At 41.1% G+C, this 72,089-nt stretch overlaps 1 protein-coding gene across 1 annotated transcript; it reads left to right on the top strand.

The window, feature by feature from the left end:
* Positions 1 to 21,475: 21,475 nt before the first annotated feature.
* brinp3a.2 (bone morphogenetic protein/retinoic acid inducible neural-specific 3a, tandem duplicate 2) lies at positions 21,476 to 51,656 on the top strand (the record flags this gene model as incomplete). Its single annotated transcript, XM_079220581.1, has 8 exons — positions 21,476 to 21,699; positions 34,152 to 34,342; positions 36,258 to 36,448; positions 42,574 to 42,679; positions 42,831 to 43,067; positions 45,663 to 45,885; positions 49,488 to 49,830; positions 50,886 to 51,656. 8 exons carry the CDS (start codon positions 21,476 to 21,478, stop codon positions 51,654 to 51,656), a joined length of 2,286 nt encoding a protein of 761 aa, XP_079076707.1.
* Positions 51,657 to 72,089: the final 20,433 nt, after the last annotated feature.

Raw genomic sequence — 72,089 nt, forward strand, 5'->3', positions numbered from 1 at the left:
GTGTATTGCATTTAATGTATTCAGTATTGCTTTAGAGAACACATATTTGCTGTTGTAAATGTGGTGTATTTCTGGGAGACAGGGTTGTGATAATAAAAAAAACATTATGTATTTATGACGGTATTGTTATCAATAATATCATTGTTATTACCGTTATGTTAGTATTATTTTGGAGATTTCTTTTAATTTGATCAATTTGAGAGCTTATCAAAAATGTTGTTTGATAAACTTTGTCTTTGAACTTCACTATTTAGTTCAGTTAGAAACAAGAAGGCTCTTCCTGGCCGTCCAAACCTGCAACAACAGAAGTAAGACTGACAATATTCTCCCAAGTACCAAATGCAATATGATATTTAAATACATGTTTTATTGGAAAACATTTATTGGAAACCTGTGACATAACCTATATTGCTTTAGTGCGGGGGCATTAACAATTCATTTAAACATATATAAACTGGCTCATTTACTTTAATGGCATTATGCTGTGGTGGAATTATTTTATAACTCCTGTTCACAAGCTTCGGGTGAGATGTTTGAAATAAAGAGATCCCACAAACGACCCTTTAAGATTCTGATTATTTATTCCTGCGCAAGAAGGAACAAATCTGCAGAGAGATGGACGTTCAGCAGAACATTGGTTTGGGGATCCGTTCTGTACCCTTCCTTCCGAGGGGTCTGATAGCACACGCACATCACGGATAGTGTGTAAGGGAGGGGAAAGGTACAGCAGAGGTTGTATTCAGGTAAGGTCAACATGAGGTTTACTTCCTTGTTTTAAGGCGATACATCTGCAGAGTCATATGTACTCCTTTGAACGAGGAAGGAAAGTTGCTCAACTGCTTGTGTGTCGGGTAACGCCCAGCTGTTCCCTCGAGGTCCTGCATCTGGTTTGCACTCGGTTGCAAAGAAACATGTGTTATTGCCAGCATAAGCACAACATAGTTATACAACATGTGAGACGTATTCAAACCTGGAACAATTATAACGTGCAGTATTGTTCCATTACAATGCATGAACTGTGCAACAGTACAAAAGAAAATGTCATGTTGAATATCCGCTGATGGGTCAACACGGTATTTAAAGGACTGAAATCAGGACCGTGCATAAAACTTAATTGGGGCATTCCTACTTACAGGGGACAGTTATTGCTAGGACATTATTATTACTTTTTGAAAGTTAAGTCACCTGACGTGGGAAATCAGGACCAGCCCCCTTTTTTAAATGCTGACTTTGTTTTTAGATTGGCACATATTTCCTTTGATTTGTGGTCATCAAACTGCAAGCTCAGCTGCAGTCTATTCACTAGATAGAAGCAGAAGAAAACCAAGGGACAGGAAACCAGCCCTTTCTCATTACCGTCAAACGCCGGAGCTTTGTCCCGCCCCTCGGCGCCCTTTAGCCTCTGAATGACACACTGGGGGTTTCAAGTAACTACAGTGTAGCCCTGTTGTGTCATTACCTGCACACAGCAAATGCTCCAGCAGTGTGATGACTTGGTATAAAAGACCGAAAAAAAAAAATTCCCACTGGATGTGAAGTAGGCGAGGTGGCTAAGTCAAAACAAACACAGGATTTTCAATGTTGTTCAGGTTGCGTAGTTATTTTAAGCCCGACATTTTTCATTTTTCCTAAACCATTTTTAAATACTCACCTCTAAGCTAACTCTTCTGCCCTGCTGCCAACACACACACACACACGCACACACACACACACACACACACACACACACACACACACACACACACACACCGGCTCTGCTATTCTCCAAATGAATGCTACTCTTACAATTAGCTCTTGATAGGGCCATTTGCATTTTTATATTGCTTTTTTTTCATCTTTAGCCCCCGTAGTTCTACTGCACATGAACACGTACGGGAGACGTTTCAGTTGGTTTCAATCTGAAGCCTCACCTCAACCTCACAAGCATGATATTCTTCCAGAATCCATAAATGCTTTGGTTTGAATTCCCACCGGTATTCACGTGTTTAGTGGGGCGGCGTGCTCAGCGTTGGAGGTACCGGCTAGTGAAGACGTCAAGCTGCCTTCTGACTTCAACTTGATGTTGAAGAGTCGGGACTTTCCATCCCATGTCTCAAGACAAATTGTGGGCTTGTTCTTTTCTGTCAGTGCACACACACACACTCCACCCCCAACAAGTAATAGTGCTGATTTGAGTTCCCTCGTACAGAGACAAGTTGTGACTGTTGTTTTGAGAAGAGGAGGCTGTGTGTGCCGGCATGGCCATGGGGGAGTTTCTGCTTTCATCAACGAGGTCAGCCTCTCAGCAAGAGCTTGTTGCTGCCTCAGACTTTATCTGCAATACATCATCAGTGATGGATGTGTAACGGAGAAGCCCTAGCCTTCTCATTCACAACACTATATCAATTCTGATAAATCTCAAAGCTATCTTTGTTCATTGGGTTTCAATGATAGGTTTCCTCCATGGCAGCGTATTCGTGGTATAAAAGCACTCTCGGCATAAAACATGTTTTATCCATATCTGGCTTCTCAATTCCCTTTTTTTTTTTACCAGTCTGAGAACTGACTGATAACGTCTGCACTGCTGAAATGTGTGACAACAAAGAAGGCAACGGAGGCTAGACGATAGATCATAATTATAATTTAGCTTTTTCTGTTTTAAACATTTATACTAAATATGTAAAAAAAAATAAGAATAATACATTACAGCAACACCAAGAGAGTGGTTGCTTTGGGAATTCTTTATCAAATGTGTATTACAGCTCTGTTTTGTTGGCCAATGAACATCTTAGCAGGGTGGTTGTAAGTTCAGTGCCTAACCTAAGGGCACTTTGACAGTAGTTGATGTTCAGCTTTTTCTTTCTCCTTTTTCTTTTTAGCCTGTCCAGGGATTTGTGCCAAAAAAAAAAAAATTCTTGGTCATGAGTTTACTTCTTTAGCTGCAACAAGAAAATGCAGTTTGCGGCTATGACTCAAAAACTTTCCTGAAGCACTCTAAACCTGCAGTTCTGTAGCATCATATGGACGGGAAGAACGTCTGCATGAGATTGTGAATGTGATCTGTGTTTACTCAAAGGTGCACAAAGCAGCTTCCCTTTCTCGTCTCCCTCCACAGTTTTTTTATCAGTCCTGAAATCCCACTGAATTAGCAGCCACACTGTTAAGCACTGGCGCTGTCATACCATGATAAATATCGGGAATGAAAACACTGATTACTATCGCTGTGTTACTGTTGTCCTTACAGCCGAAAACAAGGTTATCTCACCTTTTCCTGCCTCTGGTATCAACTTAATTCCTCTTCTCATCAGGGTCATCATTAAGCCTCATATTGGCCATTACACAAAGTGTTGTTTATGCTGTAATAAGTACAAGAGTAGCGTGCATTTGGGAACTGTATATGATATTATGAGATGTACGGTAGATGAAAGCATTAACCCCGAGCACCATTAAGCCTTTTCCAATCGGGTGTTCAACAAAGGGTAAATAATGATGATTGCTACTCGTTTTCTGAAAAAGTCAAGAGGGGAAGAAACAGAATTTGCTGTCTGATGAGACAAAAGTTAAATATTCCCCTCTGAGCAGTTTAAAAGTTTCTATTTTCATGAACCTTTTGTCCTGCGTATGCAGTGATAAGCACACTCCATAATAAACAGGGTATGATACTGCTGGCTATGGCTTATATTCTAATACTGAATCTGTAGTGCAGCAATAGATAGAAGGTAACACAAGATACCTTGGGGTAATCTGGATGAAGTATGAGGTATATTCATCCCCTGCACCAAAAAATCCTAGCTGTTTTAAATATAGAATAGATAACTGCTGGTCTGATGGTATTCTGGGGAAATGATCGACGGTAAAATGGAGGCAAAATGAATGGGCCCTTAGTTGAACAGACCTAAATTCATTTCACAGGCCTAGTGGAATGGAGTTATCTGAATCAACTGTCCTCCATGGCTGCCGGAGGGATATTGGAGACGGCTAAGGTCAAATTATAGGGGGGTTCAGCTTGTGTGCGACTGTGGAGGAATTGCCTTTTAGAGTTTGCAGGAGCCTGACTGTCAGGCATTCTGCTACAGTAAGATCGACTAAGATGGGGCACGGAATGAGAAGCAAACACAAATCCTTGTGTGCATTAAAGGCGCCATTGTATAACATGTAAAATGAAAACAGGCATGCAAGCTTGTTGAGCTGGTGAACCACCACCACCACCACAAAAGAAAGAGCTATGAACTGACTCATTGCTGACATGGATGTGAACTCCCCTTTGAACAGAACGCTTGCATTAGAAAATGAAGAAAAAAAAGAATTAGACTCAATTGGGGGAACCCATTCTGCAGCCGTTCAGACAGTGACGGAGCTTTAAATGAACGTGATGCTCTCCAGACACACTCAGGTCCTCTAATGAGACTGCGCTTAAGGTGTAAATTAGTTACACAGCCTTGCTCATCACAGACACTGGAGCGGCAAATCCACTGGGCTGCTCCAGTTCCACCAGACATGATGGAGATCCATTTCATGAACATCACTCATTAATATGCTAATGGTAGTCATTAATGGTTGATAGCTAAATTAATGGAATTACGGTACTAAGCGGTTCGTGGCCAAGAAGAAAAGGGACACTGACAAGGAGTCATTTTGAGAAAAAAATATATTTATATATGAAATGTTGATTCTGTTGAAGTGTTTTTGTCAAACAAACCACAATCACCTAAAGTGGTTAGTAATTAAGTTGTGTTTGCTTTTAAGAAATGAGAGCACTCTTGGTAGAGCTTTGCTAATATAAATAGTCTGAATCACTTATTTAAGTGTTTTTTCTCTCTGGAAAATGAAACTTCAGTGATCGCAGGAGCTCCAAACAGTGTAAGGCTGGAGATTCAGCACCATGGACAGCACCCCGTCCACCAGCTTATCATCTGCCACAACCACAGAGCGGGAAAGGTTTAATGTGACGAATGGATGGGGAATGAAACAACACTGTCGTTTATTCCCCTGACATGGCACAAAGATGGGTGACTACACTTAAGGAAATGACTAAATTAATGACATTTCTCTTTCACATTGTCACTTTTTCCGCGGCGGCGTCCTGATCAGAATTGACAGTGGGAATATAAAACGAAGTCTGTGACACAACGAATCTGGCATGAATCTCTGCTGGGACGCGGCATAAATCAACTTCAGAAGCGCGGACAGCCACAGCACATCGCAGCATACTAAATGGACACTGAAATACACGGGGAAGTGGGTTAATTAGCACCACGCGGAGGCTGCGGCGCCTGTGGAATTCCAAGACCTGATTGCTTTCACAGATTCATTTCTGCTGTTTCTGGGTAGAATGAGTTTCTCCTCTGTCGCACCCCATGCAGAATCACGAATTAACAAATGAGCCATCATGGACACCACCCACATTGCACTGTACATAATGCAGCACCTTCACTCTAGTGTTCATCAGTATCCATAACATGCTTCAGTCACATACAATCACTAATTGTGCATTTCACTATTTGAAAAGCTATTCACTTTGGGATGAATGAAAGGAGAGTGTCCGTATCACAGTGGGATTTCAATTGTATAATTCAGACACAACCATCTGCCTCCATAACCATTCAAATCCCACAGGCTCTGGCGCTGGTTTTGATCACACAGCAATCTGAAATGAAATCAGGAACCTTGTGCATGCAGTTTAACAGCGCTGATCCTTGTTACTGTAATGTGTGCTGTCATAGTCATTATGAGAATGCCAGCATCTATTGCTTCACTCAGTGGCCATAGTCTCCTCTGCATGGTGGATTGAGCAGAGCTGCCTTTTGCGGTGTCACTTAATGACTCATGGTTCATGCATAGGCATGCTCCAGCAACCAAAGAGGATTAGGCATCATGCTCAACACCTTCCTCTCCTCTCACTAATGTGACAGCTCAGGCAGATAAGGACTTCAATGTGGACGTCCTCTCCGGAGGCGCTTTTTTTGGACTGGACCACCCAAGACATTATGGGGATATACAATCACTCAATCCACTCATAAATAACTGCGACATTAAAATAAGTATATCAGGGCTTTGTGTTATCGACAAGGCTGCCACTCCGTTTAGTGCAAATCAGTGCTTTTCATTTAAAGTGACGAGGGGAGAGGGAGACCGTTAACACACACGCACACACAAAAACCGCGTGTTATCATTCCCGCCACGTCGCCTACCTTAGTCCAGTTGGCAGTCGTTACAGAGGGCTACTTGTGTCTTAAACATGTGACTTAGTGAGAGAGCGGCACAGGGGAGAGCTCGTGCGCGTCCATGCCCCGCTGTTTGCTGCTGGGCGCCTACCTACAGCTCCTCCAGGACCCTGCGCTCCTCTCACACAGCGATGCGGAGTAGGCGGGTCAAGTAAGGGGGAGAAAGGAAAAGAAAAAACAACAACCGGGAGCTGGGGTGGGATTCATAACGGGATATTGAACGTTGTTCTCGGGGCGGCTGTGTCCCGGTAGCCGCATTCCGTCGCATCTGTCCGCCGCTTGGACCGAACGAATGCGCAAACGCGTCTTTTTAATCTCCTAATCGACAGCCCCTTTGCGCTCCTTGAGTCTCTCCCTCCTCCTCCTCCTCCTCCTCTACTCGTGTCTCCTCTTGACTACATCTCCTGCTGGATGATTTCATTTTGTTAAGTCATTATCCACAGAAAGGTCAGAGCCTCGATGTGCTTGTAGGAGCTGCATTACACCGGATAAGCCGACTTTTAACCCCCAGCGAGAGTCAAAGTTTCTCACTGGAGCGGCGGATTGGTCCGGAGCCGATCACTGGTCCCTCTGTTTGGATCCCCGAGTGCGCACGAGAGCTTTTTTGGAGTGCTGTCTTTTTTTGTTGTTGTTGCTGCTTCTGACAAACTGTGACATGAGTTTACGACATCGGGAGTTGAGAGCCACCGAGAGTCAGCAAGAGAATGGGAAATACTGAGCTAAACTTTGTCTGCTGTTCCAAACCGCGGTGAGTTCTTGAAATCATGTATACGCATTCGTGTGTGTGTGTGTGTGTGTGTGTGTGTGTGTGTGTGTGTGTGTGTGTGTGTGTGTGTGTGTGTGTGTGTCGAATTTGGCTGTGTTGATATAAAGCTTACCCGTGGATATTTTCTGCTAATGTTTATTTTAATTTTTTTCTGGAAAATAACAACGTATTTGACCTGGATAGTACTTTAAATCTGCTGTGACTTGTTTGAAATGCTTTCTGAGGCCTGATCACAATGCAACCACAAACTCACAAAAACACACATATCCTGACTATACACACACACACACACACACACACACACACACACACACACACACACACACACACACACACACAAACATCTTCCGTTGCTTTCCCTTGCTAACACTGCCACCCTTCATCTGCTTCTCCAGCAAACATCTCTAATCTATATTCCTTAGAGTGTATTGGCATTCTCGCCTGTAGAGGATCAGATCTCTAGCACTGATGTGTGCACGGAGCATGCAGGGTTTGCCAAGCACCGGTGGTGCAGAAAGCCCTGCTCACACTCTCTCTCTCTCACTCTCTCTCTCTCTCGGGCGGGACAAATAAAGAGAAAAGAGAAAAGAAAGAACGGTCTTACTGATTTTGATAATTATACATTTCACCCTCAAGCATCACCCTCAAAGAAGCCACATGAGTCAAGGCAGCCTCGTGTGATCGTCAGTGGAGACTCTGATAATGAGCCAAATGCCCTCCAACAAAACACATAACATTTTAAATGCAATCATACCGGTCCAAGGGCAGGCTAGCATAGGTGTTTATTCGTAGTAATTTTAATTCAACTATTTACTAAACCAATATTATAGATGGCAGGTTTTGTGGATACGCTTTACGGTGGAAAGAAGACACAAAAACAGTGAATAACTGCTGTAATTCTCATTGCCACTTGCCAGTGTTAGGCAGGAGTGCCAAAGCCTGTGACTTTTTATTGGGCCACAACAGGGCCACTGTTCAGCAGTGTCCTCATCTATCCTGGGAGACTGGTGAACCCGACCGTGTCTAGGCCTGAAAGGCACACTGTCTCCTTCCATGAAAAGAGCGATTTCTCTCCTTGTATGGCTCACCTCACCGACAGAAAGTGGCCAGCTCAACAAATACAACACGTTTTCTCATTGTTAAGTTGTCCAGCCAGGCCGGGGGTTTGTGTGTCTGCTTTGTGTGCTTGTTTGTCAAGGTGTTGATGATGAGACCAGCAGCCTGTGATGGGCATATATACTTGAGAGGAAGGACAAATTGAGCTTAAAAAACACTTTACATGGCAACTGTGACAGAGCAGAGAACCACCTATGGGGCTTTTAGACTAATGCCAACAGGAGGAATTATAAGCCTGAGAGAGCTCCTTGTTCTTACAGTTTAGTGTCGGGTGCCTGATGTGACTGGCTGAGGCATCATCTGTAGGTGTGATGTCTGGGGACAGAATGGGAGAGGAGGGAGGGAACAAAAAGAAATCTGCCACCACCACCCCCCTCTCACAGCCACAGTAAACACACCACAAGGGAATGAAAAGACTCTGCGCAGTATCAGTTTGATGCAAAATGGTTCTCCATTGCTTAGCTGTGGGTAGTGGGTTGATAGGAAAGCTAACAAGTGTTGGACTTAATGAACGAGGGCCCTTGGTGTGTAAAAGACCACAGCAGTATATTTGATCATCCCATATTTGTGCTCGGGACTGGGAGTTGGAAGAGGCTGGCATGTGAAGCTTAAGGGGTTAAAGGGATACGTATGAAAAGAAGAAAATGATAGACTGTGCAGATTTTGGTGGTATTTCGGGATCAAGTTTTGCCAGGATCTCCTCAATATCCACAGCCCATTATTTTATGATAATGAGCGAAACCAACGAGTTTGGCTTCAATCTAAATTTATGGAGAAGAGCGTTTGGAGGGAGAGAATAAAATAGTAGGCGAGATGAGACGATGAGAATAAATCAAAAGAGGATAAAATCTTAAAAACTGGGAGGAAAAAATGTCTCATTGAGGGATTTGAGACTGACAAGAGCGTTTAAATAGATTCTCTCAGAAAAAGAACAACTGTGGTATGAAACCAACGTCTTTATCCTGGTAATTAATGGTTGAATCCGAACATATTCGGTAAAAGAACACACACACAAAGGCTAATGGACACGACACTGCTCTTCCAGCAAATTTGCAGTAAGCCACAAAAAGACAGTCATAAATAATACTCCATTTAATAATATGTTGTACTAATCAAGTGCAGACTTCTCACAAAAGCAGGCAGGCGTCAAGCATTCAACCAGGGACCAAACCATACGCGAGACTTGTCATAAATGACTCACCATGTAAATATGCCTGAAATAACTCATCTCTGATGTGGAGCAAATTATTGTCACGACAAATCATAGTTATGGCTGCCTTCGAAAATAACGTGTGCGGTTGTATTCACAACATTACAAGTCAGGCATCAGTTGGTTTAAGTGGTGACAACAGGAGACAACAGAAAAAAAGCTTCATTTTCTATTTCCTATACGTTTTGTGCCCCAGAATAGGGCAAATATGGGAAAAAAATATTATTATGATATGTTTTTTTTTATCAATATAGATAATTATCACAAGTTTGCTCAATATACAGTTTTAGGATTATTCTCCTTTAGACAGTATATTAAATGTAAACTTGTAGCAAGTTAATTATGATATATAATATACGTATGTACAGTGTATTTATGACACAATTATTGTTGCCCATCTCACTGCTGCACACTCCATTTGAGCATGTTCACCACACACTTCTGCTGGAACTGGACTAGAACGAAGAAACAAATGGAATATCTTCACAGTCTTTGACTTCATAGAAAAATATCAATAACACTTTAAACGATTATTGATTACAAACAGTAGATTATAGTCTAATCTGCCAAATCCAAAAAGAAGAAGATGACTTCTTAGTCGAGACTGTCAACTCCCGTTTTAGTCCGATGCTAACTTGAATGGGGATCAACTAATTAAATATTGTGGCTCATCTAGACTTTCCAAATGTTATCAGACCATAATGATTACATTCTGATTATGAAACAAGTCACTTGTGTGACGCTCAAAACAATATATCCACCGTTTTAATACTACAACAATAGCGACAGAGGGCTGCGTCCACTACAGTGGCGCTAACGACTTTGCTGTTCGTGTGATGTTAATTTCATAAATGTATTATCGTGGAAGATTATTACATGAACATTTCTTTTCCCAGCAATACCACAAAAAGTGCAAAGAAGTTGAGCTTCAAACAAGATGACATGAAAACTACAGTTTGAATACATGTCATGCTTTCTACCTCTCCTAGCCTCCCTCTCCTAGGCTACCACTCCTAGTCTACCTCTCCTAGCCCACCGCTCCTAGCCTACCTCTCCTAGCCTACCTCTCCTAGCCCACCTCTCCTAGGCCACTTCTCCTAGCCTAGCTCTCCTAGCCTACCGCTCCCAGCCTACCTCTCTTAGTCTTGCTCTCCTAGCCTACCTCTCCTAGCCCACTTCTCCTAGCCTAGCTCTCCTAGCCTACCGCTCCTAGCCTAGCTCTCCTAGCCTACCCCTCCTAGCCCACCGCTCCTAGCCTACCTCTCTTAGTCTACCTCTCCTAGTCTACCTCTCCTAGCCTACCTCTCCTAGCCTACCTCTCTTAGTCTACCTCTCCTAGCCTACCTCTCCTAGCCCACCGCTCCTAGCCTACCTCTCTTAGTCTACCTCTCCTAGCCTACCTCTCCTAGCCTACCTCTCCTAGCCTACCTCTCCTAGCCTACCTTTTCTACAGAGAAAAGTGACATGAGAATAGAATAAAGGTATCTCTGAAGCCAGAGTAGCAGTAGAAGACACAAGAAAAATAAAGACGGCAAAAGTTTGATGGGTAACCGTCTCTTTTTAATTGAAGAGAGACCTTTGTCCGTGTTTGCTTAAGGCCATGAGCAGAAGAGGTTTATGTCCGTTTGACTGTTTATAGAAGCCTCTCTCTGTATGCTCTTGCCCACTCTGTGATATGCAGCCATATAAAAAGGGGCAAGTGAGACGTTTACAGTCTCGGTAGCCATTAAGGGGACTTTTCCCTTGTTAACTTTTAACTTAGTTTTTATTTTGATGTACAATAGCTTTAGAAATGATTTACTACAACAGCCTTGCAGATTAGACCACTGCACACTTAATTTCAACTTGTTAAAAGCTACACGCAGTGTGTGAGGTGACTGGGCTCATTGCTACCCGTCTTTCCAAATTAATTGTCACTGGATTAAAAGCAGAGGGCTTGCGCGGTTTGTTACCAGTTTATTGCTTCTTCCTCCAGCCAGATGAAGGATGTGTTGGCCTGATCTGTTTCCATGCTGGCCTTGAAGATGTCCGCTGTATTTATTTATTATTGGGATTTGCCTATGCTTCCTAAATAGAACGTCACGCATCGTGAATAACTGCACCACTACAAAGTCCCACAGCACATTTGTGGCACGAACACTGGCTGGTTCATCTGATATCCGAGAGCAGTTGATCAGCTGCTCATATGGAGAACACTAAGACATTTTGGACTGGATGACTGATGACATTTCAAAAGCAAGCTTCATAAAATCACTTGTCTTTGGGGTCTCAGAGACTCCAGCTGTAAAACACAGGTTGTAAGATGGATTTTTATATGCTCTATAACGGTGATTGATGTTGGCAGTACTTCTATACGCAGCACTATTCCTCCCAAGTCCCCAATTAGTCCATTTTGATTTCTTTTGTCGACGTTTTTTTTTTTTTTTTTTTTTACAATTTGTTCATAAGAGTTGTAATATGAAGTTAGAGCTGTCTGGGGCCTATAACGTCAGACAACTCCCTATATAGGATTGCAGTTTTTTTGCAGATGAAATTTGGCACACAAACTGCTGATGAATAGACCATATAACACCAGACACATGATTTGTCATCTTATTCGCTGCAATAACTTTATGGTAATTTCTGTGTTTCTTGTTTTCTTATCAGACGCGTCTTTCATCATCTGCTTTCCAAAATCAATACGAATCACTGGTGGAAAAATAACCTGTGTTATGATGTGATAACGCTATGGTTAGGGGAAGATCATGGTTTAGGTTGAAATGACTTCATATTTACGGTTGACCACCTCCCTACGCAGACTCTGACACTATAACAGTGTCACCTTACTTCCTCCTTTCCTCCTGTCCTAAGTACTACGGCTGCTAGAAGGCTTTTAGCTACTTAATAAATGTAAACACGCGTCTTTCTGGGTCACTTGATGAAACGATGCCGTCATTCGTCTTGGAGGACAGTCTCTCTAAGAAAGTGCAAGCCCAGCTTGTGGCAACGAGAATGATTACCCCTCCAATGCATTGCTACCTACTGGGTTTTCATAAGGTCAAATTAAAGAAATATTTAAAGGTGAGAGTGTAATTCATTTTGCAATTATTAAATAATTGTTTTAAGCATGCAGCAGTGAGGTCCATGGGACGCAGCCCGCTCTCACCAGTCGGCTCACGAATGACACGTCGATTTGGAAGTCATTTTGCGTGCAACATAACATCTTTCTTGCTTTTTGCTGGCCATGTGTGTAATGTGAACTAACTGCCACGTAAACTTATCCGTGTGATGTGACGTAGTATAAAGTGTGAAAGAGACTACTTCTGGTTTGTGGGAGGCGAGGTCAAACACACACAGGACTTGCAAACAGAAAACGGGTGTTCAAGACCGATGTTTGCGTTTTTCCTGTTGCATGTTTTTACCTAAAAGTAACTAAGGGGTGTTGGGCCTGAACAGTGGATGTAGTTAATTTTGCCTAAACATTACTGCGACGCCGTGGTGTTAAATGACACTTGAAAAGCCAAAAATGTGGATATGAAGTGCTATTTATTCCCATTCCCATGTGATCATGTTGATGGGACCCCAAACAAAGAGGACGCTTCCATAAAGCTACAGTTTGTGTTTTCTGTAACACATTCTGTAAAATATGTTATACAAGTACAGTACATTCACATACAATAGTCTACATCAGTATAGCAGATGGCAATGTAAATATGAAATTCAAATAAGTTTGTATTGTCTGTGACTTCAATAAAACTAATTTACATACAAAGAGGATTACAAGAGATAAGGAATATTGCAGTTTAAATCAGAATTTACAGTGATAAAAGGAGGAATTATTAAATAGACTGAGTTAATGTGCATGGAATTATGGTTCAGTGTCCACTTACTAAATCTCAATTTAGACCATAGTTAAGAAATAGATCTAGGGTGTTTTTTCCCTTATCTTTTCAGAACCTTCCATCATTGTATTATATCAGATACATAACATCTCCAGGACACTGATATGTAAATTTAGCACCTACACAACAGTTGGTGCAAAAAAGAAGAATAAGCCCAAATACCCTGACACAGCAACACTGTAATCACTCCACTTGATTCCAACAGCAACCTTGTGTTGTTGTTCATGTCCTCTTGGTTTGAGTCTTTATGTCTGACGCTGATATGCATGTTTGCAGATCTGTACATCTGTGTGTTCGTGGCTGTGTATGTAAGTGCGTACAAAGTGACTTATTCTTTTGGTCTTTGATGTTGTCTTCCTAGGACACCACGGGAGCTCATCCTCTGTATTTGTTTCTATGACAGCCGGATGAGTGCAACTGGCAGTCATATTCTAATTTCACAAAGACTGTGTTTCACCCGTGGCGCTTGTATGAGAGATATTGTTGACAGTTGCAGAAGGGAAGATAACTGGGTTAATTAGGGCCATAAAACTCATTAGTCAGCACTGAGAGGAAGATGTAAAGTTTATCAGTTCCTGTTTCCCTACTTTGAAGATGCTTTTGGGGTTGGCTCGCAGACAAGTTACAAAGTGGATCCTAATTCTAAGGAAATGTTTTAATCAGACCCCCCACCACCACCCCCCACCATGCAATGCATGCACTCCCGCCATCTCTATTTCTACTATTGTTTTCCTTCAAACGTGTTCAAGGTGTGAGACAAAAAATAAATATTAATTAAAATTTGCATAATTGGAGTGCCAACAAAGAGGATCTGCTGTGGTGAGTGTTCCAATCATGGATGTGGAAACACACTGCAAGAAAACCACATAAACACACACACACACACACTCGCTTGAGCGCACGCGCTGAGGTAGGTGACCGTTACAGCTCTGGCATCCCACAATAAGCGAGCAGATGTTTAGGGCCTGAATGCTCGGCTTTGTCCCGGTCTCCAACGAAATCAGCTGCTGAAATCCTCAAGAAAGATTAGACTTGGGAGTTCCCACATCTCATCAAGCTCAGTGTAACCTCCAAAAGACAGGGTGAGAGTCGAGATCCAACACTGCAGTGAGTAGCCAGTAGAACTCTGGCGGGACCGTGTAATTGTGGCAGTCACATAAAGTTAACAGGAAGTGCTGCAGAGAAGCCTGGACGACGTGCTCCGAAAACTCTGGTGAAGACAGATGAATCTATTCACAAATGCCAGAGATTAGTAGGGAAGGCCAACAAATGAGCTTGTTTCAGATTCAATTGAGATATTAACTCAAAGTGGCAAGACTGCCAATTTAGTTAAATCAGCTCAAGAAGTCTGTGAATTAATCACGCCATTATTTAAATAATATCAAGAAATTCAACAATCAGGGTTTCTATCAAAGTATCTCTTTCACTGAATGGCACATTTGCAAACATTTTATTTATTTTCCCTGAGGCGGATAATTTAAAATCCACATATATATATATATAAAGTGGAAAAACAAAGAAAGTTGTCATTTCCCTCGTTCCAAAAAGCCGGCGGACATGGCGGGCCCACACTGTGTACTTTTCTGTTTGCTGCTGCCTTTAATTGAACCAGATTCAATTACTGCATCTCACTACTGCATTTTATTTCTTAAACTGCACTGCAACTTTTATTCAACTTTTATTTTTCATTTTGCTTTTTCAACTTTTATTTTTTCTTTTGCTTTTTGACTGTTTTAATGTTTTCTTAACTGTTTTTAAATCTGCATTATGTTTTGATGCTTTTAATGGTTTTATGTGAAGCACTTTAAATTGCCTTGTTGTTGAAATGTGCTCTACAAATAAACTTGCCTTGCCTTACATCATACCTTAATGTAACCACCACGAGTGCTTGTAATGAAAAATGCCTTTGACTCACTATCTCATCATGCCTCAGGAAAGAACATTTTGAGATATGAGTAAATTGTGAGCATGTTTTCCTTTTTGCTTGACTGGTGGTCTTCCAACACTGTTTTTCAATCTGTCATTGCTTCGGATTTATTGTGTAACGTTGGCCAAATCTCTTTCGTAGACATTACGGAGTTATCTTTGTTTTTGGTTTATAGAGATTGTCTGAAAACACTCTTGCAGAGCTTTATTTATAACAGTTGACAACCATGTACTATATGTTTTAGTTGAACATCAAAAATAGCCGGGACTCTTTTCTCTGCCATTGAACTGCTGCGCTTTTTAGTCATGTAATGACGAGACATTAAACCTTTGCAGATGACAGGATCCATCCCAGCCGACTTGTTAAGTATTCTTGCTGCTGAGGTATTTTATATGCAGTGGTGCTTACTGAATATGGCCGGTCATTATGACGTTCAGTGGGCGTAAAAATGTTGTAGAGTTTGATCCACTGTTGGCTGTGGCTCACTCGAATGGCCATTTGTTTAACACCCTCCTTTCTCTTTCCAACTGGCAGAACATAAATGACTTCCGAACGGATATTTCTTCCCTGCAGAAATAAACAGGACCTTGTCGGTGTCATTTAAAAAGAGAAATTGGGACATCTGCACTGTCTTTCTCCTCAAACAAAGGTGGTACTATATCTGTGCAAATGTGTGGGACATTTTAAAAAGCATATGAAAGAGCAATTGTCCGTCACATGAGGCGATAGTGCAGGCGGGGACAAATACAGAGATCCATTTCTTAACCTTCCGGGCCCCGTAACAGATGTTTTCAAAAGCAGGATAAAATACTCCTGACAGTTCATACCTTTTTCTTTTTTTTCTATTAAACTTGAAATTAGGATTACCTTGGTGCTGCGAGAGAATGTTTTAAAAATCAGAACCACTCAATAACTACAATCTTCAAGGATAATTAAAGTGCTGCATTTGCTGTATGATGCCACATCACGCCTTTCACCGATATGATTCTGGGCATTTGGCTGTTCAGGCGAAGGTCTCATTACATTCATGTGTGGGAAAATCTACTCCCCAATCATTTGCACTCTGCTCACAATTCCATTGAGAGGACCTCGCAGGAACAAACAGAGCTTTCATTTTATACAGCGGTTCCAAACAGCCCCGGGTTATTGGTGGCCCACGTTGTGCAAAACCATATTTGAGTGGATCCACTGCAGCATGGCTGCTTGCCTCCCGCTCAAATTGGAAACTCCTTGTTGTATCACCCAACATTTGATTTGTTGTTTCTAGATTATGCGAGGGCTTCCTGCCTCAAGGAGGAGCATTTTCTGACATCGTTTGATGAAAAGCAGTGTTTGCATGAGTTGGAAATGTGACATAATGCCCTTGTAAGTGGAAATGGCATGTATCTGATATCTCCCAGGCAGCTGATAACAAAGGCTTAGTGGATTGCTTTGTTTGGGGGAAATAATGTGACTATAAGGCTGGCGCAGTCCTGTCTGAAAACAATGAATGTTTACAGACAGGACTTGTCATAGCAAGTGTGTGAAAAAAAAAACATTGTGAATGTGAGTCAAAAGTAGGTTTTAGAGGTATTTGAGCATGCAGAGGAGGACGAGAGTGGGTTGTTTGAGGAACGGCAAAAGACAAAGGAGTGTCAGAGGAAGGAAGAGAGCAACAGGGAACAGAGCCTGTTCTCCCGCATCAGCTTTTTGGACAGCTGCCGGTAGGATGATAGGATTAAAGAGTCCTTTAATATCACCTCTGAGCTCTATTTTGCTATTAACACACCCTCTGCGATAGGTCACTCGATACACAACATGCACCATGTAAAGCAAGGCCGAGCTCCACCTATAGCGTCGGGTCAAATTGGAGGCAAAGGGTTCTTCTGGATTCGGCTCACAAAAGATGCACTTGTAGCGGTTTCCAGGCCAATTCCATTGCAGCGGAGACACGTCGTCATACATTACCATACTGCCACGTATTCCCGACCCCGATGCTTGACGATAACAAGCCACAACTTTAGTGGAAGATTTTGTAACCCCCGCCCATCCCCACAAAGCAGGCCTCGGCTCACAGTGTGGCCCTGTAGGAAAAGAAAGAATACTGCGATGCTTGAGTTTGAACATAGAGCATGGCAGAAGTGTGTGTGTCTGAGGGAATGAACTATTCAACACCGCTGGAATGCAGAACTTGCTAAAGGATTCGATCACAATTTAACTGCATTGGAGAATTTGATCAGTTTCAGTGTCGGGTTACTATATTGCTGCCTCTATGTGGTGTTGGTAGCAGTGCTGTGCGGGTCGATACCGGCACTCCGAGCTATACATAAATCAGAGTGTAAGAAAGACTTGAAACGGGAAACTTTAACCTGAATCAGACTTAAGACAGGTACACACACTGGGATGATTTCACTGATAGTCTGAGGCCAATGGCAGCCTTACAACCACAGTCTTCATCCGGTGAGTCATGTTCAGCTGAATCTCTTTGTATGCTTTCTACTATTTCTATTTTACAAGGCAACGTCACTGCATCCTGTGCTTAGCACACTACAACGCAAAACTATTGTAATTGGTTTGAAGAAAAACATTTTTTTTAAATCCCCCCCCCCTATACAAGAGTGATACTGTGTGGGGCCAGACCTTTTTTCTCTGCAAAACTCTGGTGTCGATGATGATTTGGCATCATAAACATGTTGGACCATCACAGTCTGGACCCGTTGGTGTTGACAGTGTGTGATCCAGATTTTTTTTTAATGATAATCTTCTGTTCGAGTCTGGCCGTTCTTGCTAATGACATTATTCAAAATGAGTCATTTTTAGAACTGGAATCCGGACCAGGGTAAAACATGCGAGCAAAGCAAATGGGGAACTACTCGGGTGATATGAATTATTATGAGGATTCATTTATGCTGCATTGTTGTAGTGGTAAAGCACAGAAACAAGCACTTTTTAATGAACATCCAATTCTGTTTGGCTGCAGGAACGAGGGAGGTTGGTGAGATTTTGGGAGGTTCCCAGCACCCTTATAATTCTTGTATACTGGTTGTCCTTTTTTCTGCCTGTCAAGAACAAATAAATCAGTGTGTAAATGTTACTGGAGAAAGATAAGTGAGTGGTCTTTGTTGGCTTCAGTAAAGTTAAATCCTGCTGTCGACAATTTAAAACTCTATTTGGACAATGTCTTCAGTTTTTTCCTGTGAAACGGATTCGTCCAAATGCTGTTTCAGACCTGAAAACCTTGGATTGTGACTTAGAATCTGCCAAGGGAACTCCACCGGTCTGTTTACAGGTCTTGGGTAAAACAACTGCATATGTGGTGAAACGGTTGTCTGAATCCTTTTGTGGCTCCAGAGGGAGCTGCGCTCTGCTAAACTGCCTGCAAGTAAAATCACTTGAGGCAATTTATAGTTTTTAGTGTGTGGCCGACTCCTTGTATCTGCTTAAAGGCGAGAGGTTCGAGGCCACACTTTAACTGCCACTAGCGGTATGCCAGTGGCAGTTAAAGTGCATGCACCGAATCTTCAACTCGATTGTTGTAGCAAAGTTGCTCAGTGGGTAATGTTAGATATATCTGTGGTTCCTCTGCATGGATTTAGATGTTTAGTTATTCAACAATGTTAAAACTAAACTAGACCAAAAAAACAAGAACTGTAAAAAAAAGAAGAAGCTGCACACGTTTGCATTCCATTTTCACGAAAGCAGACTAATAAATATGGATTGGGTATGCGCACACACACACACACACACACACACACACACACACACACACACACACACCGGAGACATGCATGCCAAGTCTGGTGCACAATGACAGCGACGTCAGGCTGAAATCTATTTCCAAAATGCACGCTCATCTTCTCTTATTAAAACTGCTCCATTAAAATCCTCTGCAGGAAGAGATAAGGGTTGATTATTGAGCGTGTAAGCATGCAAGGACGATACTATTCAATATTACATTTCAAATCTGTTTCTGCTCTTCCTTTCCACCTCCAGCTGTTGTGCGCTCTTCCCATGCTGTCTGCTGTGTTGTCTGAGAGTGATGATTTTTGAAACCCACGCATATGTGCACACACCCACACACACGGTCATATGGCTGAGTTAGCTTGACAGATTGTCATCAGAATACTGTAATGGGACTCAAATCCCCCCTACACCCGAGACACACACACACACACACACAGAGCAAAGGAGTGTGTCACTGTGGGGGAGATGATTGACGGGTCTCGAGATGGTGATGGACACAATAGTGTGACCTGCACAACGGTCAAAACAGCAGGTAGTGTTTTTAAACACAACAGGCAAGACGTTGGATTTAGCGACAAACGTGTGGGTGTGGGTGCACCTCTTCCTTTATTTGCATGTGAGCACAACTCTTAATAGTTGCCGTGCTACGGCAAAGTGACTGTTGAAGTATGATGAGGCAATTTTGAAAACAGCAGCACAGCGCAATTATACGCTCTATTCACAATTAGAATCACAACTGCCAGTTTAGAAGCAGTTGTACTAGGCAATACTTTTATGCCAGAATACCGCAAATGAGGATGCAACAGAAATGTGTTGCATTACTAATCAAGTACAACTTGTCCCTTCCCTAAAGTTCTTGTCTCGCAAAGGAAAATCCCAACTCACAGAGAGCATTACAAAAGTGAAATGCTTCGTTCTAAAAAAAAAAGGAGCTACATAAAGGAAGGTTGATTCATAGCACATCGCAATGCATTTCACTTTGTAATATTAAAACTTGATACTAGAGTCAACCAACTATTTCCAGTTGATATTGATTATCATTCCAGCATCCAAAGGTATGAAAACCCCCAGCATGCACCGGGTCATCAAAGTCATTGATTTCTTGCATTGTTGCTGTGTTTCATATCATGTTCTTTTGTACAATATTTCTACTGTTTAGATTTAGAGAGGCGGTCTTTTCTTTCAGCCACCTCTAGCCCACCCAAAATATGTACACGTCTCCTACTCGATCCTAATTAAAGCACTCTAGTGAACGTTATAGGGCTTGCAATGAAATGCACTGCAGTTAAATCAGGTGCAGTTTAATTAAAAGATGCAAGTTCCCTTCCTTCCTTCCTTCCTTCCTTCCTTCCTTGTCTCTCTCAGTCTCGGTTGAATTAAGTTGCAAATGTACATCTGTTAATATGTTGACAAGGTCATTCCAAGGGCGTTTTATCCTAACACCACATGTGATGAGGTTATCTGAGCACTATTGTCGTGTGACAGGGGTGTTATGGGTTTTATTCGGGGCACATTTGTATTGCCGTCTCTACCTTTTTGTTATTGTAACATACAAATGATGTAAAGGCTAAATTCAATAAAACAGTAATAATTGGTACCAGAGAAAAATGATGGTTTGTCATTACATGGAGTCTGATTTATTTCATTGCCCAGGGTGTTATTCTGTTCTTTCCCCACATTCACTATTGCCATAATCAGTTTTTTTTCCAGTTAATGTGGTCAGATTGTGAGTGACAGTTGTGTTCACAATTGGTGACGTTCTCCCCAATTTGTGCACTGCAGGGTGCGGCCACACAGGTACAACATGTGCATCTTCAAATGGTGGGGTTCAGCGACCTGCGAAGTCGCAGCGTCAACCAATAGCGAAAAAATATGTGTGGTTGACATCACTTATCGCATCATTCGCTCCATGTGTGACTGTGAGTGGTGTGGGTCAAAACCAGTGTGAGGCTGTCCATGAGTCTGAGGCTTTGTGGCTTGAGCCTTGACTCTTCCTATCCACGGAAGGAAGTGTCTTTGATCAAGACACTAAACCCCAATTTGCTCTTAGTTAGTAGACCGGAGCTTTCATGGCATGGTAACATGAAAATACAGTCACAACCAAAAAAGAAGACGACATATTTCAAAAAGTGTGACTTTTGTTTTGTGACTGTGTTTAAAAGAGGGGTCAAGGTTAACTTGTAAGCTTCAAGTTCAGTGTTCGGTTCCAACAACGATCAAAATCAAGTACAGTTTTTAAATAAAATGGTGAAAAGCAGAAAATCCTAACATTTAAGAAGCTTCTACTAATAAATACTTGTAATTTTTCCTTGATAAATTACTCAAATAATCAATTAATTGTCAACATTGTTGACAATTATCTGGTGATGGTCACATGTGTAATGACACACTGTTCAATTCAAGCCTTTAGCTGCCACAAAGAGCTGTTAAGGTTTGAACTATTGTCAGGCTTTTCTTTCTGTGTCTTTTATGTTGGACTTGGCTGTTTATTTTTATCCTTATCTGTGTGTTTCTGCAGGTGTTCGGGGGGCGTTGAGGTGATGCATGTCCCCCGGTCGTCCCAGTGGAGGAGCCAGCTAACGACGAGTGGCTTTGGCTGCTGAACGCACCGTCACCGCCCTCATCCCCTCCTCGCTCCCTCCATCTCTGATGGCTCTATGGGGCGTCGTCAGCCTCAGCCTTCACTGCTGGGTGTGTTTACATTCTGCGGTAACAGCAACAGCGGTAGCAACTGCCAGCCTTCCCAATGACAAGCCTGGGGGCCCCCTGGACTGGCTCCTGTCTGATAAAGGGCCTTTCCACCACTCCCCAGAGTACATTGACTTTCTGGAGAAGAACCGGCAAGGCTTCTCCACCAGATACAAAATATACAGGTGAGTCAGGGCAGCAGGAGGAAAAAGCACTTTACACTGTTTACTCCTGCCATCACTACTCCTATAACGCACAGGGAAAATCTCCCAGCAGCCGAATGAAATGGCCCCCATGGTCGTCCTTTGAGGAATCAGCTCTGTGTAAATAAAGGCCATATACATAATATGATTAAATGATGTGTTTACATATTAAGATTAGTATAACTCACAGTCACGAGCCGCAGCCTGTACTTAAAAGCACTTAGAGCTGTATGATTTGGCTCATTTACCATGAACAAACAGATCACTGTTGGTGTAAAGCATTAGCAAAAACGTCAGTGGTCATATGAAGATGCCAGCAGTCAGTGCTAAAATTGGATTAGTCCCTTTAGTTTTGTGAGTTAGCGTGCTACTCAGACGTCAGAAGAAGACAGTAATGCTTGCTGACCAGATCCTACTTTTTGCTAGCACACTAACATCGCAAACTGATCACTTGATCAAACAAATGAGCCATGTCCATTAAAGGAATAGTTTAACATTTTAGAAAATACTAGGCTAATTAGCTTGCCTGTCAAGAGTGCAATAAGAAGGTTGATACCACTGTTGTGTCTGTCAGTAAATATAAAGCTCCAGCTGCTAGCCATTTAGCTTAGAAAAGGGGAGATGCTAGCCTGACCTAGCTCGGTACGAAGCTAATGCCTATGCTATCTGCTTCTAAAGTGCTCTAATTAAAATGCTCTTTCTTGTTTGTTTAATATCTAATATGTATATACAGACATACAACCCTCAGTATTACAGCAACTTGTCATTTACACATGTTTTGTATGAATTACACTTTATACTTAGCATACAGACATGAGCGTGGCATATTTCTCAAAAGGTCAATCTACTTATTTCAAATGCTGAGGACCTCCAGTGTGGTTATCATTGTGTATATGCCCATACGTTGGTTTTCTGTTTCGGGTTTTTGCAGTATCAACCCAACAGAGTCAATCTTGGCTGTTGGAAGAGTGAACTGCATGTTTTCATTCATGCTGAATATTTCATGTAAGTAGCAAAAACATATTCAGATGTTGCATATTTTGAGATGTGACAAAAGAGGAACATATAGATTAAGAGAGGCGTCTTTCATAATTAATGTGAACCATGAACTTCAGCAACCTCAAGCCCACATGTCCTTACCTGACCCGGCTTTATTAAGGCACTCTACTAGAAATGATAGTGCTTGCAATGAAATGCACTGCAGTTAAATCAGTGGAAGTTGAGTTAAATGATAGAGACAAGGAGGGGAGTGAACCTCCATCTGTCTTGGTTGAATTAACTTGCAAATGTAAATCTGCTGGAATATGTTGGTGAAGGATCAGATTAAAGTTGAGGACAAGGTCATTCCAAGGGTGTTTTATCCAAACAACATGTGTGATGAGGTTATCTCAACCCCATTGTAGTGTGACAGTGGTGCTCACAGCTGCAGCTGCAGAGGGTCTTTATCAGCAGTACATTTGCTTTTCCCTCCTAACCTTTTCATTTTAAAATCAAAATAATACAAGGAAGAATATAATACAACTGCATTTTGGGATATTAGTTCACACAATGGTCAGTATGCTTTATGAAAACCCAATTCATGGTTATTCAGGCAGACGTTACTTGGCCTGCTTGTCATGCAGAAAAGGTTTCTCACATCCGATGTTCACAAGATATCTGTCACATGCCCAGACGGAATCATCATGATGTATTTAATGCGGGCGCGTTGCTATCTGCTGGCTGTGCATCACGTTCGGCTGTCTTCCAAACCCTCAGGGGGTCACCCGATCAGGTGGTCAACTGAAATATGTTGATTAGCACCAGGAAAAAATGATGATTTGTCATGACAGCAACACAGTCTGAGGTATCGGCGTGCGGACCGAATTAGCGGAGATTGTGTCATGAATCATATCCGTCGTCATTTAGGAGGCTGTTGTCCAGGCTTCTGGAAGCAGACGAACAAGGTTCCTGACATCTATGGATCGGTGCAAGGATGCTTTATAGCTCTGGTGATCGTTTGCAGCTTTGGAGCTTTTTAATATTTCCTCCTCTGGCAAAAGGCAGCCTTTCGTTGGAGCTGAGCTGCATGGGCGGCAAGATTAATAGTCTTATCATGTGGCCAAGTGATTAGTGAGCTCTTAGTACTTATTACTCTGCATTATCACAGAATCCCCTGAGAGGCTTCTGTCAGCTGCAAGGTTGTGTTTGAGGCTCTCTAGATTACCACAATATGGCATTGATTAATAGTGGTGATAGTAAAAGGAAAAACTAACCTAAAAAGTAAATAGCTTGTAAATCTTTCTAAAGAGAATTCACTTGGATTCAGTCCCATTCGATTTCAGAAGGAAATCTAAAGAAAACAGGAGGGATACAGCTGTGGGTAAAAGCCTGTGTTTCTTTCAGTTTCGACAAATTATAGCTCTCTTTGCGATGCCGCCATAGTGGGGTGAAATATGGTGATGGTTTTGGGGGCTCACACCTGGAGCTGGCTCATAAAAGATGTAGTAGGGTTGTTTTATTAAAGAAAGTGGGCTCACTACTGTGTCTCCTAAGGGACCCACACTTCATAGCTATGCTCCTGCTGTGGAACCAAAGTCCCAAAATCAAGCTATAACCCTTGTGTACTAACACAAGTAGGAAGTTAATCTCGGTGGCAGCGATTCCCAAACTTGGTGTCTCTTAAAAAGTGAATCAAGGCGTGTCACTGCTCACCACAGGTTGAAACTGGGTCTGATGGGGAAAAATCATTCTTTGTTTGAACTGCTCACAGCTCAGGCTGTTTCATTTGAATAAGAGCGGAACAATACTTTTGTTCTTTCTACTGATTTAGAAGAGAAATGTCTGATTAAAGAATACATAAAAACATGAGAAAAAATGACCAAACAAGCGATGCCAACCTTTTAATGCTTAACAAACTTGATGTTGTAGACACATAAAATATCAATGTGTACTCAAGAAATAAGTTTTTGATACAAATATTGACCAAAAAAACAAATGTTACATTGTTTAATAATTCAGCAAAATCACAGACATGTTCTATCTTTTTTTAAGACATTTAAATTTACAAGGTACTATAGTGGACACATTGATGGGATAAAATAAGCAAAGTGACACACTTAACCTAGCTCCACTAAATTAATGGATTCATCACTGCAACTTTGAGAAGTTTTTATGGACCTTTTTCCCAGCATGGAAACTTCTAATTAATTTCAGTTGCATTTAATTGTGTCTCATATCCAGATTGTATCTACTGAAAATTGAACCTGATAACATTTAACACCTGGTATTTATACGAGTCTCCTTTGTCCCCATTAAAGTCTGATTAAGATCTGACCGCTATGTCCAAACCAAACAACGAAACGTCACATCCTCTCTGGTTTGAAAAAGTTTAACGTGATTACATTTTACCACACGTATCTGCTGTTAATTATAAATGCAACTGCCTTTACACGTATGTGCAATATGGTCACATCCCTTACCTCCTCCAAAGGTGGTTCGGCTGATTGGATATCTATCCGACCACAATGCAATGTTTTGGGTACATTTGACTTTTTGCGCTATCCGATTGCAATCCGATCACCGAAAAGGCCTTTTGAGACGAGTTGTAAAGGGGGGTAGAGTTCCTAAAGCTGCTGTCAAGTAGTTGCTTTATACTTAAAATGGAGAACACTCGCTTAAAACTACTGCAGAAAATAACCCTGGGGGTTTAGAAGTACTTGAGTAAATTACAGTACAGATAGTGTCACTATGTCAATAGGCATTACTGTGCATCAACATGTAATCATTTCAAACAAGGAGACTCTAATAAGAATCTGCAATTAGTTTATTCCACAAACCAAAGCATGTAGGACACGCCCACCCGTTGAGATTAACTTGATCAAAAGAAAGCGGCTTCCTGTTGGATGTAAGAGCCACTTCAAGCCTGATGAACACCAGCGGATTTCCAAAACCACAGGGGAGTCTGCAGGTGCTCTGAAGGGGGTTGAGGTGAGTGTTTTAGAGCAGACTCCCTCAGCGCTGCTTCTTGGCATCCCACAGCTACGTTCTTACTGATGTTCTTTGTCTTGTCTCCTCGCCTCCCTTACTTTAGCAAGTATTTCCTTACAGTAAATACGCTGCTGAAGGAACAGCAATAAGTTGTAGTTTTTCATCCTTCAGACACTTTTCCTCATCTGCTTTTTAACACATCAGAGAAAAACGATTCACAATTCATAAGACACAACATTAGACACTTTCCCTTGAATCTGCCCCATTAGTTGCTCAACTTTCTTGTATTTAATTTGTTAATACAGCAGGCAGCTGAAGGCAATTTCTCTCTAGTTAAGCTGTCTTTCGAAAGTTGTATTCACTAAAGAGAGTAAAAGTGTAAAACGAGGGAGAGGGAAGCCTCATTATAGTTCCCCTTTTCATCCTCGCTTCAGGTTTTTAGACACAGTAGTGGTATGTGTTAGCCTGAAGGTTGGCCTATCACTTTGGTTCAGATTGAAATATTTAAACAAATATAGCATGGATTGCCATTACATTTTGCTCAGATGTTCATTGTATCCGCAGGCTTAATCCTACTGACTTTAGGGACCCGCTGACTTTTCTCCATGAGGTTGATTGGTGGTTTTTGAGTGAAATGTTTCCACGTAGAGTATATTAGATGGATTGCCATGAAATGTCATGCAAATATTGATATCACTGTGATGATTCCTTAACTTACTCTAGAGCACCATCATCATTTTAATTTGTCCAATATGTTGGTTTATGACCAAATACATGCCAAACTAATGGCCTTTTTTTTTGCTTACTCGGACAACAATATTCACACAGACTGTATCACAACATCGATGATGTTTAGATTTCTACGCAACTGGTATGAATGGTCATGTGACTGCAAATTTAGATGAAAAAAGTTAACAAATACACTAAACTACAAAGCTTTTCTGGCCCACATTATGTTATATATTATAGTAATGGAGAAAACAAAAGTTATGAAGGCAAAAATATAGCACCTGTTGTACTAGATATTGATTTAAGTTCCTCAAATTATCAGAAATACAAGTGTCAGTGGCCATTGCTCAGATCCAACAAAAGTAAGGTGAACAATTTTTTTTTTTTATGATCATTTTTGACTCTCCGTTTTTGGTTGAGAGGCACTTTGTGCAAAAAGGAGGGCAGAGGTGATATAAAGTGACAATGTCATTTTCTGGTCCGGTCTTCCTGGTGTATATTGTCCATAGCTCTGCTTAATCCTAATAAATGTTTAATGACAGGAGAAGATGGATCACCAGAATTGATGCTTCCAGTTACAGTGTTTGAGCTACCGCAGGATTGATGGAATAATGAAACACCATGTTAGCCCCCCTACTTAATTCCCCGGCTCTCTTACAGATTGAATTTGAAAAATATATATATATATATATATATATATATATATATATATAACAAGTTGTCTGTAATGGAAGAGGGTTTGTGTCTGTGTGTGTTCTGGCGATTCACTGTGAGTGGGTATGCTTCCAGTGCAAACACAATGTGGGCCTTCCGCCTTCGCCACCTGTCCACAGGAAACATTGCCAAGGGAAAGCAGCCATAGTCACCAGGGTGAAGGCAGTGTGTTGAGGTGTTTTTGGCCCTGCTTTGAACATATTGCATTGGTTATTGCATTTGATGATTTTTTATGGCATAAGATTTAATTATAAACATCATTTAGCTGGAGAAAATTCACTGTGATCATTAAATATTATTAAACTGCTGAAAGATTAGGCTGCATGCCAGCGGATAAATGTGGATACAATAAATAAAAGAAGGACGTTGGTGAAAGAAATATTCTCATCCTTGAATAAAAGTACCAATACGTTGATCTAAAAATGCAAAAAAAAAAAAAACAAGCACAAGTTCTGCATTAAAAAATTGTACTTAAGGATTATCGGCTTTAGTGTAAAAGTATTTTTTTTCTGCAGAAAAAAGCCCCCAGATGGTTACTAATGCATCAATGTATAAGCTTCCCGTTGTCGACGTTTCAGGGTTAGCTCAATTTAACTACTCCATGTGGAATTGCCTCCATGCGGCTCTCAACATGGCGACGGCTGTGCCAGCGGCTAGCAACTAACGCTGCTATCAGCATGAACGGTGCAAACAACAGCGACTGAGCTGACAGAGCAAACGGTGTTAACCAGTAGGGGAACCGGAGGGTGGGCAGAGCGTCGGCCATTTGCTAGCCAGAGGGACTCGCATGCACAGAAATACACCCAGGAACAAAAACAGAGTTCAGAGAAGCTCAGACTTACAACACACACAGAGGAAGTGTGTTTGTGTGTTTGTTTGCAGCCATATTAATGCTCTGAACCCCGTATATATATATATATATATATATATATATAGATATATATATATATATATATATATATATCGTTAACGAGTCGTTAACGTTATTTAAATCAAACCATCTGAGAAATCATTCTGTGTGCTAAGAACTCAATGACATCTGACACGGAAAAAATGATCCCACTGCTTTTTTTTAAAGGGGTCAAGCCAAATACTATAGGTTGGCAACCAGGGGTTTGCTGGCCGTCTGGCAGACCGGGTACTTTCAAGGTGGGCCGACGAACACAACTCTTTTTTTCTATTCTTTTTTTTAGGCTGACCGGCCCTTTAATAGATTATCCTAAATTGGCACTTTTTTTTGACAATCGCCTAGTGATGTTCAAGAAACACGCCTATCTGTCTCTATCATTCTAAGCCCCACATGCTGTGTGTGTGTGTGTGTGTGTGTGTGTGTGTGTGTGTGTGTGTGTGTGTGTGTGTGTGTGTGTGTGTGTGTAGGCAGCTGGGCAGAAGAGTTAGTTTAGAGGAGAGTATTTAAAAATGGCAAAAAGCTGTCACATGAGGCAACAAAACCATTTAGGTTCAGGAAAAATGTTGGGCTTAAAATAACTACGCAACCTGAACAACATTGAAAATCTTGTGTTTGTTTTGACTTAGCCACCTCGCCTACTTCACATCCACTGTGACATTTTTTTATACCAAGACAAATGTGTGTCAGCTGAGAGGTTGAGTTCTGCCGAGATGGAGAGCGAAGAGTTGTCTTTAGTGTAATATTAATGACAAAACATTTTAAGCTTTGCATGGATTGAACAAAGAGGAGACGTCTTCATTAAACTCCGGCTTCTGTGAAATACATCGGCACTGGTGACAGCAACTTGACGCGCGTGCCGTAAGCATTGAAAAGCCACTGAAAGCTCTGGATTTTCCATATCCACCACACAGAAGTTAGTAGAGAATTAATTAATTAATGAAATACTACCCATCATTGGCAATGTCAACCCCACAGTGAAGGTGAAAAAATCAGTTCAGAATAAGTGTGGTTTTAATTAATTATATAACGATGTACAGACCGTTTGGGCTAAAATACACAACTTAACAGCTTAATTCTCCTTTTCAATTATTATTTACAAGTTTACAAATGGGTAGGCAAACTAAACAAAAATATGCAATAATTGAGATAAGTGTACATGATAGAAAAGCTGCTTTAATTCAAAATATGCCAGAGGCGTGTTTAATTGTAGCCTATTTTATAAGCTTATAATATTTTATTAACTCGCTGTGAAATGTATAAAGTGAGGCAAAAAGTAGAATATTTCCCTCTGATGAAGTGGACCGGAAATGTAAACAAACAGAAAATACATATGTACTCAAGTTAAATTTTCTACTTTTACTTTACTTACTTGCAGAACCGTACTCAAGTCAATCGACGTAGTTATGCCCACCATTGTAGATGCAGACATGATGAACCTGCCAAGCAAAAGAAGGAGTGGAGAAAGTTCAACAACTCCAACAGCTTTTAGCTTTGATGGCGTTCAAAGCGTTAAACTGATAAAACTGATGTACCTCTGCGAAAAGGAGCAACAGAATTGATAATAGTAATGACTTAGCTGCTTGTAAGGGGGATTGCGGCCCCTAAAGTTGACTCTGTGTGAAACCCATTTAATTTCCTCTTCTCCCTGCAGGACGAACTATTTGGCCCATCGGGGATTTAAGATAAGACAAGGCTAGCTTATCACAGCCCGCGATAACTGAGGAACCAACGACAGCGGGGATTTGCGAATTCTCTTTCTACACCTGCCCCCCTCCTCCATCTCGCTCCTGCGCTGTATTGTGTTCTCCTCTTCTTCCAGAGAAAGTGCTGTGGCTTTGAACTAGTGCTTCCAAGCTGCAAGGCAGAACTCAAGAGACACACTGTGTCCCATTTGAAGAGGTCATTTATTTGTATGGCATGAAATAAGGTGAAGATTAATAGCTGCACTAGATGTATCTGAGCAAGAGATTCGTCAAAAGCTTTGTCTGAATTCTACGGTGTCAGCGAAAAAGGTCATCGCGTACCACGTTTACATTTACCATCATTATGTTTACTTCCCACTCTCTGCCCACACTTTCTGCTTAATATTGGGTGAATCAGTGTCTTGTTTCGTGATTACATAACAGACATTGAAATTGATGTTTGTGGGCAGCAGTTTGAATTCTCAGGGATTTAAAACGGTGTATCATTCAAACATCTGGGTGTTTGAGCTTTTCCTCATTAATCCTGGTTTAATGTGATGTATACCCTTTCAAAAGGCCACACTCCCTCCATCCATCAGCAGCAGCCAAGGTTGTTCAACCCGTTCTGATTACAGCAGTCACGCTTTTATTTTGAAGAGAGAGAGAGAAGTGCGACATTTGACTGATAATGCCGCTACGTTCATTCACGGACTGTTTATTTTCTTCTCTCACAATGTAATCCGATAAAAATAATCCCCCGATCAACACAGTTAATCATGTTCGTGTCATCTTTTTTTTTTTAAAGCATCAGGATGAAGCACCTCGAAACAAAACGGTGCTCACTAAAAAGGCAGACGGCACTTTGAGGAATTTGTGTTTCCGCCTCGTATAAGCGTGGATATGGGAGTTATTTTGGGGCAGTGCCAGTCGGATGGTAACAGTTGGCACCCTCCCCTGTTTTAATTACAGCTGTGATGTCTGTTTGCGGCTTCATGGTGGTTGATACATTCATCGCTACGCAGATTTGTGATGGAGGGAAAAGTGCTTCCAAAACCAAATACAATGTTGAGTCAATCCAGTCTGTGGCCTATTATCAAAGTTGTACTCATTTCAAACATCAAAGATGGGTATGGTCTTCAAACAGGGTTTTTGTTTTTGCAAGTACAAATTTAATTAGTTCTTGTTACAGATGCTGAAACGGGTTATTTCTCTCTAGGTGGTTTTCTTATATGTTTGCTAATTTTCCCACTGCTTCATAAATTAACATTAATACCAACCCACACATAAATTAACTGCCTTTTTTTACATTTGAGTTGACTTTTGGGAGTCAATTGAACTCAAAACTTTTTTGTAACAAAACACCTCCTCCGGCTTCTATGTTCGTCAGTACAACCATGTTTTTCATAACTTAAATATGTCTAGTTTTTGAAATGGCGGTTTGTTTAAGAATATTTTTCTGCAAACATTAGATTTTTTGGTTGATGTTTGGATCCTCCCCTAAACTGAATGAGTGAAAATATGTCCTCCTCTGGAAGGGACAGCATCTGCCTTATCCCAAAAGTTATTTAAATAAGATCTGGTCCTATTCTATTCATAACTGGTCCTTTTCCACTCAGATCTTATCCTATTCTACCGTGTATTTTGGTGTCTCAACTCTTAACACTTTAATTTCCAGAGCTCACAGCGCAGCCTCCAATAAAAAGTTGCTGACTTAGTTTTATCTTTGCTGTTCTCCTTTGCCATTAGTTTCTTGGATAAAAACTAAAGCAATAACACTTTTTTATTTCCGCACACTAAACTGCATTATATGGAGATTCTAAAGCTGTGATACAGTTTACTTTCTCTCAGAGGACGTATTTGACTTTGCAGAGCTATTTAGATGAAGGATACTATGCCGACCTCTGTTCTCAAAACACAGTATTCTAAGCATGAAACCTTTACTGTTTTGCCAAATGTGAGACAAACAAAACACATGTAAGTCTAATGTTCAATACATAGGATGCTCTCTCTGTTAAGCTGAGTGTGGACCTGCAAGTCAAGCAGTATCCAAAAGGACACTTTAGAGGAAGTTTTTGGAAATTCAATCACTTTTTTTGTGTATGAATCAAGGCACTGCCAACTGCAGCATCCCTTCAAAGAGCTTACTTACCCCTGGGCAGATGTTCTACAAAAAAATAATAGAGAGAATGCAGGCAGGGTGACAGGTTGTTTTTTTTTGAGTGGACATCCTTTGGTTCTTTGAGTTTTGCTCCAATTCAGTTTATATGCTGCCTCATCTATATCTATTTCTGTATCCTTCTTTTAATGGATACATGTTAGGTTTGTACATGGAAGAGGGAAGTCACAGTCGCGTAAAAGCTGTCAGAGGAAGATAATCGGGAAGAAAGTCCTGCCTTACTAGAGGACAAAGCTTTATTCAAATGCAGCTCCCTCCTTGCTGCCAGCTTGCATCGTTGTATTCAACCCCTTTTTTCACACAACTCATCAAATACTGACAATTGGTCAGTGGCCCTCTGCGTCTGAGGCACCGAGGAACCCTTTAGAGTCTGTGTGAGATGCAGCAGACTTTCAACGAACTCCATTATTAACCGTCGCAGCAACTTGCATAGTATAAAGAGCGAGAGAGTCCACGTTGGGGGACTGGGGCTCTTTTAGTCTTCAGACCATCAAAGCTCTTAATGTCATCATTCATCCATTCATAGACTGATGGGAGGGGCTACCATGCAAGGTGCCACCGGCCCATCAGGACCAACTAAACATTCATACCCATTCGTACAGCCTGCGGGAGCAATTTGGGATTAAGTGTTTTGCCCAAGGCCACATCAACATGGTAGCGGAATAGGGGATCACACCACCGATCCTCTGATTGAAGGACGACCCCGCTCTGCCACTGAGTCACGGTGAGGGTGGCGGCTGGTTGGGTCAAACCAAGCAGGAGTCAGCCAGGACAGCTGTCCTTGTCCTTGTCAATGTTGACTTATGAAATAAGATGAGACAATCTTGTATTGCTCCCACAGCGAGGACATTTGCAGGAATCAGTTAAAGAAAAACAAAACGTTTATATAGAGTTTAATCAAGACAGTAAAGGTATATTAAACAAAAAAAATTGTAGAAATTAGCAAAAATAAATAAAAAACTATAGAATCAGGCTACATGTTGCACAAATTAAGTAGGAAATATGAAGTGTTGATACTAAACAGCCACAGATATTTTACCTTCATTTTGTTACTGGCTTAGTTACTTTACTAGCAGCATGCAGCTACACAACAAACAGACAGAACAAACATACGTATTATAATCAAAACCACTATTTAGTTATAACCAAACCAAACACTTACCTAACCAAGTCATTTTGTTGCGTAAGTAAACTCAATAACTAAGTCAATCAATGTTGGAATTTTATTTTGAAAGGAAACTGTATGCATGTAATGAGTGGAAACTGACACGGCCAAAAGTGTGTTGATGTCAAAAGGTGCCTATGAAAGTCAGTTTTAAGCATAGAGACATGAACATGTCCAGATGTATAAATATTATAAGTTAAATGTGTGGTTGAGGTCAGACGTGGTTGTCAGAGGCAAAGAGAAGAACTTGAAAAGGAAACAAAGGCTGACAAGTCTTTTGTTCACTGCTTTCAATTTTATGACAGCTTTGCTCTCTCTCTCTCTCTCTCTCTCCCTCAGTATAGAAGAAATTCCCTCTCTCTCTCTCTCTCAGTACAGAAGACATCCTCTTTAAGCAAATGGGGCTATCTCTTGTACCACCTTGTGCTTCATTCATTTCGATGTGTATCTCTGCTATGATGGGCTATTAAGGAACACATCTGTCATCTGTGCAGTAAGAGCACTTTTCTGTCCCAGGTGACAATCATAGTTTCAAAAGATACCAGGTTTTAGTCTGGATGTTCTTTTTTTCTTTTTCCCCCCTGTCTTCTCACTAGATTTATCTCTTTTTCTCATTCTCTCTTTCTTTCTCCATCAATTCCCTTCCGCTTCGGTTTAGGCTGTGTCGGCACGGTCGCGGGATTCCTTACATTGCAAAAGCACAGAGCAACATAATGAATTAAATCTGCTTCTCTACCTATCTCTTTTTCTCTGTCTCTCTCTTCAAGCCATTTATTCTGCCTACGTACTCAGCTTTAGGCAAATTATGTACCTATATGATGTCGCTGTATCAGAAGCCACAGAAGGTGCATTTGTCCTCACCTTCTCTTTTCAATATGAACTGTTGCCTAGTTTTTGACTGTCAAATGATTTAGTTTATGCAATGTACAATTATGTTTTTTAATTGTTTGTTTAGTTTAACCAACAGTCCAAACCCAAATATATCAATTGTATGATTAAAGTAAGAGAAAGCAGCACTTCTTCCTCCACTCTGAACCAAACTCCACTATTAATGCAGTTACTTGTATTGTTGTTTTGTTCTGCTTTTTCCAGGGAGTTTGGGAGATGGAAGGTGAACAACATGGCCGTGGAAAGGAGAGATTTCTTGGAGTCTTCGTTGCCTCTGACTCCTGAGTTCATCAGGAACATCCGAATGCTGGGCCGCCGGCCCACCACCCAGATGATAACTGACAATCTGATCAGGAAGTATGGGACTCACTTCCTGTTGTCAGCTACACTAGGAGGTAAACAGAAAACAGAAAACACGTTTTTATTTTTTCAAACATGGCATTCAAGCTCAACTTGGATGCAAAAGAGACACATTCTGAAATCATAGAAATCCTTGAAGAAATGTCTCCTTGATTTCTGACAGACTTTCTCATTGTTGGTATGCAGCCGTCAATTTTGCTGGATGAACTGGTTACTATTGCTCGCAATGAAAGATTGAATATTAAGTTATAGGATCTAGGTAAAGTTAGCTAATGCCTCATGCAGAAGACACATACATGAAGAAAATGTATTGTTATTGTGTTCCAGTATTGAGCTATTGAGGACGCAGAATGGGGAAATGTGTTTTTAGAAATAACTTTTTCCTATATGATATAGAAAAAATAAGTATTTCTCTCTCAGATGATGTAGGCTTTAGTACAGTATTTGTGTTGATAAAAGCTTTTAGAGTTTGCTCCCCAAGGTGTTTCATATGGAAAACAGATGGACATGGCACAATAACTCAGTCACAGTTAGCAACTGAATAACACATCACTGCAAAGTAGTTTGCCACTGGCAGCAAAGAAGTGGCTCTTCAGAGATGTACTGTATGAATACATGTAGAAGCCTGAACACTATAAACACGCCACTGCCAGTCACAGTTACCCCACTTTGGGCTTTCTGCAGTGTGATGAGAAGCATTAATGGTCCTCTGAGTGAAGACAAAAAAAATCATAATTTCAGATGCCAGAGAGGTCCCGGCAAGTCTTGCGAAACCAATTTGCTTTTACAGAGCAACACTTGTCAATTATTTCAGACCTGATTCCCGGCTTAGAAAAGGTCTCTGTTGTGAGTGGCTGCATTCAATGCAACGCAACCAGCTGCCTGAGCTGATGCAGCCCGTAATCTGGCTCCCAGCCAGCACTTAATGGTATGAAGAGAGGAGAATGAGGAGTTTGCCTTGGACTCTTGCCAGAGATATGCCTCTGTGGTTCTGAATGGATTGCCTCTGTGTTCGGAAACATATGGACTTAATGAAATTAATGAATAGATTGTGATATCAAGGGGGTGCCCTTCAGCAGCTGAGCAAGAAAAACAGTGGGCAGGAAAAATGGCCCAGAGACATTAACAGTGCATTATGATGAGGAATATGATGTACAGTGTCCTGGGGACTCTCGAGGAAGGAGTGCTCTACACCGTGGCCCCCGCAGACTTATGAAGAGTTGATTGCTATGATCCGTGGCTATGGGGTGATGTAGCGTATCCTAATCGTGGTCAAGTGTCTTTGTACTTCAGAGGGCCCTTGTTGCACCTGTTCTCTTAACCACCTGTGATATAGTGTGTGTAGGTAGGTGTGTGTGTGCGTGTGTGTGTCTCTACTGGAGCAGAGTGTGTGGCAGGTTTTTAAAAAATTGTGTAAAATGATTAATTGGAATGAAATCCAAACAAGAAAGTCATCATGAGCTGTCATGCCCACTACTCATTACATTAATAATTTATGTCATATGCATGTAATGTGCTGTAACTCTGTTGCATTGTTCATTCTGGTCACATGACATCTATTGCTTCTGTCCATCCGGGGAGAGGGATCCTCCTCTGTTGCTCTCCCGGAGATTTCTTCCTTTTTTCTTCTCGTTAAAAAAGTTTTTATGGGGGATTTGTTCCTGAAACGATGTGGGGGTTGGGGGGGGGGTCAAAGGTCAGAGGATGTCGTATGCCTACAGATGAATTGAGTGAAAACATTTGCCAATCGACACTGGAACCTCATTAACAGAAAGTCAAGATTGACAGGTGATTTGCAGCCGATGCAGCACATCGACCATGAGCGCTTGGCACCAAAGATAAGACGAACACCCAAAATCGCTCGACTCTTTGAGACGTGAACCTCGGCCTCTATCCTTTTTAAATAAATACAAAATAATTTCCTTTTTTCAACGTTTTGTTTCCTTGCAGGAGAAGAGGCCTTAACGATATTTGTGGACAAGAGGAAACTGAGTAAGAAGGCCGAGGTGAGCGATTACTCGAGTAACTCCTCCACCGTGTCTCTGGAAGCTCTGCACCAGCTGGCCGCCTCCTACTTCATCGACAGGGAGAGCACTTTGCGCAAGCTGCACCACATCCAGATCGCCTCCACTGCCATCAAGGTAACGCCTAAGTATCTTCATTGTTGAGTTCTTGGGACACACTCACACACTAATGCATTGGTTATCAAAGATTCAATCGTCTTTGATCTTGCTCAATATCAATATCAAACCTAGAAGACTGATACTCTTGGGAGATTACTGTCTCACCTACTTTACTTCTGAGAAAGCTGGTAAAGAAGGATTCTGTGGAGGTGGTGGGAGACAGGAGGATGATGGTGAAGCTCTCATCACTGATGAACAACACCTCCCACCCCATGCGGGACACTGGCAGCTCTGCACAGCTCCTTCAGCCACCGGTTGATTGATCCCCGGTGTGTGAAGGAGAGGTACCACAAGTCCTTCCTTCCTGCTGCTGTCAGGCTGCACAACCAGCTGAGCGTGCAGTAGACCACAAACAAACACACTTTATTCACTTCAACCGGTGCAATATAAATACATGTTATTCTGTCTGTATATATACTATTGTTATTGTGGATTCTTACCCTTTTTTTTTTTTTACTATGTCTCTTGTGTGCACTTTACCTGTCTGCTGCCGTAATCCTGCAAATGTCCCTACTGCGGGACTAATCAAGGAATATCTTATCTTGAAAGTATTTTTCTCTCATATTTGTACAACACAACATTTCTTAACTGTTTCCTTGTGTTTACATACTCATTTTGCAAATGATGAGATGTTGCTATATCATGCCAAACTAAAATAATGTACCTTTTCCTTAATTAAAACGTGTGGCAAACACCCTTTCAAAGAAGCCTTCAAATATACTTTAAATAAGCAAAGTCGCTAATTTAGGCAGCATTGGGGTGTAATAAAGCAGAATATAATAGTGTTTTATTACACTGGCGTTGGTGAGAGCAATTTAACCACCAGAATATATATTTTCTTTCTTCAACAGCAGAGAGCAAGCGCTCTGTTCTAAGAAGCCAGGTATCACAAACATAAGACCTTGTGTTCCTGTCTCTTTTTTATCCTTTGTTATAAAGCCGCAGAACGGCTATGATTGTCAACATGAGCCTGCATAAAATCACAGAACATGATTTCTGGGTTTAAGGATTTAAGATTTACCTCTCACTGCCAACTGGAGTTGCTAACATGGGAATCTGCCCAGAGACGCTTCATATGAAAACCATCTTTGAAAGCAAAGCTCAGTGTTTCACCGCAGTCCACCGGGAATGAAATGACAATACCGAAGGATAGATAATTTCTGTTTTAGACTCTGATAATAAAAATTGCTATCCAATACCTTGTTGGTAATAATACAGATAGTAAATATATGAGCTCAAAACATACTAATCAAATAACAAGAAATACCGGCAATGCATTAAAGAAGAGTCAAAAGAGATACATATTCTCAAATAATAATATATAAAGTGTCTTGCAATACATAGGAAAGGCTGTGTTCAGTCGGTGTGCGTCGCTATAGCGATTAATAACTACGTGGATAACAAACAATTTTATGTTTCGTGATATCTATGAATTACAGCGCATTATTTCCCGGACCGCAAAAGCCCACACTGGGCCGACAAGTGTGTCGTAAAAATAAAAAGCGATCTGTCACCCAGTAGACTGCTGGGAGAGGAGGAGTCAACCTTGATTTACTTGTCACGCAATTGCATACTTCCCATAGTGGCACTTGCTTAATTAATTATGTTAAACTAATTAAGTATTACATATTTTCCTTAACATAACATAGTTGTTTTCTGTGTCACTTTTCGTAATCTATCATACAAATAGGTACGTTTAAAATGACGCCGACCCTCTGACCGATTAATCTCTACAATAAGCACAGTGCACACACTCTTCATATGAAATAAAATCACAAATCTTTACTTCAATTTCTACATTAAATGTGTGCTTTGCTTTCAGGTGTCTTTTGCAAAGCAGACATCTCCATCTCTGAAAGCAAGATGTGAACGATTCCCTTGTTTAGATATGATGAAAACAGCAATAAAACGGGGAGATGATGGTTTTTATCAGCTAGCTTAGCGATGAGATATTATCTTCAGCATCAAGTCTGCAGGAAGCTGGGTGATGAGTGTGAGCGGAAGATGAATGGATCTTGTGAGAAACAGGTGGTGACAGGTGTCTGCCTCTGGTTGTCACCTTCATGCAGCATGGGGTTAATCGGGCCACGGAGCAGAGGATGACCCTCCTTTCTGCCTTTTTCCTTCTTTCCTCCGAACACAGCGGTGGTCGGCTTGTGAAGTGTGGCTTCCTCTGCTGTAGCAGAGCATGAATCAGACTCCCTGTACTTATATCAAAGCTCTGTCCTCTCCCTACAATGTGATCAGCGGGGGTTAGGTGTTTCTCCTGCCGCTAAGGTGGGCGCATCAGAGGTGCGGAGGCAGATACTTTAGTCTGTTTCATTTCTTGGGAATTACGTTTTTTTTTTTTGTTCTGTAGCTACGGAGAGGAAGTGGAGAAGAGAGAGTGCTTTCATGCTCCAAAGGCAGTCATCTGGCGTGACTGACAGGTGGAGAGTAGAAAGAGGTCTGATTCACCTCCATCACTGGCAGCGAGTTAGTCAGAGGAGCGATACGTTCCTCCACACTCGCGCGTCGCTTCCGCATCGGACAGATGCAACTCAGCGCTCCTCTGCGTGGATTCTAAATCAAACAAGTTGAGGCATGAATGAGAGCGGCAAAGAGCCCCCTGCTGTCTGCACGCTAAAGGGGAAATGGAAGCTCGTCTTGGAGGAACAGCCGGTTACTCTTGTGGTGCGCTGGGGATTGGCTGCGGGAATGTGGGCCCTTTTAACTCTCTGAGGTCATTTTTTTGATTTCACATCATTTCTTAAATTCAACTTTTTAAAAGGCACTTGCATATGAGATACATACCCATGTGTTAAATCAAAATGTGCAGAATAGTGTCATCTCTCTATATAATGAGTCACCATAAGGAACAGTGTAAAGAGATAATATGGCCCTAAAATCTCTTGCGAACTGTTTTGGAGCTTGACATTTGTTTCCCAAAGGTCTTAGATTCACAAAAGCAGTGGAATATACGGCATGAAGTGGAAACTGTGACCAGGGTGGCTTGTTTGTACAAAGAGTGATGACTCCAGTTTTCCCAGAGCGCCGGGGATCATTCTTGCTACGATTTGAGAATTTCATAGAAACTGAATCGATGGCCATATTTGCCTATCTGTCTGCACACAGCGATGATTGTATTGTGTTTTCATTATGGTGGAGAAATATAGTTTTGTGTCCCCCGGCAGACTCTATCAATTGTTGTCTGGACTATCACTGAGTAGATCGCACTAAAACCAAACTTTAGTTTTACTGGCTCAGCAAAGCACGTATTGAAGCACAATACTGGAGGTTTACTCCGGATTTTAGTTTGTTACTTTAAAGTTACTGCTTTCATGTGTTTTCAGTCACTTCTTTGAACAGCATGTTTTTTACCCTCACATTCAAATATTCAAGTCCCCCTCAGCTCAAAATAAAACCGCCTGTCCTTTTTCTGCAGGTGGAAGTTTTTCATATGTGTATATATATATATATATATATATATATATAGCTGTGCTTCTGTGCATGCATTTGATGTTCGCTGTCAGTGATGGAACATAAATCCTATATTATTGGATGGTGGTCAGGATGGTGGAACAGCAGTTTGAAAGTGAGTTCTTTAAATTGGCTGCATGTTGATCTGAACATGCTTCAACAGCGTTAAAAGCATGTAGTTTAAACGCACTATATTAGTTTAGGAAGATGGAATAAAACCATTGAATTATGATTATAAAAATAGATCTGCTGTATTTAACCTCAACACCCTTTTAAGTGCAAATCACCAAAAGCAATATTACTGGATCAGTGAGCTTGCAATCAAGCCTCTGTCATTAATCTATGTATGTATGTATTTGAATCTTCAACTATATGTTTCATCTTCAGTTGCAGGGGTCTGTGTTTTGTCCCCATCAAATTAAAGATGAACAAATATATTTAACATGTAATGTCGGCCACAGCCTAATTTCACCACTGAATCTTCCATTAAGGAAATGTGAGTCTGATAAAAGATTGATTAATGGACAACACTGGAAACTTTTTCCCACTCTGTTTTAGACTTTTTTGATTTTTTAGAGGCTGTGTCTTTTATTTAGCTGTTGCCATCTTGAAGCGTGGTATCGGAGCTCCACTTTCATTCACCACACACTCTTAACTCAAACTGAACGAACTGATCACCTGTTTTTAACACTCTACTCAGAGTTTACCAGGGTTAGTCTACTCAGAGTTTACCAGGGTTAGTCTACTCAGAGTTTACCAGGGTTAGTCTACTCAGAGTTTACCAGGGTTAGTCTACTCAGAGTTTACCAGGGTTAGTCTACTCAGAGTTTAGAGTTAAGGTCAGAATTTGTTAAACATGATTTCTTGATCCAGGGATTTGGGTCTAGAGACCAGATCAGAGCTAAAAGCAGATTATTGGGCATTCATCAAGTGGACACAAGTAATGTTATAATGTTATCGTTGTAATATAACTGCTGGATGTGTACACAGTCCATCAATGTGGGTGTTGAATAGCTTTTCAAAGTGTTATTTTGTGTTTTTTCTAAATCCTATTTCAAACTGTTATTTTAGTGATATCAATGTTTCTTAATAAGATAGGAACATTGTATTCTCCCAGATAATAAATAAGGTTTGAATAAAAAAATAAAAAAAACACTGTGTTAACATTGTAAATGTAATAGCACGGTGGCAAATAGGTTAACTTCTTTTGGGGCGAGAAAAACATAGTGGTTTGTCTTAAAATAAGTGCACTTGTAACATCACATGAACTATGGATATAACGTCATGTGACTCTGGCATAATGTCCCATGCCATCTCTTTTATTCTCATTAAAAGTCCTGTGTTTATTTAATATATGCCTGTCGACTGCCCTCTAGTGGGACTTAACCATTTAATGCACCGCATAAAGTCGAAGCTCAGCTCAACTCCCTCTGCAAGTGCTTTTGTTGTTGTTTTCCAGGATGTGCGAAAGCTTTGTGGTAATTCACAATATTCCAGCCTTTAGAATGTCTCATCCGCTGCATGTGGCAATGATCAAAACATTCTTCCTCCTCTGCTTCTCTTGCTCCCACTCTGCTGCTTGAATGAGTCAGTGACATACTTTTAACACCGCAGTACCTGGACCAGCAGCACACATAATGAAATAAAAATGAAAACAGACCAAAGAAAGGCAGCAATCTTCCACAAAGCTCAAGCTTCTGCTTCATTCCCTTACACAGCCATGTGCCAAGATACAGGTGGCCAATAATGTCCTATTAAGTATTTTTAATATACCAGAATTGTATCTACAGTGAATAGCAGCTGCTATGCAAAGCGGAAATTGAATGCTCTGCTCATCAGTCAATGTTTTTGCCGTATGGGATATCATATGGCATATCAAATAATACCTCAAAAAGATCCACTATTCATGTGGTCTGAAACCCAGAGCTGTGTCTCATTTCCTCACATTCATATCGGCATTAAAATCCCTCATGAGGGAAACAAGGGATTTATAATGCGATATGAATATCATTGTCAAGGAATTGCACTCAAATTATCTTCATTTTCCTTTTCTCATTCACAGAGGATATTTGTTCTTCCTCTCACAAACCCCTTTTCCTCTGGATTAGGCGTCTGATTTAAAAAGCCCCACCCTGAGTCTGCTCCTCCTCCCCGCAGCCTCGTACGAGTTCCCGCGACCTTCGCCCTCTGATTGTGTTACTGATCGACTGACCCTCATTGTCTCACCTCATCCATCTGTCACTTTGCACCAACTGTCCTCTGACAGGCCTGAGCAGGACAAATCGCCGAACAAAATATGGTGTCCCAGAACCACAAAGAGAGAAAAATGAGAATCGGTTAGATGCTCTCTGCTTTGTGGCAAAGGTCAATCCAAATGTCTTCAATCAGTGCCCGAAGACGGAAAAAGGAAACGTGTAGCATTCTTGAGGATTAATGAGTTCGGGGAAGCACTCCTACACCAATTTAGAGGAATCTAAATGAGCTTACCCCAGTTGAATCCATTCTGTAGAAACTACTTTATTTAAATGGAACAGAGGGCGCCGATTATATTACACAAGGCACTTTTTAACCACCCTCAAACTAACCAGTTTATATAAATCATCTTTTTATTTGTTGTTGCCCAGGTGACAGAGACCCGCACAGGTCCTCTTGGATGCAGTAACTATGACAACCTTGACTCCGTCAGCTCTGTGCTGGTTCAGAGCCCTGAGAATAAAGTGCAGCTGCAAGGTTTGTCTGAGTTTTACCACTTTCTTTTCTGATTTTCATGATGTTTTTTTCAAAATCAAACTGAATAGCACATGGGATGAACATCAGATGTATATATTGTATTAAGTCAGTTACAAGCTCACTTAACTCCTCTTTCACTGCCGGTTCACAGGCTTGCAGGTGATCCTTCCAGACTACTTGAGAGAAAGCTTTGTGCAGGCGGCTCTGAGCTACATCGCCTGCAATGGAGAGGGAGAATTTGTCTGCAGGGACAACGACTGCTGGTGCCATTGTGACCCCAAGTTCCCAGAATGCAACTGCCCCTATATGGACATCCAAGCCATGGAGGAGAGCCTGCAGAGGATCACAGAGACATGGGCGATGCTCTATAAAGAGTTTGAGGAATCCGGTAAGAAAGAAAAATATGTTTTTTTTCAGCACTTTTTTTCCCTGTTGCATGCCTCATACTATATGCAGGGGAATCAAACTTTTCAAATATAAATCATTAAAATCATTCATTCATGATAGGGAGGAAGAATGAATTCAACTGCTTTATCTGCACCGTTAAATCTGAGTGAGGTTCCTTTATACATGTTCCTCCCTATCCTGTGATTTATAGGCGGCCTGTAATAGCTGGTTGTGAATCCCGTACTGGAACACGATCTGCATAAAGGAAATTAACAGTGCAACCGGACCGGATTAAAAAGAAAAATCATCAGAGTTTGATAGTTTACAATGTCTAGAGCTGATTAATCAGCTATGAAAGACATTTATTGCCGGACCAGCTTTTCATATCACCGGGGGAAACCGAGTTTCAGCGGAAGCTCTTAGCATAATGTTTGGTTATTATTGCTGTGCTCGGTCACCCTGTCTTGGTAATTATAACAGGTGAAATCAAAATGGCTGTCTTTTTTTTCTTTTTCCTCCACTCCTCAGATTTGGCTGGAATATCCCTAAGTGCAATTACTTTTAAAGTTTATGTTTTAATAGCTGGGTGTGAAGTATGGGCAGCAGCGTGCCCAGAATACAGAAACCTGCAGGAGTCATAAACGTGTCCTTCAGCGAGGGATATCGGCCATTTCTAACGGGCGGCTTCATCAGGAGGGGAAGATGCCAGGAAACGGTGTAATCATAAAACCAAATTGGGACTCCTCCCTAATATTAATGCTATTGTTGACCTTCAACCAAATGGTGCCAAGACAGGATATGACAGAATCTGAAATTATCTATTGTTTTAGGCAGGACTTACTCTAGTTAATTATTACAATATGTGGCTTTCACACTAATTCACTTATTTAATGTCATTGAGGAGAATAAGATGAAGATGGGTGAAGATGAGGAATGTGACAAAAGCACATCATTCTACATATTTTAATGTTTTTAGACTTTAGACTCAAATATAACACACACATTATATATATATATTCACAAAACATAATGGTGCAATGTAAAAGGAGATAAATCACAACGGTTTACGATAGTGATACTTTTACGAGTTAGTACTGGTACTAGTAGTAATACTGCGGAGGGAGGTTATATTTAGCATGTTAAGCCATAATATGTTATGGTTGAATTGATTATGATACATTTGCAAATCTCACTCTGCATCATAAAACCAACGATCCCATTAAACACCTTGCTCTCTGCTTTAAAGTGGCCCTATCGTGTATTTTATTATCTTTATTGTCAGTCCGGAGGTTTCTTTTTTGCTTTACTGAACACAAGCTTAATTTCAAAGCCCCACATGCCAGATGCTCTGTCCAAAATGTAGGTATGCCATATTTTTTGCCCAAATAGAACAGGCTGCCAAGGTATGTCCAATTTCAAAGGCCCCTTCAAAAGCCACTGGCAAATACAGCCTTAACTCAAACAGGAGGAAACAAGTCGTAAAACCTGAAATAAATCATGTGACCACATTGTATTTATGAGCTATTAAATATGTAACAGGATAACATGAATAATTGAGGCTAAGCATGAACTTGAAATGTGTTCCAAGACATGTTGTAAACACAGGACAGAAAAATCAAAGTAAGGGCCACGTAGATATATTTACTGGTCACATGGTCCACTATTTGTATCACTAGTTGTCCATCTTACATAGAAGGAACATGTCATACCTCATACTGTATTATCTGGCATCAATGTAGCAACATTTGTCACGATAATACTTAATGTTGCAACAGTATAGACTAGTGCAGTGATTTTCAACCAGGGTGCCGTGAGAGATCGGCACGTGTGCCGTGGGAAAATGTCCAATTTCACTTGATCGCCCCCAAAAAATATTATTTAGTTGCCGCAAATATATATATTTTTTGTTGAGCATCTGAGCCTGCAATATAGTCGCTGGCCTAGTAATTAAATACTCTTCCATGCGAGTAGGTAGCGCATTAATTACCTATATACGCTGTATTATGCTACAATGTGACATTTTGTAACTTTTTCCCATTGTTGAAAATGTGCCGCGGCTCAAAAAAGGTTGAACAACACTGGACTAGTGTCTCCAAAACTCCTTTTTTTTAATTGACAAACCATCACAACCAAAATTCTCAATCGGCCTTAATTTGTTAATTTATGAACACGGTTTGCTCTCACCTGATATTATCATGAATATCCCTTTTGTATCATGAATATCCCTTTTGAAGAGATCCATACGGTTGATTATAACTACTTAGTTGTATGCATGTGTTTATGAAAGCATATAATCATGTCAAGTACTTTACTCTCATCAGTTGAACAAACATAATTTCTGCTAGATTTACATATTAGATTCAATGCTACAATTACCAGAACAATATGAACATTTAAGCTCCCTAATGTGGCACGAAGGTGTTCTGCAGATATGAATGTTTATCACAAAACAATGAAAGAAATTCTGCAAATTTATTTGGCAACCTTAATAAAATCCCCCTCCACCCACCCGCGTGTCCGGACCCAGTCTTTGGAAACAACTGGTATAGACAATAGTGGATGTAAACAATCCTCTCCTCTCGTCTGGGGTTTTCAGATGAATTCAAGGCGTTCCACGCGAGGCTCCCCCAGAACTATTTCCTGAACGTGACGGGCATCCAACACTTGTGGTCGATGGACAACTCGTTCCAGTGGCGATATGAGCAGCTGGAGAGCAGCATGCGGGTCCTCGCCAGCCGAGCCCAGAGAGTCATCTTCAAGCTCTTCAGTCTCAGTAAAAGATGTCATCGACAGCCACAAGTGCGCCTACCGAGAGAACGGTGAGCCCAGCCGCTAGAACACACATCCCATGTGTATCTTACGTCTTGTGTTACCTCAAAGCTGTGCCTTTTTGTAATGTAGTTCTTTCTTCATCCTTCCATTTCGGTTCAATGTAAAATTAAATGTGAAATCTGAATAAAACCAGCCAGACATCTTCTGCAAAAGAACTGTAAGCCAGTTTTTATACACGCACATTTCTTTTCATTTTGAAGTCCAACATAAGTGAACTTATGCTACCTGGCGTACTTTGCTTATACCGGCTACTCTAACAGAAAGCTTCAACTTAAAAAATCCACAAGTCTCTGCTCCATCAAATATGCATTGGGCTCCATGAAATCTTCATGAAATCATGAAATCTTCATTTCCTTTCATTGGACTTCATCCCCGTGAAATCCCTTATGAAACCTGCGCAGGTTTCAAGGCCACAAAGAGGAAGAAAAATACTTCTTTCCTCGGCCTTTGTAGCTGAGAGAGAACAGTCATTTTTCACATTCCAGCAAGAGGTCACTTGTCAGTAGAAAAACACACACATACATAGGTCATTTTGAGTGTTTGACCAATGCTGGTGAGCACAGTTTCCGGATTTCGAGTCAGTGTTTTAAGACCACCATCCTCCGTCAGAGGGGCTGAGCATCGAAGGTGATGAATCTGACCATTACCGTCAGTCACGCTGCTCTCAGATGGACTGAGCTTCCCGCGGTAATGGCAGCGATGCTCAAGAGCACAACACATAAATCAACCGGCGGATTAATCTATACAGTGCACTCTGTTCAATGTCCAGTCTCTCTCTTTCTGTCTCTCTCGCTTGATTTCTTTTCTTCTTCTTCTTCCTCTTCTCTGTCTCAGCACTAATCTGTGTCGTCCTCTCCACAACATCGCCAGCAGACGCATTAATCACTGATCTGAGCAGCTGATATTGCCACCCACTTGCCAGGAAAAGGAGTGGGAGCGTCATCGCCCTCATCCTTGGCAGTGTTTATCTATGTTATTACCACCGCATCAACGATGAAGCCTTCCCTTTCTTTTCTCTCCTCCATAGAAATCTCCATACTCAGTGGAAGGAGATTGAGAATGGGGATGTTTGAGAGAAAACGGAAGCTCTCAAAAAAAAAAAACAGCCTCACTCTGCCTTTAACATCCTGTTTGAGGCACTTGAGATGGATGAGAGATATGTGTGATTGATTTTGCGTCCTGGAGCCTACTTTTTCCTCTGCGCTGACAATTATGAACAAATAAGCCGGTCAAAGCAGCAGTCATCTTGGCTTTTATTAGGCGGGTAATGATAAGATTGCACAGCACACTTGCTCAAACTTTGTTTTCCATTAGGCATAATGATGCACATTGTCTTTCAAGTGATTCTTTCAGTTCTTCTGCTTTAATCTGCAGAGAAAATGCCTTTCTTGTGCGTAAACTTCAACCGAAAAAGGTGCCGGATTTTTTATACGACGAGTCCTCTCATCTTTGTTTGACTGCTAAGAGAGCGCAATTAAGATTTGAGTCGAGAAATGTTGAATAGCTTTTTAATTAACTTGTCACGGGATTCAGTAGATCAGACCAATTTAATCTGTGCAGCCTCACACTGTTTCAATTACAGTGCAGTACATGAATTCACTGAGAGGAAAAATGGCCAGAAGGCATGGAAATGATGACATTGGCCTTTTCTTAATTTACATTGTCCACACTAATAAGTTTTGATTTACAAATTGACTGCTTGGGCACATTTCTGTTACGGTACCTCTGACAAGAAAATGATGACTAGTAAAAACAGTGTAATGTTGATTGGAGTCATCATTTTAATTTTTTTACCAATTCATTCATTGTTATTTTCACCATTTAATGCACAATGGAGTAAGGGACGCAAGACAGAAGCAAACAAAGGTGAAAACATTTCAAGAAAGAACATAAAAAGAAATTGCAATATAATAATAATTACAACAGTAAGTTAAGTTGTAGCCCTGCTTGTTCATACCTTATATGGTCAAAAGTATGCCCGCTCCTTTTAAAAGCAGCGCAGACGTTCAAACACATTGCGATCCGAGCGGGAGAAAGAGTTGCAGGGAGCAGAAAGGCTGTACATAATCACACCGGGGGACCAACAGTACAGCTGCAGTCTTGTCTTGGAGACTGCTTTACTCTGCTGAAGCTGTCGGAGGTGGAACGCCGTGCCCACAGCTAGCGCGTGATGGAAAGGAAGAGCCCTTTCAGCTCATTTCCCACGCCTGCTTTTTCCCATTAGGGGGTTTTGATATTCAAATCAGTGATTTTCTGAACTGAGACTTGCTTCCAACTGCCAAGCACACAATGAGATTGGGATACAGAGGAAGTATGCCCCCAAATGTAATCCGGCAAACATTTCCAGATTAGCATAAAGTTTACCACAATACACCCTCATCAAAGAAAAAGGCTTCTTTTTTTTTCTGAGAGGAAAGCCGGCGGTATGTACCGCGCATCCCTTCTCTTCAGCGAGCAGAGAGGATGAGAGGCATAAAGGGATCACAGTCAAGAAAGTGCTACAGACGGGAATCAAACTCGGGCCCACATGGGGGAATTATATGTATGTCTGAGAGTGGAGTTACCCTAAGGCTGCAGCGCACTTCTAATATTTATGTCACAAACTGATCAAAGATAACTTTCTCTCTCGACTGTCTCTGGCTGTCTCTTCCTTTTCAAACACCAATGAGTCTTTGAATACGTAACCTACACTCAATTGGCACTTTATGATAGCAAAAAAGTATTCTCCACAGGGACGTCAGGCCAGCCTGCCTCAATAACATGGACATCATTCTGCAAACACTTCCAGAACATCTTGAGATCTTGAGGGTAGACTGTGGGGTTGTTTGACAAGCAAGAGTTTGTGGAATACAACTCTCAACTTCGTTAACCCTTTAAACCCTAACCCCAAATCCTATTTATTGTTTGAGTTGTGTTTAGCGGTTGTACATGGGGATTACATATTATTGTAGCCCCGAATTTCATGTTTAATTTGAAATCTAACATGTTTTTTTGGGGATTTATACCATGTTTTTTTCTTGATTTGTACCTTGTGACCTGATCAGAATCAGAATCAGAAACTGTTTATTTGCCAGGAATGTTTACACAAACGAGGAATTTTTCTAGGCGAAAGGTGCATACATTTGACATGAGACGTTAGACGAGACAAACAACAACAACAGTGCAATGGGATATACTATAAGGGTCCCCATTTAGGAGACCCTTATAGTATATCCCATGCTCATGAATCCAAGAAAGATTGGAGGGGTGACCCAAGTAACTGGATTGAAAAGTGCTTTGGACATCAATGTAATAAGAAGTATTGTATTGTGCAGTGCCAAAGTATAGAATGCAATATAATGAATGAAATGATTGAAAGGCTGCTTTATGTAAATTCGATATCTGACCTCACCTCAACCATGCTCACTTGCATCCTCTGAGGCCGGTCTGCACACTTTATATCATACTGATTATGTTTTCTATTTTTTAATGAGCAAGCTGTGTGAACACCCAGGCAGGTGTCCCAGTCCTAATAAAGCAGCGACCTAATAAACCTGCTCATCCTATAAGCCCTGTGCAATAACCTCTCTCTCTCTCTCCTGTGGTGCAGGCCTCAGTCCTACTGGCTGACTCACTTGCAGTCCCTCCTGTATTGCTCTGAGAACAACCAGCTTGGTGCCTTCTCCGAGGAGCTCCACAGCTGCAGCTGCCGGTACGACCACAGCCCTTGTCACCTGCCGCCGCCCTGCTCCGTCGGGGAGGGCTCGGCCTGCGCGGCCTGTGCCCCGGAGAACCACACCCGCTGTGGGAGCTGCAACCCGGGCTTTGCCCTGACGCAGGGGGCCTGCAGGTCCATGGTGGCGGACTCTACGGAGAACTACTTGGGATTCGAGATGGACCTCCAGGATTTGGAGCTGGGCTACCTACTACAGAGAAGTGATCGCAGGCTCGAGGTATATTTCTCCTTTAGCCTTTTGCGTAATCTATGACCGAGAGCTGAGCTGTCTTTCATAGCAGTACCCTAGGGAGGATATTCTGACTCATGGGAGTCACGAATTATAAAGTCTGGCCCTTCTGGCTACTATGTAACGTCAATTTCCCCATGTTCTTTCTTGCATTTGTTGAAACAAGTTTTGGATGTTGTGTTCATCTGAGGGAACTTGCGGTACATTGATTATAATAAGCTAAACCAATTTGGATTTAGTAGTGATTGGATCTGTAGACAGTGATAAATGAGGAGGCAGCTAATGTCAATAGTGGAATTAGTTTTATTTGAATATTACACAGGCATTGCTGGGCAACACCTGGTCCAGCAGTGTTTCATACAATAAAAACAGATGTTACTTATCTTTACCTCAACATAATACTACTTTCTATCAATAAGAAAAATAGGTTTGCCGAAAGGGTCTTTCGTGACCTCGTGAAAGGCGGATCCTTAGTAGATGGAGTTTCTCTGAACAACGATCTGGAAGGCCACTGGATGTGGTGGAATGCTTTGAAAAAAACAACGAAGTTGGACTGTGTGTTGTATGTTTTCAAGTCAAAGTTGATAAAAATGTAGTGATGAAGAAGATGCAGAATAAAGAAGTAAACTAAAAACCATGTTGTTGCCTTTTAGGTTACCCCCCACCCATCCTCCATGCCTTACTCTTTTCCATTGAAGATAGGATTGAGAAGCAAGAGTTTGCTACATTTAAAAATCATCCAAACTAAAAACTCAACGTTGCCAAATCGTTTCCAATGAAAGTAGCTAGCAGCAGTAGTTACCCCCTACTACCAAAGTCGTCAACACTTACCCGTAGATATATACTGTACCTCATAACTCCAATGTGCCCGTTTCGATTTGAGGCCGGTCTCTTAGTAGCATGTTGAGTATTACTTAGCCAATTATTGTAACTCAAACAATTGATTTTGATCTTGCTTTTAGGTTAAACCAATTACTCTACTGCATGTTACTGTGTTCACGAGTGCGGCCCATCTATTCCGTCTTAATCTCTTTGTCCGATAGGTCCACGCAATCTTCATCAGCAATGACATGCGCCTCAACAGCTGGTTCGACCCCTCGTGGAGAAAGAGGATGCTGCTGACGCTGAAGAGCAACAAGTACAAGTCCAACATGGTCCACATGCTGCTGGGAGTATCCCTCCAGATCTGCCTTACCAAGAACAGCACCCTGGAGCCGGTCCTCACTCTCTACATCAACCCCTTTGGAGGGAGCCACTCGGAGAGCTGGCTTATCCCTGTGAATGAGAACACTTTTCCAGACTGGCAGGCCACCAAGCTGGACCTGCCCTTTGAGTGCTATAACTGGACTCTGACGCTGGGCAACAAGTGGAAAACCTTCTTTGAAACCATCCACATCTACCTTCGGAGCAGGATAAAGACTCAAGACGGAGTGAATGACAGCATATACTACGAGCCTGTAGAAGTAACGGATCCTGCTCGGAACCTGGGCTACATGAAGATCAACAGCATCCAGGTGTTCGGCTACAGCATGCACTTTGACCCAGAGGCGATTCGCGACTTGATTCTGCAGCTGGACTACCCGTACACCCAAGGGTCCCAGGACACTGCCATGCTTCAGCTCTTGGAAATACGAGACCGGGTGAACCGGCTGTCCCCTCCGGGGCAACAGAGGTTGGATCTGTTTGCTTGTCTCCTGCGACACCGTCTTAAACTTACTGCCAGCGAGGTGGTTCGCATTCACGCCTCCTTACAGGCCTTCAGCTCACGTCTGCCCAATTCGTTGGATTACGAGACCACCAAGTTGTGCAGTTAACAGTTTCTTTAAGGGAGATCTGGACTGTGCTGTACTGAACTCACATCAGAATGGTGCTCGTTGTGGTACAGATGCTTACAGTTGTGCTCTATGGATTACCAAATTGTATGGTAAAACTGGAGATAACCAGCTGTGGACAGCTGAAGAATGTACTCATCTGGCTGTTTTGGTTTCTGTTTTGTGGCAACTACCTTCAGCGCTAGATCATAAAGAATGAGGTGGACCAGCGAGAAAACGCACAACTGTTTCATAAACTATTCGACAAAGAATCCCACAGTACAAATTAAAATACATTAAAGTTGAACCATCCTGTTTCAATATGACTCTGCTCATTTATACTGTAAGTACCAATGCCAAATGAATGAACATTTTATGGTAAAAATGGTTAAGTATGTTTGTTTGTAACTTTTATATGTTCCTTTGCTTCAGTGACAGTGCACTTTCCATGAAGACCAGAATACAGTGGTGTCAGTCAAGATTTTGTAGATAAATTGATATTAAAACATCATGTTATAACAGATTACAGCTGTTGGAATGTTTTTTTCCATGACACATTTTTCACTGCCGTCTTTCTCATTCTCATATTCACTTATGGTAAATGAATTGGATGAAATGATTCTTACGTCCATGCAGTCATCTTTGAATAATTTATTTCTGCAATAACTTCAATGTGTCACAACATTTTCTGCTTACTTCACTGAACATAAATTCAGCAAGGGAAATCTGCTCCAAGCGCAAACATCAAATATCTAACAATAAACTGCAACTGTAAAAATGATGCAACAATACAATTGGCAAGCCTTAATTTTCCTTATTTTTTTTCTATTGATATTAACTTAAAAAAATGAAGGTTCAAAGCATTAATATAGCACAACAAATATTTGCAATGTAAAGATATAATGGTGTAATGTCTACCTGAGCAGAGAATTAAGTAACTCATCCTCTGTGTTAGTCTGAATTGTGTATTGAGCACCTTTAAGACTACACTTCCTATGGACACTATTAGGTGTATATGTTCCTCTCTTGAAGAGACAACAAAAAGGTGAAATCCAATGAAGCAGAACAATGTTAAGTTGAAACTTTGAATCGTAAAAAAGTAGTTACAAAAACAGATATGCTTGTGTACTGGGATGTGAGCTCTGTCAAACATATCTGGAGTGCACAGCAGTACTCTGAACAGGTCCAGAGTAGAGTCTGACAGACGACAGCAGCTGCTATTGTGCTGCTGACGGGCTGCTACAGACAAGGTAATGGGACCAAATACCAATTAAGTTCAGGCAGCACACAGCACTTTCTATCCAACCCAAGCGCACAGCAGCTCAACACAACTGTTGTTAAACTGGCTGCAAGACAGTGTGTGTGTGATTGTGTCAGTGTGTGGGAGGCACTCTGTTAAGAAGAAGAAGCAAACAAGAGCCTTACTTTTAACATCTGAGGCCATTTTGTACCAGCAGTTTGTGTTTGTTTCTGATCATTAAACATGATCACAATATGTTCCCCAATACCCTCAATAACACACTGACTATAGGTTACCACAACACACAGAATACCAGTTTATTTGTCATGTCCACGATGGTTACATTCCTGAACCGCTGTGAAGATGTTGATGTTTTTCGAAGGAAACCGCTATTGGTACCAGAAGAAAAATTCAATTAAAATGAAATATTGTGTACAATTACACTAACCACCAAGCTAACTAGCTAGCTCAGTGCTCAAACCAGGGTTTCAGTGGCTTATGATGTCTGTACATGGTGCAGTTGGAAGCTATGCCCTTGAATCACTTTGGAAGGCTTGGACTTTAAAAAAGATGAAATCCAGAGTTTGGGTTGAATGTTACATGCTGTTTGGGAAGCGATTGAAGCATACTGTAAATTCAACCCGGTCTCACTCCAAAATCGTCAAAAACACCGATATGTCAGTGCCCCTCCTCGCCTGATACCGGACTTTCACCTATGTCCAGTGTAAACCCACTCACATCCTTATTCAATGCTTAGACCAACTGACATAGTATAAAGATAGAGGGAGGGGAGATGGACGGGTTTGTGTCCCGTGAGATACTAAAAGCTTAAGTTGACATTTTGTCTTTTCAGTTGTTACAAATTTGACTCAAGTTAACGTCAACCATGCTATTTTCTCAAAACTTAATTGTGTTGCCTAAACCCTTACTTTTTATTTTGAAAAGGTACTATGCATGTAACAAGTGGAAACTGACACTAATGCCAGAGAAGGTACCCAGAGTGCCATAGTTGAATGATCTCTCTTATGTCCCCAGATGTTTTATTGATGTCAAAGAGATACATACATGGATTTCTTTTTGATTAGTCCCTGATCAAATATGTGCCTCTGTACTGAAGGTCAAAGAGTATGTCTGCATTTATAATTTCAGATACATACGATGCCACCTCTGATCTGTTATCACGCACATGTCTTCCTGACACTGCCGACCAAAGGGAAGTCAAGCAGTGGTGAAGGTTAACAGTCATCACCTCAATTTGTCTGTTCCTCCCATCAATGCCAACTCCTGTCCAAAGCTACGCTAGCGAGCGGCTGTACATGGATGAGTAGTGTTTGATGAGATGTGTGAGCGCTGGAATGCATTAACAAATGTCAGCACGTCTTTTCCTGGTTGCAGCCTTGTCAGTTACAAGGGGGGGAAATAAGTGCTTCAGCAAAGCATGAAAAGAGCAGGTCAGAAAGAATGAGCCACATGTTATGTTTGTGAGCCTTTGGTGACTTTGTTTCAACTTTGAGGTCACTGAATGTCCAACATCGGTCTCTCAAGGTTGGTTTGCAAAGCCTTTAATAACACTGTGCACTAAAGGGGAACAGATCACAACACAGGGAAGAGCAGGAGTGCAACACTAATATATTTTTCTCATATTTACATAAAAGAAAAATAATAATTCGGAGTATTTAAGGGTTATGGAAGGTGTTTTTCAAAGAAAAATGAAAATGGACTGAAAAACATTTCTCCCCTTCCTATAATACATATTCCTCCTCCAACACAATCCAAAAAATCCCAAGGTAGCATACTCATAATTATGATGTTGAACAGCACTCTGCTCGGCAATTACCGGACTGAGTTGTAAAAACCCGTCCAGCAAACGCAGCTCACCATAATGCATTACTGAGCTTGTGAATAGCTAAGGGTTTCATTCCACCTGAGCTTCCCTGCAGCCTCCCTTGTGACAGTGTAAGTGGTGGCGAGAGGCGAGCTCTGATTAGAGAAGCTCTGACCTTTAGTAGTCTGTCAAGCGAAGGTATCAGAGGCAAAAGAAAAGCCCATTCCTGTCACTGTAATCCTGTTTGATTACATTCTCGTTTGTGATTTCTGTTACTTCGTTGTTGTTGTTTTTTTCATTCAGCTTCGAGTGAGCCTGAAGGGAAATGTTAAGCAAAGGCAGAATCTCTATCCTGGTAATTGGACATCTTGAATCAACATTTGTGGAAATGAACAACTCTCATTCAAAGATGAAAATCGGACAAGACCAGACAAGTTAAATCGTAGAACACTGTAGAACATTTTATGCAACTGACTAAAAGAAAAAGGGAGAACAAGTGAAGAAAATAAGCTTGAATTAGAAGCAATTGCAAACATATTGACACAAACTTAAACTACAAGTTTGGCCAAGATGTCTTCAGCACTGTAGCTCAGAGCATCTTTACCATGTTTGTATGGAATTCCATGAACAACCGAGAGGCCGGTGCTGTCTGACCTCAGAGGTCTACTGAGGTCATACTCCTGCAGAATATATGATACGTACTTTAGTTATTTGAAAAACAATAGCTACATTAGACTTGGAATCCAGAGCCCATCTGAGAAGGCTCACTACGAGGGTTGCATTGCTTTTTCAGTGACTCCTTTGGGCATGAACTTGTCTGAATCTTGTTATATATTGACAACAGCAATCGGCATTATTTAGGGTTCACTTCATTTTAACAAAGAGCAAATATACTCATCCATATTGAATCATTCCTGAAGTCTTTCCCTGACCTTTACCAATTTATAGGAGTGCCTACACATACTCATGAACCGTTGTATCACGCCACAGTTGCTAGAAGGGAAAATTAAAGGAAAGTACTACTAATTTGCAATATGAAGCTAAATAAGAAAATAAGTAAAAATATTTTTTTTATCAACAAGAAAATATTTTAGATAATGAGTGTAGCTGTAAATATTTGCTGATGACATATTTCTATTGATTTCCTTAAACTTTTCCTTCTAGCAACATGGCACGATACAAGGCTTTATGGTCATGTTTCGGCACTCGTAGATGTTGGTAAAGGTTATGCCGTGTTCGCACTAAAGTATTCGCGCGAGTAGATTACATGTTAAGTCAATGCACAGACGCAAATGGTTGCGAAAAATTCTCTTTTTTGCCGGGTGGTGCAATAGAGGCAAAAAGACGTTGCGAATATTCACTTTTTCGCCTTTCCGCTTTTTCGCCTGACGCCGAGTTGCGCAAGCCAATCAGAGATGAGAAGCTCTGCCCAGCATCACCGACGTCGCTGAATCAAACTGCTGCTGGTCCGCTGAAGGAGCGCTAGAAGCGGCTTCATTCAGACACTCGTCCTGGAGGAGTCGGAGCTGTGTGCGACTACGGATAATATTATGAACCTAGACACGGGGCGGTTGATGTTCTGACGTGTGAGGGACTTCCTCAACAAGTACAACACAGAACTAGTGGTTATTTCAATGGTGAATGGTGGAAATGGTAAATGTTTTCACAGAGTAAAGCCACTGAGATAAGCCCAGCCCCCTTTCCACAGTGAATAGTTAGAAAAGGCGAAAAAGCGAATTAACCACATAAAGTTGAGCGAGTAAACTGGTATGAACACGGCATTAGGAAAAGAACAGACAAATGTTCTTGAAGACATGTTAGTACATCCGTGCATTGACTTGGTTAACACATGTTCAGGGGTCCTTGGAACCTGTATAAACATTTAGCACATTCCATCAATTATTTGGTCAATGTGCTTCCATTGAACCTCCAGGGCTCCATTTAACCACACAGTCATTTTTCACACTGTATTTGAATGAAGGAAGTTAACTACTTTGGTGACACAGATACGGATATTTGAAGGATTATTCTAAATGGCATCTTAGAAAATGAAGAATCTGAGCTGCATTGTGGGTGAACTATCCCTTTATAATTACACTTCATGCAGAAACAAAGGGTTGGACCGTGACATGTGTCCCCTTGCTGCTGCTCTCACGTCTGTCACTTTGTTTTCCTGCATTAATTCCTACCCACATTTGCACAATTACGGATGTTCACAATTATTATGGCAACTCAAATAGATCATTAACCCCTGAGTGGATATTAGAACTAAGCCTGTTTGCTCATTTGACAATCAGAAACCAACAAACATATGTGGACATAATGATCGAAGTAACACCAACTTTTCCAGATATATATACTTTTTAATTGTATTTTCGAATGTCAATGTCAGTGTGGATGTTCACTGTACGGTAGAAAAGTGTAAGGCTGCAGTTTCTAGACAGACTAAACTTTTCCTCCCTGGGGACCCGACAGTGGAACAAAACAGAGAACAGGAAGAGGAGGAGGACGAGGACGAGGAGGCAAAAGGTAACTGTCGCCTGCCAATAAATCAATAGGCTGCTTTATTACTTCAGAGAACAAAAGGCTCTGCACTAAGATCGATTGCAGCACCGAGGAGCCTCTGCTCACAAAAAATGTAAATAAATATTATTTTCCTGACATTTGGCTGCTCCGGTCCCACCACCAGATCAGCATCAATCTATTATTGATGTGATGGTTTCCGCCTGATGTGTTTTTGTATAAGCACAAATCAATTCTGAGTTTATTAGCCACTATGATGCATTGGAAAATAACATTACTGAGGGGGGCAATGAATGCCATCCATTAGGAGGTAGGGCTGCATTGAGTGTGGATGTGCAGAGAGAGAGAGAGAAACTGTGTTTTTCAGCATTAATTGTTAGATCGATTACTATACATGTCAACTATGGTTTGACTATAATTTCCAAGAGGGAAATCACAATAAACATCCTCATTTGAACATTCAAGATACAACATTTTCTTTCACTATATAGTAGTACAAAGAATCAAGTAGTATTGGATCACTCCGGCATTTCAGTTCTGCAGCTGGTTGTGTTGAAGTTAATTAAACTTCTTTTCACTACTAGATAAACCTGCATATACATATTGCAAACATGGTAGAACAGCACAGACAACCACGCCAAAAACATATATAATACTATATAATAACCTATATAGCATTATTCAAGTATAGTTAAACAGCAATCACACACTCTAATTTCACAAGTTAAGAATCTGGTGTACCACTAGTATTTATTGGCTTCAGTTATATTCATCCATTGCCTTTTCTGAAGCAAACAGAAGATGAGTCTTAGTAAACAGCAGACGAGAGAGAGTGCCCTTCTAAGCACACAAAGTGGAGGAAACAGCGTGGAATCAACAGCACGGAGGACGAGATACTGGCTTGGACTCTGCTTCCACTTTCATTATGGAAATATTCTTCCAAACGTCCCACACAACATCATAACAAACACCGCGCAGACAGTTCAACCAAAACACGCCTGACTTTCGAATGCCGCTCACAAGTCATCAAAGGCACATTTTGTGCTAATTTTTATAACATCATTAATGATTACGACACCATGATGTGCCACGCGCAGTGCCGCATGCGAGGGTCGGTGGGTTTAACACTTATGGGAAGCTGCATGTCAAACTAATGCGACGCTGTATTTAAAATGTACCGTACAGGCTTCATCGTGATGTGTAATACTGCATAGCACTCTAAAATTAGACTTGCAATGCATATGAAGCTCATGCACTGCAGAGAAATGATGAGGTTGCATACACGAAGCAATATATTTCAGTTGTTTTCTCTGCGTCTGTCACGAGGAAGGGGAATCAGAGCACACATCTGATTAGATTTGATGAACCCTGTTGGATCAAGGAGTAAGTGGAACGCCAGCACATTTGAACTGCGTCCCTATCCACATGGCAGTGAATACAGAACATAAAACAAGGAGGGGCAGAGGGAGAGTAAAAGGGAGTGTTTCCCTCATTTTCATCCCGATACATTATTGATTGCATGAAATACTCCGGAATAACTCCAGCAGCTTGTCTGTGTTTGTTTGCACCGGTGTGCATCAATGCAAGCGATGGTCAATTGTCCGACTGTAATATTAATACACACTACTCTGGTCTGTAAACACACATTTAGAGATGAGATGAAAGACAAACAACAAGACACACAAGAATGCGGCCGGGCTTAATGGGATAATTGGATGAGAAACTGTCATTCCACCTGGTGAGTGACTGTTGGTGAGAGGCAGAGCGGCTAGACGGCGACAAAAAAAAACAACCTAATCAGCCGGGCCCACTGAGAGCCATTTTATGCTGCAACATCAATTACAAAAGAATTGCTTTAGGGATCCTCTGGCCAGGCTTTCCAATGCATCACTTATTAGACAATCCTTTGCTGTGACATGTAGTCATCAGAGGACCGAGGCAACGGTGCTAGACAAGGTCATTTATGAATTATTTGGATTTGTGTCACACTTTTACTAATGTGCTGCTCCACAGTCAATGTCTGACTCGGTCTGTCTGTGAAGATTTGTGGAGCCTGAAATCAGCACTATTTCTTCTCTGGATAACTGAGGTCATGCAGTGCTGTGACACTTTGTACTACAAGATTACTTACCTACCTAATGCTCATTATTTAAATTGGGCTCATCCTGTAATAATTCATAAAGGTGATGAAGGTAGGAAGACCCAAATTGTACAAAAGGCAAAATCAACTGGAAAAAGAGTTTTGATGAAAATTAAATGCCTATTCATTTACCTTGTATTTATCATAATTACATCACTGCTGATGTCACAGCTGTTGCTGTGTGGTGTGATGTCATTTTCTTACTGCGACAGGAGGAGTTTTCACATGTTTTTTTCTCCATACAGGAGTCAGAGCAAAGGAGGAGGACGCTATCAGCTGTAGCCGCTATACGAGCACAGAGGCTACTCTTAGCTAGCCAGCAGGACTCACAAACAGGGACTCACGTGCACTAATGTGCAGGTGTGGCCAGGCGTGGTTTGTCAAACAAAGCACAAAAAAGCTGGGATGACATTACATTACATTTCATTTAGCTGACGCTTACAATAAGTGCATTCAACCATGAGTATAAACTCAGAACAACAAGAATCAAGAAAGTACAATTTCTTCAAGAAAGCAAAACTACAAAGTGCTATCAGTAAGTGATATTTAAGTGCTACTAAAGTGCTACTAATGTGCTACTTTCTTTATTTAAGGTGTAGTCGGAAAAGATGTATTTTTAGTTTGCGGCGGAAGATGTAGAGACTTTCTGCTGTCCTGATGTCAACGGGGAGCTCATTCCACCATTGAGGAGCCAGGACAGCAAACAGTCGTGACTTTGTTGAGTGTTTAGCTCGCAGTGACGGAGCTACATCATACATCATATACTGTCATCTATTGATCAGTATGTGGAAGGACTGATTTCACCCAAATGCCAAGAATTCTGAGACTCAAAATCAGACTCAAAAGTGCCACTAGTGGTCGAAAACTCTTCAGGCTACTATGTTATCTTGTACATGTTGATTGTACAAGATAACAGGTATTTTTTTATCTCCCTTGGGGCTCCGCTGCTCCTCATTTGACACCAGTTTAATTGAAAAAGCCCAGAAATCAATAACATATTCCAAGATCAAATGAGATGATTATATGAATGTATCGAGTTGTTCTGGTCCATTATCACAAATCTCGACTTCATGTAATGATATGAGGCTCTATTTATGCTGATTTGTTTGTATTATTCCCCTCGTAAAAGCCGCGGGGGTGTAGGAGGACCGATGACACGGTGGTGGATGAAGTTGAACAAGTTCATTGTGATGTTACTGCAGACAGAGATGAGCTGGCAGACCGGCTACTATCACATTGTTATTTATGTTTTCTTTTGATACAGTCTTTTAATCGATTTATACTGTACATCTCATACTTACATACAACATGTATGACCAGTTAAAGTGCACCAAATCATTTATGTAGGCTTGTGAATGATCATAGATAGTTTTTTTTAATGGTGATAAAAGAGAGAAAAGAACAAATCCAATCAGAGGCTAATTAAGAATGATGATTCAAGAATAGGCAAGTTCATGAAAAAGCAATACTACACTGTGTGTGTGTGTGTGTGTGTGTGTGTGTGTGTGTGTGTGTGTGTGTGTGTGTGTGTGTGTGTGTGTGTGTTTGTGTGTGTGTGTGTGTGTGTGCTTGTTGAAAAAAGCTCCTCATCCAACGACACACATCCGGAGCAGCCTGGTTTGTTGCGAAATGATCCTTAGGAGCCTCAGTGGCACTTGAAATGTCGCTGTTGACACGCTCAGGATGCTGTCGCTCGCAAGCTCGTGGTGATGTGTCAGCAATCAGAGAGACAAGATGCGTACCAAGCCGCCGGGATAATTAAGGTTGAACCAACAAACATAATCAATGCACAATCAGGCTGTATTGTGGCAAATAACTGCCTGAAAAAAGCCTGTGTTAATTTTCTGTATCCAAGTGGTTGTTGGTGGATAACGTACGTTGCCTGCATTCAGATGAGTATTTTGCACAAAAGAAAGCTCAAACATGAAATGTTTAGAGGTTTAGGAGTGTATGTTGTCAGCGGTTTCTTTATCCCAGACTACGTAGGCTACATATTATTTGTGACATTGAGTTCATCTTGAATAAATTACCAAATGAAGTACATTTAAAAAAAGTTAAACATTTGACTATGCACTAATCAATGAATGAATCAAATGGAGGAGCAGCTATTCAACTTGCAATCCCCTACTTGTGCCCATGGACCAACAACAACCTGTTATCAGTAGGGATGAACCCACTTGCTTAGGACCAAGTACAAGGACTTCAATATTGGAACTTGCCAAAAGCGAGTACCTATATGATTACTTTATGAGACATTACAATGACTTCTCAAACATATTTTACTCTCTTTCATCACTTTCTGACTGACGAATTAAATATACAACACGATGATAACAGTTTAGCATTCAACTGTCTTTTTCTGATACAAACAGAGCATAGTTTGCAGTAGAGATGTTAAATATTCTGTTTCAAAGAAACATTCAAAATACAAAAATAACGCCCTAAATAGCTGTGTCCCAATTCCGTGACACATTCTAAAAAGGTTTAGAGTATGTGGTTTGCTCACACTGAAAAGTGACAACATTAATGAAGTGCACTCAAAGATGCTAATAAGCAGACAATCGGCTGATTGTTGTGTGTGCTCTTGACAGAATCTATTATCTCACAATGCAATGTGCAAAAGACATGGAGATGTAAAACAGAAACTAACAACAACAACAAATTGTGGCAAATGGTGGATTGTGTTGAGAAAGCTCAATAAAGATATTAGAATAACAACAACAACTAGAGTAATTGCCCAACAAAGATAATAGGCCTTAATTAAGAAAACAAAAAATCATGCTTTCTCTTTGCAAAGTTTAAAGTCGCAGTTTGATTGACATCCATTGAAAATGGTGCATCATTTCCCGTAAGTACAAAATAGTGATATAGATTGATTTCTTGCATACAGTATATAGTTTGTGAACACGGTAAACTATAAAAAGAAAGTACAGTGGATACTGTATACTCATTTTATATTGCATGGAATTGGGCCTCAGCTACAATGACAACGTTACGGTGTGTGTGTGTGTGTGTGTGTGTGTGTGTGTGTGTGTGTGTGCCCCTGCTCGACAAGTTCCTCAGCCAGCCTGTCCTCCAGCTATCACCTGCCTCCCTTTCCCCCGCCAACCCTTACCTATTAAAACCCATTTCTTCCCCTCCTCCGCCGTCTCCGTGTCAGCTCTTGGCTCCAGTACAACCAACAGACAATACGTATACAGGGCATACCACATACTACTGGTAAGGAGAAATGAACTGGGACACACTGTGTCTGGTGTCATCGTGGAGGTCCAAAGGAGAAATGGATGTGTATATTAACTAAAAGTACTAAAAGCAGAGCTAACCTGAATCATATTGCGTCTGGAGGTCAGAAAGTCTGTTGAAGCTCGCCGTCCAAACCTCCACATGGTTGCCAAAGGGTGCGTTAAATTACCTGACAGCCTTCTATATATCATGCGTTGTGTTATCCCCTCCCAAAGCTGCACTGATGGAAAAAAAAGCCAGTAATACTATGAGACCCATACAGACAGCACATTTGTCACTGACATTAAAATAAATCAAACTGGTGAAGCAGCGTTTGAGAAAGTGCAAACATTTTAATGCAAAACAGTGAGTTCAAATAAGAAGTTTTTCTTTCATTATTAGTTTTTCTCATACAGAGGCATTCCATCAAATAGTGATGAGGCAGGGAAGCCTCGGCTTTAATTAAGGAACGCTATCATTGTAATCATTTTTATTCATAAACAAGAGTTAAAAGCGGTACAAGACGCTTTGGAGAGAGGGATATAGTATTGATTGAAGGGAAAGATAAGTAATTAATGACCCATGGGTCCCAGATTGAATAATCAATTTCAATTAATATCAATTTCACAGTGCAGCTGCTCGGTAACAGTTCCTCACATCTGCTTTTGCCGCTCATTTTTCAACCTCTCGGGGAGAACACACAAAGACTGTGCATGGAGGGGCGATCAACACCTCCCTCTGGCAGAAGGCACGGTTATATAGGTCTTTGATCCTGTTCTGCCAAAGGTTGTTAATGTGAGTTACGCTGACCCCACGACTCAAACACACACCTATTGTCTCATCTTCAGATCAGGAAAATATCACCAGCACACACATGTTTGCTCCTCCTCCTGGCAGAGCAGAGAGCAAGAAATTGGAAGAGCTGCGTGAGAGACCTCAGCGTTCTCATTTGGCCTTGAATGAACACATCGAAAAACCATCCATCATTCAAGTCTTATTTGGAATGACAATGATGAGGTGCCCGAATATGTCCGTATACACGCGTGCATCTGTGCATGCGGAGAGGTAACAATCTCCCTCGAGAAGTGCGAGTGATATTTTGAATCTAAATTGAATGGATGGGGTGATTGCGCCGGAAGAACAGCATTGTGACATCTCAATAGGCGTGCCCTTATCAGGGAAATAATAAGGAAAAAATTAGACGTGCAGACTGTCAGATGAGGAGGGGAAAAAAAGCATGAACCAATTGAACCAAAGAAGATGCTTATTAGAGAGGTTCAATTTGCATATATTGTGTGTCAGACATATTGGCAAAAATGTCAAAAACTAAATCAAAAAAAGCCCCTCTATGTATCTGCTGAAATTGCTCCTTGATCAGAGTGAATGAATTTGACAGAACGGTGACGTTATGGGTATCTGGCGGAAATAAATCGTTTCCGAGACATTTATCAGACATAGCAGCAGTGCAAGTTTCTCTCTCAGATTAGTTCGACCAGGAGAGGAGTGAAAAGGGGGAAAGGCGAAACTTCAATGCAATTTGCACCAATTCTATTTTCTTAAAACCCGTCCTGACACATACAAATGTAGAGATTAGGTGGTACTGAAAGAATGCAGAGTTACGTGATTTTAGATCTATAAGATGCATATGAAAGGGGGTTTTACACGGGATCAATACAAGTGCTTCTCTTTCTCCTGCAGTCGTCCATCCCACCACTTAATTGGCTTTGGACGAATTGCTAAATTGGCCAAAATCCATCATGCTGCAGTGCTAATCTGCTCATCTTCCTCGATCCCGCATTATGCAGCCTAGCAACTGGCTTCTTCCTCTGTGAAGTTGACGTTAGGCCTCACAGCTCAAGTTTCCCAAAAGTCATCTTAGTGGTAACTTAAGAAGGGAAAGAGAAAGAGACTTCTGAAGGATCAGCCCTGTCTCAAAAGGCTCCGAATCGCCTGACAGATCCCTATCAACCTCTCTTTGAGATGCGAGCCAGAGGGCCCCTAATGTCAAGTGCCTTTGACACTTAAGACAAATGATGCACTCAACCCACGTTCCAGAAAATTACAACGTCACAGATGGATGTGTGGCCGACTGGCGCCTGCACAGACGCAGAGGAATTTAGATACATCATCACCGTCATCATCACCATCACGTCCGCCGACTCCAAATGCGTTGGCCAGAAAAGCTGTATCATTTGCTCAGGCACCGGCGCCTTTCAAAGCGTACAAGCATTAATTAAGAATCCATTATGAGCCCAAAGTTCATCCGAAATGTGGACATTATGCAGAGTGACACCCCATTACGCCAACCCAACGTTGTGTTTTGTATGCAAGAGTTGTAACAATTTCTTGTGGGTTTATGTAAAAAAGAGCAGCGAAGCCATCTGCTTGGTGGCGGTTCGGGATGCGGAGCGAATATTAATAAGGACACGGAGTGTTCTCGGTAATGTGTCATCTCGCAGCGCCATCAGATAAGCCCGAGCAGCAGGATATCATGTAAAGTTAAGTCATTACTATCAATCTGACACAAACAGGTACATCATTTTGTCTTCCTGCAGTGAATCATAGCTATCCTTACATGACAAATCCAGCTAAATCGCGGCACATTCGCTCCACAGTCATTTTTACAAGTATTTACTGCTTTCAAGCGCTGGAATTTCAATGAAAGGTTACTGCAGACCTCACAATGCAATGTGTACTGATAATTGTGATTGTCCAATACCTGTGTGGATGCACCATTCACAGTCAAGTGGTAATGTGAACTTGCTTCAATTATCCGTTTGCAGACCTCCTTTTTTTAAATGTGTTTGAATTTTTTCAGCGTGAACTGGCTTTTGTGCAGCTTTAACTCTTTATAGAATGAAGTCTGGTCTTCTCTAAAGAGCAAGGTCGTGGCTGCAACCAGACCGGGGAGCAAATTTGGAATTTGTTCAGGGTCTCTTTATGTGAATCTTTCATTTCAAGGTGGCATCATTGCAAAGGAGGCCATGTTGGATCATGTTGAATTAGGAGCCATCAAAACGAAAGGCGCCGGGATCAAATGTTTACGACCTGAGGACAAGTTCATCTGGACTGATTATAGGCACATCACTTCTGAATCTAAATAGTTACAGATTGAGTCATAAATAAATCAGCGGTGAGGTCAAATGAAAGGCACACGGCTCCCAACACGTCCTAGTGAGGTTGCACAAGCTCTTTCTAATCTCCATCTTCAGCCTTCATGCCAAAAATCAAATAAGGAACCAGAAAATGACAGAGAAACAAGATTCATCTCAAATCCCTCTAAGCCTTTATCGAATAAATGCTCACTCCAAATGAACCCACTGGAACAGAAAAACAACAACTTCACACACACACGCACACACACACACACACACACACACACACACACACACACACACACACACACACACCTCAAATCTAATAAGAAAACTGGTGAGAAAACAGAACTGCAGATGTTCATGAAAACATACAGAACGTTATTTCACTATAGGGACGCAACTAATTATAATTTCCATCATCAAGTAGTCTATTTTTAATTGTTTGATCTCTAAAACTGTTTGAAAAAAAAGACATCTTCATATTTGTCAGAACAAAAGCAACTGAAAATTGAGAAGCTGATGCTGCAAATGTTGCCATTTTTGCTTCCACTGATTTTTCAAGATCCATGTCCTGGGCAGCCAGTGGAAATAGTTGTATAAGGTTGTCTGTGGCTTTCCAATTTGTAACGGAAAGCCTGAGTTCTGAGCTGAAGACACGGAGCTTCAAGCCCTGGAGGGTCGAACATCCTCTCTAGGTGGCGTGCAGAGTACAGTGCAGAGGCTAAATGTAGCTTAAGTATGGTGTCCACGTGTGCCGGGAAGCGCCTGAGAGACAATGAGCTGAGCAAAGAATGTTGCTGAATTATTTATTTTAGTTTAACACAACAGATGGCACAAAGCAGTTCACACATTCACGTTCCTTATCGTTCTTCGGTGAGAAAACTGATGAAAACAGAGAATATGCTTTTTATCCATTACCTGCCACTTCTAGGTTAAGTAATAGACAGCTGTCATCTCACTCAATGGGGAAAGGTTGAAACTGATTCAACTTTCATGAGGCGAGTAAACTAACCTGCTTGTCCGTGTCTGCGTTTAAGCTTTTTGAGAGACGCTATCAAGCATCATGGGAAGTTTAGGAACTGACACATTCGTACTCTCCATCCCTCCAGCCACATCCCCACCTACTCAAACCCATCCATTGCCATTGTCCTCCAGTCCTCCAGATACCCTCTGACTTCTTCTCTCCTGTCCCAATCACCTCACTCCCACATCCAGCCATGTCCAGCTGCCTTGCAGCAACCCCTTTCCTCCGGTTGCTTCCTGTCACCTCACCTCGCCCACCTGCTCTTACTTACCTCATCAGCCCTGCAAATATTGAATCTTCCCTTTTTCGCTCACACCTTGCCAGTTTTGCAGAAGTTGCGATATTAATGTTACTTTCTTTTCTTGCCTTGTGGTTTTTCTTTCGACCTTAACCTTTACCAGCCTGCCTGTAAGCCTATGTGTGTGTGTGTATATATATACGTATATATATATATATATATATATATATATATACGTATATATATATATATATATATATATATATATATATATATATATATATACGTATATATATATATATATATATACGTATATATATATATATATATACGTATATATATATAAATATAAATATAAATATATATATATATATATATATATATATATATATATATATATACACACAAGCACCCTCACTTTGGCATTAAAGTAATAGAGTGTTCCGGTCTGTCTGCGTTCAGGTCCAATCTTGTATTTCTTACATTTTGACAGGAACCAGGATTTTGGAGCTTGGATCATAGTCAAATAGGAAATGGTGAAAAGGAAACGGTCGGTCCGAGCCAGTCAATCAATCAGGTGGTTAATAAAACAGTTAATAAAAGGTTAGCTGTGGAAAGACACAGAAATGTGTCTGTCCGTATTTCTGTTAATTTTCCTGAGCTCCTGGTTGAGCTGTAGAACACCATCCATAACTTAACTTCATATCAGAAATAGAGTTAACCAGGACATCTATTGGCCCTGAGTCATCAGGTGACAAATTCCTCTTGAAACCTCCGCAGCACTCTTCTCTTTTCATAAAGGACGGACAACTTCCTGAACTGAACATTGGCTTGGAGATATTGGAACATTGGACATTCGGTTCAGAATACGGAGCTGAATTATGACCCGTCTTGATCAATTGCCAAAACCGTTGTTAATATTTGTTGATCTGATGATCAATTAATCTACCAACCATTTCAGAGCTTGTTCTGTCTGTCATGAACTAATATATTATTTAAAAGTCAGATGAAAAATGACTAAACGTTTACTTCCAGTCACGCTTATCACGGAAAAACAAACATGAATCAGTTCCCCAGGAAATGAGCCCGGTGCCCAGTCTACATTTAATGTCAAAATGTCTGGAGTATTGTGATTGCTTTTGGAATTACTGACCCCGTCGAAACCCGATTAAAGCTAATTGCTCCCCAGCGGGCTATGACCAAGCATGACAGATTGCATGCTTACACACACTCCCATTTATGCCCACATAGGCGAGTGTGAATGAATACTTTTGTGGGTGCTGCCGAGAGGAATTGCAGATGAAGGCTAATGTGAAAGCTATCCATCATATTTTGATCACTATATTCGTGAGAGCTACTCAGTGGGAGCTAGTGATAAACTGCTGAAAACCCACATAATCTCTGCTTGAGCCTGGAAGCATTACAGCCTTTTTCTTGATAGGAGAGAATATTTCATGTTTAAAAAGTAATAACTTAAAAGTACACAGTACAGGAGTCGATATTATATAAGATAAGATATTCCTTTATTTGTCCCAAAACTTGCAGGATTACAGCAGCAGACAGGTAAAGTGCACACGAAAGACACAGTAGAAAAGTTAAAGTAATATAACAAAAACAGTAAGAATCCACAATAACAATATTATATATACAGACATAATACAATGTATTCATATTGCATACATTATATATTATATCAATATATATATCTCGTTTTCACCCGCATATTGAAAACTATATATATATACATATATATATATATCTTGTTTTCACCCGCACATTGAAAACTATATATATAAAATATATATATATATATATATATCTTGTTTTCACCGCATGTCTCATGATCCATTGGGTTTTAGTTCACTGGAAACATTCCCAGCTCAGCTCTGAGGTTTCATGTAAATGTACAGTGGATCCCCTCAGTTCCCTGGGAGAAGTGCATTATGCATAAACTGCGTGAATAAAAACAAGTGCAAATCTGATCATTTGATGAGGCTGGGGTAATGTGACAGTCATTAAATATTCAGACACTGTGTCCTCTATTCTCAGCTCTGAATCCATGTGAACATCCTCACCACAGTGCTATGTCTCTTACAATAATATCCACTCAATGTAATCCCACTGTGTAAAATGATGGCTGTTACATTTCATCAGAAAACTAGTCTGCATAATCTGTAATAACTATAATAAATAACTACATGGCTCATGCGCGCATAACAGAGCTGAGATCAGTTTATTGGAGAACTGTGACCTCCACAAATGTATTCAAATATTTGCACAAGCACAGTCAAAAGACGAGGTGAATACCGCGCCTTTTGTATTTGCATTTTTTATTATTGTATTACATTTGTAATTATGTTTTCTTGGAGGTGAATTGCTTTTGCAAATTAAACACCTCCCTCTGATGTCGCATTCAGAACAACAAAGACAACACATTCTCCAACTTGCAAAGAATTAGGGAAAACAAATAAATAAAGTCGGAGGTAAATAGTTCCCCAAGGGGAGCAAAACCCAGCTACACTGACGCCTTTCCTGGCTTTAAAAGATAATGAAGAAGAATACAACCCATGTGCTCCTCAGAGATTGTTTTAATCATTATTTCCTCATATCCTTCATTGTCCTTATAAAGCAAAATACAAATTTCATACAAATCTTTCCCTGCATGACTTTCATGTTTTAATGAAGGGCTGACTGCTGTGTCAGAATAGCAGCAACCAGGAAGCCAAAAGGAAGATTCTTACTTAAAAATATGAAAGCTTCCAGATTCTTACCTTGAAACTAACTGCTTAAACGTGATTTTCATGTGAAAGTTTAAATTCAAGTCGTGACCAGTTTTCAAAGAGGATCTCAAACTGAATGTGACGCTGCACTACGAGCAGGTTAAGGTAATATCATTTTGGTTTATCAATGTTCTGACAGACTTCATAGGCTGAACAATGCTCAGGTCAGGTCTATTATTGCATGGTCAGACCTGACTAAACACTTAATGTTGCAGCAGCGCAAGAAGGAATGCCCACAATTGGCAATTATGGGGATGAAACAGCAAGAATAAATGAATAATGATTGTAACCAAGTAACACTGCTGGCTTGTGTTGCTGGAAATTTGTAGGAAAACACACACAAAAATACCGAAATAACTTTTATTATACAAACTGTTGTTATGGGATTTGTTGGATGACAATTATTAATGTATTAATGTTGCCTTTGCACCAGCAATAAGCACTAGTTAGAACAATGGACGGAGAGAAAAACACATTTTTGGCCGCAAGCTAACGCAAAGCCCAATGAGGTTCAGAAGCATCTTCAAAACTTCAGGCAAGGAATTTAAATGTGACAGAGAGAAACCATATTTGGGATTTACCATCCAGTCTGTCGGTATGAATACGCTTACCACCAACTTTCCTTTCTTACGGCAAATGTCCCTGTACTGTAACTGTGTGTGGCTGATATGTGTGAATTGGACAGTTTTTGCAATGTTTTTATCTCACTGATTTTCTCAAGAAACATTGATCCAATCGCCTTCGCACTTGGCAGCTGTAAGGAAAGAAGGAGTTGAGTGTGAAGTTGTTTGGATGAGCTGTTCTCAAGAAAGCTGCCAGCAGCAAGAACAGGGTGGGGTGGGGGGGGCTAAGCAACCGGCTCTTTCCAAACAGATACTTCACTAGCAAAGACCTCGCTAATATGGTGGGTTTCAAATGGTTTATTGGAAGGGTATGGGAAGGTTAGGTTTGGAAGCGGAAAAGGGGTGGAGGGATGAAGGAACGAGAAGGGTCGAGGCGGTAGTGGAAAGAAGATTGGGGGCGTCCGGTGGGAGTGGAGACCTGCGAGTGGGGGCCGTCTCTTCAGAAGCTCTGGTGGTGCAGAGTCCCCCATTGTTCCTGTAGTCCAGTGAGGCAAAGGGAGAGGAGGAAGAGAGACATAGGAAGATAACAACGGGGTTGGGGGAGGGATGTCGGAACTCGGTCGAAGAGGAAGTGAACAGGTTTGCTGTGCTTAAGTACTTAGTGCATCAGCTGGGTTAGGGTCTTAGTTCCCAAACTAAGTTTTAATAAACCATGTATTGAACCGGCGCTGCACTAGTACTTAACTTAAATACATGCAAATAGCACAGGATCACAGAGATGATATTTGTGTAGCATTGCCATTAAGGGTGCATCAAAGGTTGTGCAATCCCTTTGGGAATTCCTCCCTCAGTTAGATGAGTGCTACTGTCTTTTTTTAAAGATGGTAGAGAATAAGCTAAATATGTTTTCAAAATGAACTCCTCCAGAATTTGGTTTCACAGACCAATGTCATTGCACTTTGAATATTAATGGACAATTTCCTGTATTTTATTCTCCCTGACCTTTTTAGTGTCTGTGTTCATCACAACTGGGGGAATTACATTATCATAGTGAGCAGGGAAGCTCGTTCAACAAGACAGGACCTTGAAGTGTCCTAAAGAAAGAAAGCACATTTCTACACCAGTTCCTGCTTGACTTCTCTGTTTCCGAACCTTCGATGAGTTCAATCATTGAGCACAATTCTGTTATTTTATCCAGCAATAGTCACAAAACACTGTGCAATGAGTCTTCCCTCTTGAACAACAGCGTCGATCATTATACTGCTGCAAAAAAGTCATGTCTGTTGATGTATAAAATGTGTTTGTCTGTGACAGTGGAGATCACGGTTTACGTTCCAGCTCAACATTTTCTCACCACTTAACCTTAAGCATGACCAGGATTTCATTGCTCTTTTTCCTACGCATGGTGTCACTAGATAAGCAAAACACTCACATTGTTCCTTTTCTATAGAGCCCAGTGGGTATCAGGAGCTGGATTTTTCATAATTAGTAGAGGCTAACCTCAAACTACTACTTTGTGTGTATGAGTTATTCATGTGTATGCATGAGTACCTCATTTGGGAATGCAATTAAGTAATACATACCCTCTAATATGCAATTTGTGCACATAAATTAATCAACGGGTTTTCTCAAATGACTGGTAGGCCTGTTGGGTTATTGTAGCAGGAGGATCTGAAGCAACGGGCTATTGTGTCAATGTCTTTGGTGTCAATAGGTTTCAGAACCACTTTGGATGTAATTTGCTGTGTGGAAAACGCCTTCATACCTACGACCATTTATCACA

The sequence above is a fragment of the Taurulus bubalis genome (assembly GCF_910589615.1).
Source record: "Taurulus bubalis genome assembly, chromosome: 7".
In the NCBI taxonomy this organism is placed as follows: Eukaryota; Metazoa; Chordata; class Actinopteri; order Perciformes; family Cottidae; genus Taurulus; species Taurulus bubalis.